The sequence below is a fragment of the Brachyistius frenatus genome, unplaced genomic scaffold (genome assembly GCF_029030835.1).
Source record: "Brachyistius frenatus isolate BFR_SWC_R1_liver_20210118 unplaced genomic scaffold, ASM2903083v1 Contig_175, whole genome shotgun sequence".
Classification (NCBI taxonomy): Eukaryota; Metazoa; Chordata; class Actinopteri; family Embiotocidae; genus Brachyistius; species Brachyistius frenatus.
Window position 1 is genome coordinate 785 of NW_027210774.1, and position 60,948 is coordinate 61,732.

General features: G+C 42.8%; 1 protein-coding gene across 2 annotated transcripts; it reads right to left on the reverse strand.

Moving 5' to 3' along the window:
* Positions 1-11,563: 11,563 nt before the first annotated feature.
* LOC138632124 (peroxidasin) lies at positions 11,564-60,510 on the reverse strand. 2 transcript variants are annotated; one of them, XM_069717441.1, is made up of 23 exons: positions 60,303-60,510; positions 47,506-47,577; positions 46,392-46,463; positions 42,067-42,138; positions 37,895-37,966; positions 35,099-35,170; positions 33,990-34,159; positions 31,279-31,396; positions 30,513-30,682; positions 28,603-28,875; positions 27,910-28,185; positions 26,130-26,242; positions 25,633-25,789; positions 24,591-24,699; positions 21,075-21,232; positions 17,429-18,435; positions 16,835-17,331; positions 16,404-16,538; positions 15,785-15,993; positions 14,659-14,770; positions 14,136-14,268; positions 13,379-13,492; positions 11,564-11,729 (listed from the first exon to the last, which is right to left on the reverse strand). In XM_069717441.1, the coding sequence occupies exons 1-23, from the start codon at positions 60,485-60,487 to the stop codon at positions 11,586-11,588; spliced, it is 4,440 nt and encodes a 1,479-aa protein (XP_069573542.1). In that variant the 5' UTR covers positions 60,488-60,510; the 3' UTR covers positions 11,564-11,585. The 2 variants fall into 2 exon arrangements, with proteins under 2 accessions (XP_069573542.1, XP_069573543.1); XM_069717442.1 differs by lacking the exon at positions 42,067-42,138.
* Between the last annotated feature and the right edge of the window lie 438 nt (positions 60,511-60,948).

The window sequence follows — 60,948 nt, forward strand, 5'->3', positions numbered from 1 at the left end:
CTTTTTGATCATATTTCGGATTACATGTTATAGTATGACTTTTTTTATGACGTTTTGGATTATGACGTTTTTCTGAACTGACATGCCTCAAGTTACTTCTCACTGTGAGGCAACTCAACTAGTATACAATGAAAAAAAAAAGAGTCTCTTTTGGACTTTTTTTTTTTACCTTTGGTTTGTGGCTTACCCTTACAGGGACTTGCCTTAGAAGGTCTCACCCTCCGTGAACCTCGTGCGTTACCTCGGCGGGTAAACCGTGAACCTCGTGTGTTGTTACCTCGGCGGGTAAACCGTGAACCTCGTGTGTTGTGTTACCTCGGCGGGTAAACCGTGAACCTCGTGTGTTGTGTTACCTCGGCGGGTAAACGGTGAACCTCGTGTGTTGTGTTACCTCGGCGGGTAAACCTCGTGTGTTGTGTTACCTCGGCGGGTAAACCGTGAACCTCGTGCGTTACCTCGGCGGGTAAACCGTGAACCAAGTGTGTGTTGCGTTACCTCAGCGGGGCTCGAACCCGTGTCTTCATGAGGTCGTTTCACGCTGGAAGTCGGCGTCGTAGACCGCAGGACTATCTTCTGTGGCGGAGAATGAGTCGTGGCATGAGAAAGTGTACCACAGAGTTCACTCAGAGCTTCCAGAGACTCAGCCTTCAGTCTGGTTAACTCAACAGGTAAAAGATTCTACTTCACCAAGGTTGCTATTAATGGTTCAGATTCCACCTGTTGATGGTGATTCAACTTTTAAAGAAGTTCAAACGTTTGAAGAAATTGAAAAAGTTTTGCATCTTTTACACATTACAGGAAGATATTTAATATCACTGCAGACCTCCTTGAAAACATGTATATTTACTATCCAAAGAATGTCTGCGGCAATTTTGGTGGCATTTGAATGAATATTTGTGGACGGTGGAGTTATAGGTTGCGGTTTTAATTCTTAATAATAATGTTTTTCTTCAAGTTAAGACAAAAATAGTTTAGATAGGACTTTATACATATATTCTAAATTGAAAAAAATAAAACCGCAAAGTACAAGCAAAAGAATAAAAGAGCTTATTGCATGTTCTTGCTTGAATGTAATGTTTTACATTATGGACTACATGCATAAGTTAGTCATCCTTATTATGGACGACAAACTTTACTTTTAGGTTATTAGTTTTGCAGGAACGTGCAAATTCCACGTATAACTTTCCAGGTGAGAATTGAATCTGGTACCTTCAGACTGAGAGACGACAACGCTGAAAGGTGCACCACTATGCTGCCGTCCATAACTTGAACGGAAGTCATACTTATAGCATGTCGTGCAAAATATGACCGTGATCATATTTCCGACGACGTATGACTTTTTTTTCCATATTTTAGCCGACATGCTATAATACGACTTTTTTTTAATCACGTGTATCACACCTGGACGCACAAAAAAGTTACATTGCACCGTTATGTCAACTTGACACGAAGTCCACCATTTTGAATTCATTCGTCATTTTGAGCGATTCTGACACGTTGTACTTTGTCGAACTCCTCCGAGGGATTTTGTCGGACCGACTTGAATTTAGGTTCTATGGATAGAAAACATGTTTGGGATTAATAGTTATCAAAATAATTCGTTTTTATCGATGCATGTGCCCGTGAGAGGCGGCCATTTTGAGCGTCTCGCCATGAAACTACGAGTTGCTTTAAATCTTACGTACATGGACCGACCTTCTCCAAACATCACAGGTATGATAACAGCTCCGCCCTGAAGACACCTGCGGGGTAATATTCGCTCATAGTCATAGCGCCCCCTGTTGGCCACTGGAAATGACACTTTTCATGCTTTCACATTCTACGTCGAAGCTGGTTGATCCCATGAACGTAAAGTCGTGTCACAATAACCTAAACATGTAGTTGATGATATATTGAGACATTCGTTCGACTTTGTCAATGGGCGTCGCCGTGACGATGCGGCAAGTTTGGATGTCTCGCCGTGACACAGGAAGTTTATGTTTAAGGTCAAAGGATGCTTGAAACCTCACGAAACGTGTGACATACATTTGGCGTGGTGAGACAATACATGTGATATATGTGTTTTGTGAGTGGGCGTGGCCAAACGGCTCGAGAGCGCCCCCTAAAGAGATGCCCCGACGGCCACATTTACCTAAATTCACGAAATCCGGTGAGCACGTGTATCACCCCTCGACACACAAAAAGTTACATTGCACCGTTACGTAAACTCGACAAGTAGTCCACTATTTTGAATTTAGTCGCCATTTTGGCCGATTCTGACACGTTGTACTTTGTCGAACTCCTCCGAGGGATTTTGTCGGGCCGCCTTGAATTTAGGGTCTATGGATAGATAACACGTTTGGGATGAAGTCACTCCTTTGACTCTTGCACCACAATTACATGTGATTCACTCTCCCGAGGCTTTTATAGCAGCATTGCATACTACAAGCTTACTATTTCTTTGGTTAATATGTATCTGTTCATCTTCGCGTATGCATTTACTGTGACGATCTTTGCTCATACACAACAATGCCTTCACCAGATGACGATGATATGAGGATATAGTCGACAAGTGTTGACTTGTTCTGGCCTCGAGGAAAACATCAAAGACTTCATTCTATTACCTAATTCAACGTAAAAGTGCCGTGTACATTCCTGACACATTTTTCGATATGATAGCGATGAAGAAGTGTAGCTGTTTTAATTCGAGCACATGAACATATGTCTCCCAATGAGTTGTAGTTATGGCAAAATGCTATGATCTCACAACATATTCACGGGGAGGTGGTCACTGCAATATTTTTCTTCATATTTAATGCTTTTTTTCTAGTCGTGTCAACTCACAAACGAGATGGAGGGGCCACCATATTTGTAAAAATCAATACATTTTTCTCTGTTTGCAGCACCTATGTGTTTGTTGCTGATTTGTCACTGTTACCTTTCTGTATTTTGATCAGTCCCACCTAGCAACGCTATCACAGCTGAATGTGTTAACATACTGGCAAAGGAAGCTTAAAGGTATTACTTACAAGATATGAAAAGTGATACCACATTACAGTAACCTACTTTTCAAAAATTGTAAAAGCTAAAAGAATCGGCATGACTGCGACTTCTTTTATGCACACCTTTTATTTCATTGAGGCACAATTTTTCCAGAGATTCTGGTGCTCTGGTGACATTTTGTATCAGGGAGGGGGACCTTCAGTTTAGCCCTATGTTAACTTAAATGGGGATAAAATGACAAAAGAAAATGTAATCGCTTAGTGTTTTCCAAATGTTATCAGATCAAACAGATCAATTTCTTAGGGGTTCTGATGCCTTTTATTTCATTTATCCACAATTTATTCACCTTTTTACAGCTCCAACAGTAGCGACGACTGGACCGTCAGAAAAAGGTTGCAGTGCTCACAGTGCACTGGTAAAATTCTTACCCACCAGAAAAAACGTGGACTTCATTTACCAACAGAAGTACAGTACCTCCAGATTGGTTGAGCATCTTAACAGGCCAGCTTTGAAGCCTTGTGAATGGGAAGCCGGTGAGGGATTACATCTTTGTTGCGGAACTAACAGTTTGTTTCCTTGATCGTCTATAGCAACAGGTTTGGCCTTTAAGCCCGAACGATGCATCAAGTCTTTGTAGAAACTGGTATCTAGGAAAACATGAGGTTTGATTCTATCCGCACATTAAATTACCAGCTGTAATTACATTAGCTACTAGTCATATGGACATGCAACAGCAGCACACAGCAGTTTAGACAGATTTTATTTTGTATCATGAATATCACAACACAAAGAAGTTCCCCTCTAGTTTATTGCCCAATATACAGTGTTGACAGTGTTTGGCATCAATATCAGGTGAATTCCCTCGATTAAAAAAGAAAAAAAACAACCTTTGTGTATCTGTTTTGATTGTTTCTTGGTGACTTTGGTAATTTAAAGTACATTTCTCACACTCCCGCCTCAAATTTCCCAACCTTGGAGAAGAATTCTGCTGCCTAGTTCACTTATCTTGTTCAGCATATCTTTCATTTGGAAAGATGTAGTGGTTTTGTAGACAGATAGTTCTTTTTTTTTGGCGTCGCAGAGTGTGTGTACGTGCTTTGTGTGCTTGTTAACATACATTCCTTCAGTGTGAGAGTTTGGCTCCCCCCGCCATTTGCTGGCCCACTTTAGGGTCTAGAGGAGAGCTGATTAGGGGTCCTGGCAGCGAGGGGATTATCACGCTGGGTCAGACTGTACCCCGCTGGTGTGCACCGAGGAATGCAGGCAAATCAACCAGCGAGCCTATCAGTCAGCCAGTCAGTCGGTCACGCACTGAGTCATCCCATCTGCCAGTCAGTCATCTGCCAGCGAGGCGCTCAGCCAGTCCTCACATGAGATTTGCTTGGCTCTCTATCAGCAACAATTACTTTGTATCTGTGTGTTCCTCTCAACTCACTGCCCCGCTCTCTCTCTCTCTCTCACACACACACACACACACACACACACACACACACACACACACACACACACACACACACACACACACACACACACACACACACACACACAGATGGTTGATATTATCCTATCTAGGCTGGGTAAAACTGAAGAAAAAAAGTACCTCCTCTTATCTGTTTCTGCTGACCCGATTTGTCCACATTTTAGCAACAGGATACGTTCTGTTTAGGTAATCACGGTTAATGGACCTGGAAAAGGAGTTTGGTATTTTCATATGGGGGGAGAAATTCCCCCTCAGGGGAAAGGGGGTTAAATGTAGCACTCTATTTTGCGCTGAGTTACAGCCGTAAATCGAATTAGTGTAACTCACACTTTGGGAATTGGAAACAACAAAAGCTGCGAATGACATCAGGAACCGAGGAGGAAAGAGGAAGACTAAACCAAAAACCTCCATGCTGACCGATATAGACACACATTTACTGTTACATAAATACCGATAACAACTAAACCATAAATACAAGCAGATATACTGTAGTTGAATGTGCAGTCCATTACCAAGTCAAAACAAGTATAGGACTCTCACAGCGATAGCAAGGTGACAGTGTAATTAATTACATTAAGACAAAAGCAAAAGTCCACAGGAAGTAGAAGATACCGTACCAATGTACTTCCGGAGTCCTTTCGGTAAACAGAGTGCATTACTGTAATATTCACGGAGCAGGAGGAATCACTAACTTTCCTGAGTAAGTATTCCAAGTTACATCGCTTGATCTACATCAGCACACAGTTACACTCATTTTTGTAAGCAGTGGTAGCTCATATATATATATATATATATATATATATATATTTTTTTTTTTACCATGGACTGAAGCAAAAATCACTTCTCTAAATTTGTGTCAAACTTGGGATATCGGCAACGGAAACCTTTGAAATGCTTCAGAAAATCTATCGAAATAAAAATCTAAAATAAAACGATGTCGAGGCGTTTTGAATGGCAATCGTGTTTCAAAAGTCACCGTCCACGACTGAAGAAGGTGCATCCGGTCAGCTACACAGGTACCGTAATACTTTCAGCAGAGCTTCTGTTGAGTACATTTTATGTGGAAAAATCACATGAATTTAGCAAAACTGGAAGCTCCCACAAATATTGTGGAGACGGCTTGAACTTATCTCAATTATCAGTGGGTTCGCAATTCCTGGAGGGACTGCTTATTGGTCAAGAGAAAGCCGGATTGCAATAAACGCTGGTATGGATGCACGTAGTGCGCGGAGAACGCCTCCTAGTAAGGGTGGTGATCCCGTGACGTTTCCTTTACCATTACTGCGCCATCAAAATGTCCACGTCTGCATTAGTAAGAAGAAAACTTTTTCGTCACGGATTGTACTTTGTATACCGTTTGATTTTTAAAAATGAAATGAAAATGATTTCCTCTTGTGCCACCATCAGGGCACATTTACAACTTTTACACTCACCTTTTAATGCTGCTTTCAGCATACTGCAAGTGTGCAAACACCGACACTGTCAACTCAGTGGCTTTGTGTGTCAGTGCCAAAAAAAAAACACTTGCCGGAAGCCGTCTCATGACATTTCCCACCTGCTGGGGGGTTTGGGGGGGGGGGGTCGTCACAAGCCATCGCTGCAGTCCTTTCGAGTCAGGGGTTGCAAAACCTATTTTCCCTAAGCGGGACACCACTTCCCTCCCTTTCATCCTCCTCGCTCTGGAAATGAGAATGATGTTCCATTAGCGAGGGGAAAGAACCCCCCCCCCACCTTGGCAAGTGAGAGGTGTAATGCGGAGAGCCAATTGCCTAAATGAAATTCCAATATGTGATGAGTGGGAAGGGACAGGCTTTGCTACAGCCAGGGTTGTGCAGCTGCAGGCCGGTGTCCTTTCCAAACTTTTTAGAAGCCACAGTCGTCTGCCTCTTTCCTACCGCCTGCCTCGAGATCTGAAAAGCGCTGGAAGGAAATTGAGAACTGGATTTGATGGATGCTTTAGTCACAGTTTGTCGGTTGATAGGTGGTTTGTTGATTGGTGTTTGTGCGTGTTGTTTTGCTGGCCAACATCTAGCCCAGACACTTACAGCACTTCCTCGCTTACATAATCTGATTTTCCATCTTTTTTTTTTTTTTCTTTTCTCCACATTAAACAAGAGAAGGTAATTTAAAAAAAAAAAAAACAGCCCGAACCTTTGGCTGTTGTCGGTAAAGGGAAGGGAAACTCTGCAGCAGGTAAGAGAGGAACACAGAGGATGTGCATGAGTGTATTCATGTTTGCGTCCCCCTTACTCGAAATAAGGTAGGTCCCTTGTCGTCAGCGTGATGATGTGTTTTCCTGCCGGGATAGGAGATGAAAACCCTTTTTTATCTGTGCAGCCACTGGAAACCTCATTTCCTGGTCCGGTTTTCCTTCCAGACGCTCCGTCCACTAACCCCCCCCCCCCTCCCGCCAGCTGCCAACGCTGAGTCTCGGGGGAGAAGGATAAAAGACCAAGGGAGATACGTGGATGGAGGAAACAGAGTGTAGATGGAGATAAAGTGGGGGTGGGGGGTGGGGGGGGCTCGTGTCATGTCAGGTTTTCAGGCAAGTGCTGACCAATGCTAAAACACAGTTACCAGCAAAACGAATTCCAGAGCAGAGACAATTTGCTAGAAAGCATACGTGGCTGGTTCAGAGATGTTTATTTTTTTTAACTACGCATTCATGCAGACGCCTGGTCACGTACCTGCTCGTGTTCTCTGCGGGTTACTTGAGGAATCCACCGGTGGGCACACCATCAGGACTAACGATATCGATAGAACTTACAAATTTGCACAAAACATACAAATGGCGACATCGCCATATTATTTTGGTCTCGGTGGAACATTAATGGGATAAAACTGCCGAGCCAGTTGAGGCGTCTAATGGTGGGGACGAAACACAGCGCCGGCCCTCTTCGGCGGCACTTCCGATCGTGCCCGAACACATGGGTCGCAGACTTGTTTCCATTTATTTTTGCAGGTTTTCATGTCAACGTTTTCACTGTGCAGACGACACGTGGTACCGGCGGAGGTAATTACGGACTCGATCCATCGGCTTGTCTTCAAAACGTCCTCCTTTCGCCGTCTTTGCTTTCGTGCCGACCGACCCCGTCACGTCTCGGCGCTGCCCCTGGTGTTCACCGTTCAGATTGCATCTCATTTCTGAGGAGGATGTGCCACAACCAACATTGAAAAACAGACTTAGGACACGTGAGAGGAGGGAGGGGGGCAGCCACAATGCACGAGAAGATCTCCAGCCGAACGGTCTGAAGCGGGCGTCACGTAACGGGGTTAACGTTCATTGGCTTTTTCAACATGTCATATTACTCACCTTGCAAACATCCCTCTTCAACGACTTCACAGCTGCCTTTTTTTTTGTTTATACCTGATCCAGATAGTGTTGCTTCTCTTGTCAAAACCTGCCAGAAGACAAACCAAAGGAGAAGAGTGAGAGGCAGCAATGCCAGTGACTCTGCACTTAGGCACAGTGGAGCTTGAAGCTTAATGCTGTCGAGCAGGTACGGTATATCATATTTTTCTATCGTTACTCTCGTAGTTCAACGTAACATTAATTTGCTAATTATATTATCCAATAGTTGGTGAGACGCTTTAGTCATGTGGATTAAGAGGACACTTCGAACTGCTGAGGGCGCAATTAAAAAAAAGAAAAAAAAAAAAAAGCGAAGGGTCCTCTGGGGGACCACGACTGAACTTTAATGGCATCCATCTAACAGTTAAAGACATATTTCAGTGCGGATCAAAGAGGTGAGCAGAGCGACCGGTAAACTGGCAGGCAGACAAACAAGGATGGCCAAAAACAGAAGCAGGAGCTGGAAGTATTATCAAACCTGCAAATCAAATATCAAAAGGAACCTCGGGCTCCTGAGGAAGAGCAGGAACTACCAGGAGAGTAACGTGGAGTCGTTGCGAAGAGACTTGACTTTATCAGCTGCTAAAATAGAAAATGTAACAGCGTTGCATTGATTTTACGGCACCAAAGATGTTCTGTGATAATCAAAATCAAAAGTCTGAGCACCGACGGAGCGTTAATCAGCGAGTGACAGGTCGCATCTTTAAGATTTCTCTTTTCTGTCGTCTTGGTCGTGAGCTGCTGCCAAGCAGAGGAGTTGAAAAAGAACAGGCACCATTATGTAGGACTGTAATTCAAACGTGGCTTATTTATTTATGACTACTGTTGAGAGGCATACATTACAGTGCAAACCATTCTTTGGCAAAGGTACAATACAACTGTCATGATAGGTGCTAGTATATCCACATTGACCACTGGTTAAGGGACACTGTAGGTAAAGCATGTTCAGTCTTGAAGAGCAGTGCATTCCATTGACAATTTTTTTTTTTTTTCTTTCAAGGGGAAATGAATAGAGGGAACCAGAAACCAAAAAAAAAAAACCCAAAACAACAACAACCAGAAAATAAAAATGAAGTGATACAATAGTCAAATCGATGTGAAGACCGCTAACGATGAGAGCTCACAGTGATTTGGCAGCCAGACCTTGGGACGATGGACAAAATGCATTCAGCCCGTTACTGAGACAGAAAGAGACTCATACGCTCATTCATGCACAGAGTTTATGAAAATATATCAAATAAAACAAACAAACAAACAAACAAAAAATCTGTAAAACACACACACACACACACACACACACACACACACACACACACACACACACACACACACACACGAGAACACATAATGTAATACATGGTATAACATGGTATTTTAGGAGAGGCCACAGTCAGAATAACCAAACTGTAAACACACAATTGGATGAACAAACCTGTCCGGTATATTTGAACATGTGATTAAAAATACTAATTTACCAGTGTGACCGCCAGCCCCCCCCCCCTGCGTGGAATCCTGAATGGAACATCCCGCAGGGTATCATATCTCTGTTCAGTGACAGATGTTTGCTCAGGACGTGACCACGTAAAGAAAACAATGGAAAGGAGCGCGGCAGCTGCAGCTGCTTTAACACAAAAGAGAGCAAAGCGAAACAGGGAAAACAAAAATGGTGACTTGTGTTACGCTGAGTGAGCCAGTGCATGGGAGTACGACGAGTGGTTTTTCATCTATGTACAGTACGCGTGGAAGGCCCCGCTGATGGGAGTCAAGTGTCTCGCAACGGCGAGACGGATGAAGACTTGTTTTTTTTTTTTTGTATCGACGCTGTATTCCAATCGTCGGGCACCCCTCCCCTCCCGCCTCCCGCCTCCCCCCCCACCCAGCATTACCCTCGCTTCCCCTCTCATCTGGCTTCCATTACAGTGGAATGAGGGTCAGAGGGCCAGAGAAGCCGGCGCTCCACACATGCTCCGCGAAATGACGTCACTCCAGACTCCCCAAAAAAAATCTTCAATATGGCAAAGAAACGCGAGCAGGGTAGCCATTCCTCGCCTACATCAACACTGAAGACCGTCCTCTACGGTGAGGGGGGGGGGGGGCATTACACATGAGCAGAAAAATTGAAAGAGGGGGTGGGGGGGGGGAAGGAGGAGTCAAAGTGGATGCTTGACAAAGGAATGCATGCGAGAGAGTGTCTTTGTGGAAACTGGAGCAGAAGAGCTGCAGGTCCATAACAGCAAAACAACAACAACAACAACAAAAAAAGCAGTCAATAGTTTAAGGAGCAGTCCTTCACTTGTGTGTACAGTGCTGTATGGACTGAAGGCGATGCATGACTAAAACACAAGTATGAGCAGGTCAGAAGGAGAAGAATACTGCTGTGATAAGAGTTAAGGCTAAATCCTGACCATTACAACATTCATACATAGTTTCATAGATAGAGACATGCTTTTTTTGTGTTTTTTTTTGTTTAAGTAAATGTAGAAGTTACTAAAATCATACATTTGGCTTTATAAAATGGAGAGGAAATACCGGGATAAAGTTCAACAACGTTACAGTGGTAAAAAAAAAAAAAAAAAAAAAAAAAAATGGAAATTCTTTCACTGCGTCCTGAAAGCAAAAGTGAAACTTCGAAAGGAGCACAACAGTGCGAGAGCTGGATCGAGTGTCCTGAATGGAGAGCACCACGAGGCTCCACCTCACTCAAGCTCGGGACAGGCCAGCAGAGACAATCGAAGGAGGTGAAACATGGATAGAGGAGCAGTTATCAGTAGACATTTCTTTAAGGGCTTCACATTATCTTCATATGTAAGCATTTTCTTTTTCTTTTTTCTTTTTTTTATACAAGAAGGGAAAAACAAACACATAATTGTAATGTGATGTAAAGCACCGCGGGTTAAACGATGAAGTAACTCTATTCGTTAGGTCTTTCGACTGAACAAACCAATCCTCCCCCTTGTGATGTATCATTAAAAGACATATACTGAGTGTATATAGGTTGCTTGGCATACAAAAGACAATACTTTTTAAAGTTTGCATTTAGTAATGAAATCGTAATAAAAAGGGGAAAAATAGCACCAGTTTTCGGCATCTCTAACCTGAGAACAATTTCGTGAGACAACAAAATGGCCGCCGGCTTCCAATCTACTTCCTCTTCCTGCTCGTCGACGGCAACCGGTCGTTGGTTTTGCCGGCGTTTAGCCGCAGGAGAGCGAACGGCGGCCGTTTGCGCGTCAGGAGCCCCCGGCGAGCAAAGAGGAGCGGTTTGTCCGTCTTGTTTATAATCCACCCATTCATTCGTCCGTCCGTCCGTCCGTCCGTCCGCCCAATCAGTTCACAAATAAATCCATCTAGTAAATCGCCGGCTTGCGGGGCCGGGCGGGGTGGGGTGGTGTGGGGTGGTGTGGGGATTTCAAACCGAGTCTCCGGCTGCTGGCCTTGGAGGGTGCAACGAGCTGAAATGAAACAAAACAACCAACAAAAAAAAATCTCCCCCTCCCCTGATCGAAGAAAACAAAAATACAAAATTGAACGTAACCAAAAAAAAAAAAAAAAAAAAAACCCACTTGAGGCGAGGCTATTGGGTCTATCGAGGTTTGGCCGGCGGCCGCGGGTCAGCTCACCGTCGTGAGTCTCGTCTCCTCTCTCGATACGTCTGACTGCGTGACTCTCAAGACAACCGGAGCTGTTTCGTCAGGAGGATTGTCCGCGGGAGGTGGGGTGGGGGGTGAGGGGTGTGTGTGTGGGGGTCGGAGGGGGGCGGTCCTGAGGGGGTTATCCGTGTCGGGCGTCTGCTTTCGGCCGCCCGTCGACGCCCGCCCGCTCGAGGCACACCGGGCAGCAGGCGCCTTTTAGCTTGACGGGCCGTTTGCACTCGGCTGCCGGACAGGACTCCACGAAGCAGGTCACCTGGGCGTCCTGTAGTGGGGACGGGGGGACAGGAAGGGACAGTCGGTCAGTTGTGTTCTTTAAAACCGGAGGACTCCGGGTCTTAAAATGAGGCCGCTGGGAGCACCGGTACCCTGAGGCAACAGAAAGCTGACTGCGTGATTGGCCGACAAAAAAAAAACAAAAAAAAACAGGTCTTAAGCGTTTTACTGTTATTTTAAGGGCGCGTTGCTAAGACGGGGGGGGGGGGGGGGGTTGCCAAATACCTCATGCTTCTGGTGTGAGACGCACGCTTTCATTCTCTGTCTCAGGCTGCCGGCTGTTCCGACTTAATCTCACACCAAATAAGTGGAAGCCTTAAAAGTCCTCCTTTATTAGAAAATAGTTACATACGTTTTAACAGTTTGTTTTTCTCTTTCTCCGTCCACACATCAAAGTCTGAACGTCGGGCTTTTTTTTTTTTTTTTTTTTCCGCGCCGATATTAGTCCATAAACTTCGCAGAGCGCGCAGAAGACGCAGTTTGTTTGCTTTTCCAAAGACGGGGAGGGCGCGCGGACCTCTCCCGAAACCTCCCAAGACACGTTTCACGTACGTCGAGTTCGACCTCGCATCGAAAATACGGGGAGCCGCGAAGTATTACACGCTGCAGCAAAAGCAGAAGCGACGACGACAGCGCGCCGTAGTTATCTTGACTTCACAAAATGGATGTCTTCAACGTGTGTGTTATCAGCTGGTCGCCGTCTCCTGCTTTTGTTTTTGCGCTGAGCGGTGACTGAAAAGTTTTCCCCGGCGATGGAGGGCCCGACGACAAGGCTGAGCAAGAACAACAGAGCGCTCCGTTTTAGAGCAACAGCATGATGTGTCGAGCCGGACGGTTCTTTCCCAGACAGCCTTTCCTCATCGTGCTTCTGCCTGCCAAGTTGAATTATTGCAGAGGTCCTCCAATTACAGAGACTCTCGGAAGGCGATAGGTTTTTTTTGTGGTTTTTTTGGGGGGGGGGGGGGGGAGCGAGAAACTGACGGGCGTGTTATCAGATATGGTGAGCAAAATTAAAAAAAAAAATGAACATTTGAATTGAAAGACAACAACACAATGTAAGCGGGAGGGAAAGAGAGGCCTGGAGGAGAACGGAGCCAGTTAGGTTTGGCATGGGGGGGGGGGGGGCATCACCTTTGCCAGCAGCTGGCATCAACAAGGCGTCAGAGATAAAGGATGAAAGCCAGAGAAGTGGCTGGTATACACACAGACACACACACACACACGCACACACACACACACACACACACACACACACACACACGCACACACACACGCGCACACACACACACACACACACACACACACACACACACACACACACACACACACACACACACACACACACACACACACACACACACACAAGGCACTGCGGGGAGAAAGCGGTGCCAGGAAAAGCACGCTGCCAAAGAGGTGCTCGAAAAGGTGAACCGCTTCCAACGGCGACAGACGAAGAGGAACCGGGGCATTTAAAGTGAGCAGAGTCCCGCGGAGTGTCTGAGGCTGACGGACAGCCGGGCCCCCGGCGAGAGAGAAAACACCGACATGCCGATTCGAGTTTCAAAAGGAAAGAACGCGAGCAGGGCGGGCGCGGACGTGCTCCTGCGGTGCCGTGCTTGCGCGTGGCGTCCAACCTACTCTGCATTCGCATACGGCGCAGGAGTCCTTTTTCCACCGTTCCCCGTCCGTGCGCTCGCGCCCCTCGCTATCGGCGCAGGCGGTCTCGCTCAGGCGGGTTTCGAGTCTTTTAATCTGCAGAGATACGAAGACAACAAGGTTTCAGTAATTACCAAGGACTTTGAAAGCAGCAGTCGACCGCAGGACGCGGGTCGGGATTGCCGGGACGCCGCCCCGAGGAATTCACTGTGTCCGCTGACATGCTAATGGGACATATGTTTGTATGTGAGGGGCTTTTGGTCGTGTCAATGTCTTAGCTGGGTTTTTTTTTTTTTTTTTTTAAGATGCAACTTGGGTAAGACGTGTAACACTCATGGAACAAATACTAGGAAGGCAAGAGGGTTGCTCAACTCTCAGTGCCTCAGAGTGCCTTTTAGACAACACAGAGTTTCAGACAAAGATTTCCCCATCCTCCTGAACATAAAGATTTATTTTCAATTTACCTCATACAAAAAATATATATATATATATATATATCAATTACCTCCACTCTCTGGATAAAAAGCGTCTCCTAGAATTACTCTAAATAACCACGCCATATGCTGAGGGTGCTTCATAAACCCTCTCATCAATTTTCATCTTCCATCAGATGAAAATGACACTTTTTTTTTTTTTTTTTTTTTTTTTAACTTTGGTGTCAATCTGCTGTGAAAACACATGTCCTCTCGTGTTCATGGACGTTATGTCTCCGGCGCCTGGTGTCAGTAAAGAAACACACCTGCTTTCGTAAGCTTGTGATCGTCTTCTGCATGTCGGACACAAAATCCTGGAACTCACTGATTGAGGGCTCAGTGCTCTTTTTGGAGGTCGCGGTGACATTTACAGGACTTCCCGGGGCTTCCTCCACCGAGCTGCAAAATGACAAAACGCGCAGGTTTAAAATGACATTGTACTTGTGCGGCTATCGTTTATATGGCGTTTGCAGGCCCATTCACTAGTTGCACAACACATGCCAGTGCAGAATGCCCGATTTCTTGCAGGAAACATTTGAAACCATGAATAGCTGAATTTAAGTCTCACGGAAGAGCTCGGCATCGTACTGTATGAAGTAAACATTTCAGTAACATCACACACGGACACCGCAAAGCTGAAAATGCATTTCAGCGCGTATAGAATATCGAATTTCCCCCTTTTTAGTACCTCACCACCGAAACGCAGATGATGAATTCATCAAGCTTGTCACGGATTTAAAAAAAAAAAAAAAATTTCCGCACATGAATTCCCGACGTTTGCTGTGGTACCTGTTCTCCTGGATGCTGTCGACAGGTTTGTCCTCGCTGTAGCTGTGCTCGGCTGATCTGCGTCCCCTAAAGTGGTACGACAGGGCGTTGAACTGACCTTTAGTTCTGCAGTCTGGTGGGTCAAACACACAACACGACACACTGCAGTTCACCAACGGAGGAAAAAAAAAAACAATCGTATAGAGTCGTCATCGTTTTGCCACACAGCAACTGAGAACCAAGTTATATATTTTTATTCTACATGATAAAAAAAAAAAAAAAAATGGAAACAACATGTATAGTTTTGTCCTCAAAGACAACAACCACTCGCGATGCACATGCAACAGGAAACCACGACTGTTGACGCCACGTTCTGCTTGAAAGGACCCATCTGGGGCTCGCTGAATGTCAGCAAAGTGCATCGAGAGACGGGTCACGATAAATGTGAGGAAGGACCGTTGAATGGAATCAGGAGGGCTGCATCTTTATCGGAAAGTTTAAAGCCGGCCGCTCATCCTCTCAGGGTGCCTTCGATTCACCAGACAACCTTCTTTAAAAAAAAAAAAAAAAAAAAAAGAAGATAAAGACTTTCTAGGAACCACAAAACTTCCCGTCGTACGGCGAGATAGAAATGAGCGCAACGACGCGCGCGTCCTCGCTGCGCTGCTTTACACGCGCGCGCACAGGAAACTCTATGTGTGGCTGATAAATCAAAACAGGCTCCTCCCTCCTTCTTGCTGGCCGGGTATTCTCTGTTTATTAGCTTTGCTCTTCCCTTGTACGGTACGTTTTGTCAACGCAAAGAGCGACCGGGTCAGAATCTGGGACGAAAGAAGAATTAATGGAGAGATGGCGTGTATCCCGAATTAAAATGTAAGTACACAATAAATAAATAAATAAATAACAAACAACTGCTTGTTCTTGTTCTGTGAAATGAATTTAAACTGGCTTTATTATGCCTCGCATCAAATGCAATCTTAAGACTTAGTCATGTTAATTTTGGGGTTGATCCTGTCGAAAAGGGTTTGATCGCTCATTATAATAATCACGATGATTTTTTTTTTGGAGTTTACTGCATCGTATTTAGATGTGTTTCTAACAACCAGACCTTTTGCAAGTGAACGTGTCGAACGGAACTCTTCCTTACCTTCGCAGCAGTCCTGCCACATGCGCAGGTCGATCTGAGGGACGTCGTCGCAGCTGCTGTAGCCGTGGGGCAGCTCGGCCACCCTGAAGACATCCTGCTGGATGCGGGTGATGTTGTCCCCGTTGTCACAGAGCACCCGGGTCAGAGAAGCCTGCTTCAACTGGGTGAGCTGGGCAGGAGTGAACAAGCCCGGGTTTTCATACCAGAACCTGAACAGGACAAGGAACAGAATGAGGAGCTGGGAGAAACGCTTGGCATTATATGGCTTTAATTATACAAGAGCCAGAAGTTTAACACCCCTCGTGGCATTCTACTGTAACGCTCCCTTTACGTAAGAGGGGCGGGGGCAGGTATATCGCCTCGTAGTCCTGAATAATCGTATTCACGGAAGTACTGCTAAAAAAAAAAAAAAGCTTCAGTTAGTATCATGCTTTGGTTTTATTTTTCATCACGAACCAAAAGCCTGACCTTGACACACAACATTATAAAAAAAAAAAAAAAGAGAAAATAAAAAAAGCAACCACGAAGTACGCAGGACAACGATTGAAAGGGTGAACTGGAGGCCTTCTTTTTTCATCAGGCAATGTGTTTGCGAGATGTGTTGTGATCTTTCTTGCACCTGTCACCGTCTCGCAGGCGTTTGAACTGCGCCGCAAGCAGACACATGAGGGTGGGCCCCAATCTGCTGCCGGGGACCAGGTCTTCAGCCATTAGGGCGGGGAACAGGTCAACGTTCAGAGGAGTGCCATACAGCCTGTGGGAAGTGGGGTGGGGTGGGGGTGGGGGTGGTGGAGGGGGGGGGGGGAATGGTCAGGGACACAAAACCATATGTAAATATAACGTGGTCCAGAATTATTATGAGGCACAAGATTCCCTGAAGTGATTCAAATGAGTCAAACCAAGATGGTTTCTTTCAAAATGCTGACAAGAACCCTATAAACGGTTCACTTTTTTTTTTTTTTTTTTTTTTTACATGCAGGGCTCGAGCCAAATTACGTCAAATTCAAAAAAATAAATAAATATGAGGAATGATCTTGGGCGTATAACTACCTCTGCAGTTTCTCTCTGACGTTCGCATTCTTAATCTCGTTCCTCAAATCATCAAACGTCTGAGCCGAGGTCAGGTTACAGAAGGTTCTGTAGTCGTTATACGGCGGTATGCCGTGATCTCTTCCTCTCTGTATGTTCATGGCAGCTAGGTCCAGAGCCACCGCGTGGGCCATTGAGAACAACCTCTCCGTCAGCTCCGTGTTCAGAAGCTGCGTGGAAACACGCATTTTACCGGCGACGCCGAAGAGCCCGCGGATCAGCGGGTCGATGCCCCCCTCGTTCACGATGCGGAACGGGGAGAAGAAGGCCCGGTGCAGAGAGATGTGTCCCTGGGGAATAGGTTGGAAGTCCTCGTCCAACCTGTAGAGTATTGGGTTGATGAGGGTGTGCCCGAAGCGGAACGCGGCTGTTGCAAACGCATTGAGGATGCCAGCGTTTATATTGGGGTTATAACCAGCGTAAGGCTCCATCATCTTTACGCCTGCTTCGCCGAGGATCTGGGAGAAAAAAAAAGAAAAAAAAAAAAAGGAATATGTAAGTATTTCTTCTTATTATCACGCTATTGCTATTAACAATGTAACGAGCAGCTGTTACCTTTGGCAACCAGTGACTGTAGGTGATGTGCTGCATCTGGGCGCCCACTATCTTCCTGGCCTCGTGGTAGATGGTGTCCCCGTCCCAGTGGGGGTTCAGTCTCAGCAACTCGGTAGCTATGCGGTTGTGTTCCCTGAACCACACCGTGTGCATGGCAGTCAGACCGAGCTGCTCATTGGCACGGTGGTCTCCAGCTAAGAAACACGGAATTGGACTCTCGTTCTCGTCCCTCATGCACTCGGTGGGGGGTCCGGTGGCGAACGGCAGAAGCGGCTTTCCCGTCCGCTGTATGATTCCTTGCCGGAGCAGACCCCTTTGACTCGCCAGGTCGCGGATTTCCTCCGACTCGTGCCGCGAGTTACCGTAGACGTTAGACGCGTCGACGTAAGAGGTCAGCTGGTTGATTTGCTCTCTTGGATATACGCTGTTCATGAGTAGAGACGTCATCCCGCTGCCACACACGGGACTGGACCGGACAAAGAACATGCAGCGGGCGCCGCTCCGCAGCTGCCGAGGGTCATTCGGCGGGAACTGGATCGGGAAGCACGGCGGGTCATTGGTGCAGACCTGGGCGCACAGCTGGCCGTCCGAAAACCGCGACTGGCTGAGGGCCGCCACTGTCGAGTCCATGTCGTGGTCGAGGAACTGACCCCACTGCATCAGCATGTGGGTGTAGCGGTCATCGGGGGTGATGGTCTCTGTTCCGATCATCGTGGTGGACACCAACCTCGGCAGGGGCAGCCTGTGTCCGTTATGGAGCTGATCGGTGGCTCCCCTCGGCAGGTTGAAACCGTTATCGTAGACGGATTTGAGGAGTCGCTCGAAGGCCGTGAGCGAGGCGCCCCACATGGGGTGCTGCAGGTTGTTGCAGGTGCCGTCGTGGCTGCGGTACTTTTGGTGGAAGCAGATGTCAGAGCAGTTGTTGAAGCGGCGGTGGGCTGTGCAGCCGGATAGGTTGGCGATCACCTCCAGGAAGTGGGGGGACACCAGGTCATTGTAGCGAAATGCTGTGGAAAGGCAGCAAAAATTGAATCTGAATGAACATTTAAAGGCTACAGATTTGTGAAAATAATGACACACCAATCCGTTCACCTAAGGAACATTAGGAAAGCTGTTCTACCCTGAATCAATTAGTCCAGTTATTAACCTGGTACAAACCCCTTTTTTTAAAGGACGTACGGATGACGATCGTTGTTGTTAACGCAAGACCGAAGTCCTTTTTCCTCTATCTCTGTCTGCGTGAGCACCTCGGCCACAGAGAACAAAGGAAAAGAGGGACTCATTCGAGAGAGGAGAGAAAAAAAAAAAAAAAATCACCCCCACACAACCGGGTTTTAAGCAGCGTTATTGGTCCACAGCGTGCTTGGCGTGGTTTGATTTGACATGACCTTACTTTAGAAACCTTTCAATGAACCCACTGTCTGAAGAAGCATGGCACTCGAATGAACAGTAACCTAGTGTCTGGTAATACCATTCGCACGCGCACGTGTATCAAATATTTGTATAGGGTCGATGCAGTCATTTGCTGCTGCTGGCTCTGACAGCGGAAATAACCTCGTGTCTCGAGGGCACAGGTCGCAGTATGTCGCAAACCTGCCCTGACTCGCTTTGATATGGGAGAGTGCCTCTGTAAGAGCTTCAATGTGCAGCATATCAATGCCTGTGTGTTTGTGTTTGTGTGTGTGTGTGTTTGTGTGTGATTTGTCAGCAATGCGGTGTTATGGTTACACACGAGAACAAGTGTTAAGTGTGTGCTACCAACCTCAGTGAGGGTTGGGTGAGACTTCCTGTGTAAACGGTATAGCCAGCCTCATTAATGGTGTGTATATTTGTATGTGTGAGGGTTCAAAGGAGAATAGGGAAACTGTGGCGTTGCCCTCCCAGGTCGAGTCGAGATATAATAAAAACAGCTTTTTTTTGGTTTTGTTTCTGCTGACGGGCACAAAGCTCTTTTGTTAGCTTTGTTTGGGGCCACTGCAACAATGAAAACTTGGTTGTTGGCATAAGAAATAAAAACACACTCTCTCTCTCTCTCTTCATATCTCACAAAGCTCTATTTCTTCCCCCCCCCACCACTAACTTCCACCTGAATTTCTGGACGACCTGTAACTCTTCTCAGTGTTTTACACGCTATTATTTATAAATCAACAATATACACGTAATTCATTGATTCAGAAAAACTGTCCAAAAAAAAACAACCCCACATCATGTATAATTACTGACTTTGTACACACCTAACCTTTTGATATTACGCTGTTACATGTAGCCCCCTCCATTACAATGAATGCTTTCATGCACCATAAAGTCAAAATTCACAGTGCTGCAGCTTTCCTCCGTAGACCATTGGACAGTTGTTCCATTTGTATGTCAAAAGCACACAAAGTCTGATTCTTATGTAATATAAACATCCAAATCAATCCATGCTCCCCCAGCATGTATAATTGAGACAATCTGTGGACCAACACAAGCAATCTTAAAACGTGTCCAGTACTCAACAGTGATTGTAGGTTAAGTGTTACGCGGTGCGACACAGGACCAATAAAACTGTTTACAGGCTCGTCGTCAACTGCTCCACGATTACGTCGATGTCCCCTGAGGTCATGCTTAAGAGAAAATGGCAGACAGATTTGGGGGGAGGTGGAGGGGGGCTTATACACAGCCAACTGTTGCTCGTGGTAACATGGTCAGTCAGACAGAGAATTGAATTACTGGCTTCACAACACTTAGCTTAGGAAACGGGGAGGGGAGCTCTGCACTGAATCCAGTGAGAATTAAGTAGGAAGTATATTTTGGAAGAATTGGCTTTTTTTTAATTTTTTTAATTTTAAAATTAAGAGCCAATAAATGTGTACCTGAATTTGGATGATGGGTTTGAAATTGAAAAGGTTGGTGCTATACAACAGCTTATTGTTTGAGGATTGAAATATTTGATTTAGAAAAAAAACAACTCACGAGTGTCACTAAGTGGATAAAAGATTCCGATTAACAATGTGCATTCCCAATCTAAAAATAAAAAAGCTTAAATACAGAGTTTGACAATTTCAGAAAATCACGATACGTGGTACATGTTGCCCAACTTGGCTGGTTTACCGGCCAAAGTTATTACCCAAGGTGAACATTTCATTAAGGCAATAAAGGGTTAATCTAGAGTGTCTTAATTAAAAGGTACTTTTTTTTTCTCTCTCTTTAATTCAAGTAAAAAAGAAAAAAAAGAAAACATATCCCATCCCCTGGAGGGCTAATGGGCAGGGCACATACGAGGTAACAAAAACATTGGTGATTCAGTTCCAGGTAGGGATGTTTGCGGTGCGTCATAACCCTCCCAACACTGTCAGCTCTTCAAACGCAGCTAAAACAACGACGACAAAACAAGAATCCGCATCTTTACCTTTCAGTTCGTATTGTGAATTTTTAACTTCGTGTTCATTTGAATTGCTCTTTTTGTCATTTTGTACAGCCACATTTGACAAAAGCAGACCTGAGGTCGCTCGTTCAAATCTTATAACTCTCTGACTTTTTCATGTTTTTTTTTAGTTTTTTTTACAATGACAGATAAGATCAGGCAAAAAAAACTAGCAAAGGTACAAAAACCCGGTTATATCATTGACGCAGTGGCACAGTATATTACTTTATTTGTTAGCCTCACCGGTGCCGTTGGTGTCCACCATGAGGCCCTGGTTGACGTGGTTCTGGATGAGCAAAAGAGTCTGCTCGAAGATCTCCCCGGCACGCGCCTGCTCCACCGTGTAGGGGTCGCGAGGATACCGGAAGAGAGCAAGCAACTCTCCTGGGGTACGAGGCTGACTGGAGGGATGAGGGACGGGGAGGTTGGAGTACGGGGGAGGTGGGAGAGAAGGAGAGGGGACAATAAATACGATGTTAAGAAGAAAATAAATGACGTCAAAGCATGGTGAATTAAAAAAAAATTTTTTTTTTAAAGAAAGCAGGAGAAAAGATGCATTTCAAATCGCCTTCTGCAAATGGCATTCTTCAGAAATAAGAGATTTCATTTTCCAGACAATTTCTCCACGGCAGCTTTTGCAGGTCGGAGAGTTGAAACAAGGAGAAGTCCAAAACATGCGAAAACATCCGAGTCATTTCACTCATGAGCCGAATCTCTTCCGTCATGAGCTTATTACTGAGTTTTGTGTGCATGGTTATGGGCTGTTCCTGCTTCCACGCCCTCATGAAGAACGCTGGACTGCTTTACGCTCACCTCAAACTCTTTTCACCATACATCCGGCTCTAACCTTTAAAGCGTAACCAGACAGAAGGGTGTGGTGAACATCAGGCCATGTACCAGATCCAGAGGTATTCCACCCTCCCTTCTATATAACTGCCTGGTGGTTGTATACCTCTGCCAACGTGTCAAGTTGCACTTTACAGTCTGTCCAGACTCTTATAATACATGCAATAAAGACTTTGATGGCATTTGGACAGTACAGCTAAAACGAAGTTTTATGCTTCAAATATATACATCGCGACAAATTCTCCCAACATGGATGCTTGACACGCATATTCAACCTGATAACACAGAAGATCTATAAAATCACCACAGTTTCAAGTTGAGCACCGAAGATTAGTGTCACCAATTCAGTATCTGACTAAAGGTCAAATATGGGCACAATGTCTCCTTCTGTTCCTGGGGTTATGGCGAATATTATGCATTTGTATCTGTTCTTATGCATCTCATTTCTTTTCTATATTTTTAAATGTTCCTTTATATCTGTTTTTATGTGAAACACTGAATGTAATTATCTTGCTGTAAAGCACTTTGAGTTGCATATCTCGTATGAAAGGTGCTATACAAATAAAGTGTATTATTATTATTATATACAATATCATCACATCATCTTTGTTACTATTAGACATTTGTGTGGAATTTTTGTTATAATTAGTGTATGAAAGTTATGGCCACAAACAATGTTTTTTGTGAGGTCACAGTAGCCTTCCCCTTTGACCACCAAAATCAGATCAGTTCATTTTTCAGTTCAGGTTTGTGCCAGATGGAATGAAATTCCCTCGAGGCATTCTGGATATATTACTGGGATATTTCTGGGATGGACACGAGGTTCCAGTGACCTCAGATAACCAAAGTACAACCAGTTCATCCTTGAGCCAGTGAACGTCTGTGCCCAAATTTGAAGAAATTCCATCAAGGCGTTCCTAAGATGTGTAAATGATAAAAAAAAAAAAAAATTTTTTGGCATAAAAAATAAATAAATCAGGCTCACTTTTCAAACATATTCATAAATGGGGCACATGTAATTAAAAAATGTCCCCTTGTGGATTAATAAAGTAACTACCTAACCTAACCTATGCTAAAATACTATTGAAACACACTGGGACTTTATCTGCAAAAGTACCACCGGTGAGTTTAAATGAACTGTTCATGTAACTGGCCACATTTGTCAACTCCTGCAGCTGACCCTGCAGTACTAAGTGTGAAGCCATGGAAACTGTCTGCCAGGACTTAACAAAGGTGGACTTACAGCACTGTTTTCTTGTGGGAGAAAACGCTACCTTACCTGCATTTAGTTTTAATAATCTGAAAAAGCTGGCAACACGGATGCATTTCGTTTCAACAATGAACAGCTGCTGCCAACATTGGGATCTAACCGTAACACGGAACGAAGCAGTTAATGTATAAATGTGTGCATCTACTTCTAAAACGCTCTTGTTCTCCGATGGCATACTTCCATTTTTGTTTTTTTTTCTCCGAATGATCAAAGACGCTGGTGCCGTCCGCTAAGGAGGACACCGCGTGCTATTCTGTGCTTGTCTTTAAAGAGAACTGGAAATCCCCCATGCCTTAACACGAGTAACCGCTGTGTTCGTGTGCGATTTGCTCTCCTTCGTGTGTGTCTATGTGCATGTGTGTGCGCGCAGAGTGTACGTGTGCGCACGCCAAGAAAAGCACAACTGCTAACCACACCATTCGACAGAATGGAAACCTTGACGAGCTGAAAACCACCAACATCTCCACACAAGGGGGTAATGAAAACTTCACTGGATACAAGACATCATTACTTTTATCATCACCTTTCAATAAGGGCTGTAGAAACAGGTGCTTCGCAGTTACGACCTGAATCGAGTAGCAGTGCAAGAGATATAAAAGGAGATACTTAAACTGTGACAAAGGCAAGTCGTAACACACGGGTCTAAATATATAAAGTAAAGCCGTTGACTGGAGTTGTCAGGATTAAATTGCTGTTATTCGCCTTTCAGCATTCTGATCTACACTTCAAAATCGCAAACCCTGCGCACTAAAACTCTGAATCCTGCGGAAATATTAGAAGCCCTTCTCAATGACAGGACACGCTTTTTCCCTTAATGCTCTGACTCAACTTGCAAAATGCAAGTCACGCACCAAGATTATGTTGGACAAGCTAAATTGTATTGTGTCTAATTCCCCATGAGCGTTTCGATCTGAACTGAGAATCTGTGTAAGACAGAATGTTTACATTAATACAAATTACGTAATATTTTTGCAGTTTGGGCCTCTTGTCAGCTTTTTTTTTTTTTTTTTTTTTCCTACAATGTCTATCATCAATGCATTACAATTTTTTTAATTTTTTTTTTACATGTTTTACTTTTCTCAAGTACAAATTATATTAATTTAAAAAGCTTAGTGAATAAAGCTACATAAAGTTACAGACTTCAGAGGCTGTTAAAACGAGCCTTCTCCAAGAAAAACACAACTTTTTTATTATTACAAAGGAAATATTGTAAAAACTGTATATTGCAAATCAGGATCTGCAGTGTCTTGGAGGAAACCATATCTGCTCCATTCATATGACATGCCAGTATGAATGCTAGCTTCTGCATGTGATTACCCCCCCCCCCCCCGCCCCAATCTGTGTGAACTGATTGCAAGCTACATTTTACAAAAAGACCTCATAACCTCGATCGGTATGGGGGAATGTGAATGTGTTTAGATTAAACCCCGACCCATATGTTAGCTATTATGAACAAAATGGCTTTTTGATTCAATCACTTGAGGGACTTGAGTGTGAAGAACTGAGTGCCCGTGTGTGTGTGTGTGTGTGTGTGTGTGTGTGTGTGTGTGTGTGTGTGTGTGTGTGTGTGTGTGTGTGTGTGTGTGTGTGTGTGTGTGTGTGTGTGTGTGTGTGTGTGTGTGTGTGAATTTTTCATATCCTACCCATCAAACAGACGTCTCCTTGTGGACTCAATAGCACTGTCCACAGTACGGATGGCCTGCTCTATGGACGTGCTCACAAAGGTGTCCCCCTCTCTGCTGACTGCAGGTACTGATAAAAGACAGAAAGACAGCCTGATTAGAGACAAGTAAAAAAAATAAAAAAAAAAAAAAAAATTCAAATATGTTTGAACAAAACATATCACAAGTTGCTCATAGCCTTCACTAACAGGTCTTTCCAACTCTCTGATTTAGTGGTGCTTTGCTTGCCTCCTTGAAGTAGGAGCGAAAACATTTCTGGCACTCCTCCTTTCTCGGGAGTGTGCCACTGAAAACAGTGAAATTGCGACGTGAGGTCTGATGGATTCCAACAATAACTGAGCACATTTTGATACGGTTTACGGTTCACGGGCGGAGTGTTGCGGTCTGACCTCAGAAATCTCAGCAGGAAACGTCAACACGCACGCAGGGAAGAGCTCACGGGAATCTGATAGCTCGGCAGCAGAGTGTGACTGAATTACTGACTGACTTGGACGGAGATCATCAACAAAGAGCTTCTCATGCTGTGAAATAATGTGACAGCAACGTGCGCTTGACGTTTACAACATTCCTGACACTGACGAGGTGAAGCTCTGCTCGCCTCACGCACGCACGTCTCACAACTCGCAAGCTACCGAGGGTTCTCTTTCACGTTCCTTTTTCTTTGGGCCTGAAAAATATCACGACATCCTGAATTGCATGCAGATCGGGAACGCCCCTTGCATTTTTGTATATGGAGTGTTAACTCCATGCTATATGTTCATTCTGTAGTAAATGAATGTCTTTTGCGCGCAAAAACAGCACGGTGGTGCAAGTATGCATTATATCATGTAAAGCGAAGAAATACTCGTTTAAAGATTTAAGTAGTTTTTTTTTATTTTTTTTATCGCTCAACGACACGTCAACGCCTTCTTCATTAACTTGGTCCGCTGACTGACCCCGCCCGAAAGGGAAAGAACCTGCAAAAGACGGTCAGGTCATGAGCTGCCGATAAACCGTCTCTTACCCGTGACGGTGAGGACCATGCTGGCAACCTGGTAACCGATGGGATTGCGGGCGACACACTCGTAGCGTCCAGCGTCAGCGGTGCCCACGTCCTTCACCTCGAGGTAACCCTCTGAGCTGATGTGGAACTTTCCACTTTCTGTCACCTGCACACCGTCCTGAGAGAGAGAGAGAGAGAGAGAGAAGGTGTGTGGGGAGGGGAGGGGGGGCGAAACGGAGGGAAGAGGTCATAAAACCTGGCAGCGAACACGTCAAAGTGGGGATCAACTTACGATACAGCGATTGAGAACCTCACAACTGCTTGAACAAATCGACCATTTAAATGTTTGATTGTCATTTTTGTTTTCATTCCTGTGTCAAAAACGATAAACTAACCAAGCACATCTCAAGCCCGGGTCACTTTCTTCCTGCCACCTCAGCGTGTGTCTAACCCTTTGACCTCTGAGCTTACGAGGTGACGGACACCTATTCGATCGACGGGAGCGCTCGGCGTCTAACCTTGTTCCAGGTGAGGACAGGTTGTGGCTGGCCCTGAGCGCTACAGGGAATCTGTACATCCTGGCCAGAATCCACTGTCAGGTCCCTTGGAGCATTTGTGAAAACAGGCGTTACTGAATGAGTTAAAACATACACACACACACAAACACACACACGTTAATGATTATGCACCGGTGCTCAACGTTCTATACAAGTGAAGTGCATGTTGAAATAAATCACAGCAGACATGAAACACTGATCCTTATCTGAGCATTTTACGACCCTGCGTACGCTCACGGAGCACACACACACTCAAAGTGTTTGTGTTACACTGTAGCACCGTTCTCTCCTATATGGCGAGGTTGTAAAACAATCACTGCGATGTCAATGTGGAGTTCAAATTGGGAGATGAAGGCCTGCTATATTTAAACACGCACGCACGCGCGTCTTCTTTTTTTTTTTTTTTTAGTTACACTAAGTGGAAACAGCATATTTCCATTTGTGTGCAGAGGCTGATTAGGTAACAAAAATCACCAGCTTCACCTTGACCACAACACAAGCACAGACTCACACATAAACGCACACACACACAGTGCTGAGTATTGTTAGAGTGAGTCATTGTGTTACGTTGCACTGTCTAAGCATCACGAGTCGTCCGCGGCCTCCCTCCCCCACGGTTCCCATGTGTCAGAGCAGTGAGCCACCGGGCCATGGGGAAAATCCCACAACTCTTAAGAGCACTAAGTGGAGTGGCAGGTAGTTTCACAGCGGTCAGACTCTAATTAGCTGCCCTTAAATCAACATTGAACTTTCATCGCGACGTACAGCGCATCTAAGCTGCGGGCACGTGCGTTGTCACATTTCAAGACGTGAACTGAAATGTCTACGGAATGAATGCATGCTAAACATCCACAAAAAAAAAAAAAAGAAAAGAAGAAATGTCAAAAAATCGCAGCCCGGTAATCCCTCTTTCATTTTCTCCTTGTTTCGTCTGTTCCTCTGCACAGTACTCTTAGTGTAAGACAGCTGTCATAGACTGCCACCCTGGTCGTGGGCTTATAGAGGGCTTTAACAGTGTGGAGCCATTATGCAACATGTACTTTGAGCCATGTTAACAGCCATTACTACATGGAAAAACATGGTGTCAGCTCGGGGATTACAAACTGCTTTGCTTTTCCTGTTCTACGCCAAGCCTGTAATTTCAGCTGCTACACGCACGCACACGCGCGCGCGCACACACACACCATAAAATCAGTTGCGCACAAGAAAAAAAATAAACGTGAAACACCAACTTCTCTGTGCCTTAGGCTGAAAAAAGTGCACGCAAACACGGAATGCATTGCATTATAACGCAAAACAGTACGTCACGCGCAACCTTGCGCTCGCACAAACACACGTGTATACTGTATACCTTTCGCTGTATACATGCACCGTAGTAATTTAATAGTATACTCGCTTGTGCAAACAACCAATTAGCTGTGAATGGAGGGTACTGCACCACCCCCACCCTCCTAACATTAACCACCTAGCACTCCCCTCCTCCTACACCAACATGCAGTGTTTCACAAGGGCCCTACAGCCTCATTAACCACCAGCCTGCGTGACAGCCACGTTTCAGCCGTACTTTTAAGTGGTCCGTTTTATAGAACCTGCTCTTCAGGTGCTCAAGCAATGCAGCCCGTCACGAAGGGTCTATCAGATTAGATGGGATTCTGTCACCTCGCGTACATTTGTTTAACCGTGCATTACCACATCCAGTCCTGTACGTTCATCTACACCGGGGATTCACCGACACACTCACCTCTCTGCTGAATGCTGAGCTGCACAGCAGTGCGCACAGTTCCCACAGGACTGACCGCCTGGCACTCATACTGGCCCTCGTCATGAGCTGCCACCCGAGTGATGCGGAGCGTGCCGGTAGACAGCACCACGTGCCGGCGGTCCAAAGGTAACGGACTGCCCCCTCGAGTCCAGGCGATCACCGGCTGCGGGTAACCGGTTGCCTCGCAGGGGAAATCCACCGTGTGACCCTCCAGGACTGACTGGTCCTGTGGCGTCGCAGTCAATTGGGGGATCGCTGCAGGCAGAGGGGGAAAAACATGAAGCTATTTAATTTCATATGCAATTATGCTGCATTTGGAGCCTTTACTTTGTGACGCTAAGAAGATATTGCAGCTGAAGTAGACACACCTGACACATCTTAAACCGGTAATGTGAGCATTACAAAAAAAATGGGTTTTTATCCAAAAGTGTACAGTCATCAGATATACTGATCAATCCAAACTCGTCTGATGAATGTGAAGACACCATGTAGAAACATATGACCCAAGATCAAAAAAAAAAAAAAAAATGCAGGCAGCTTTAACAACCTTTTTGTTTACGTCTCTTTTTATGCTGAGAAAATATCCTCCTAAAACCACGCAGAGTATTAAATTGATCGTATTTATGAATAAATCCCAAGCCTAAACGTGTTCACCTTAGTCGAATAATTTACCTTGTACAATGATGTAAGCTCCCGCATGTATGGTGTCAACATTGTTGGAGGCAAAACACGTGTATTGTCCTCCATCAGCCTGGACTACGTTCTGGATATAAAGCCCTCCAGAGGGGGTGATGTTGATGCGGACGTCATTGGGCAGGGGGGTCCGGTCGCCTTTAGTCCAGGACACTCTTGGCTGTGGCTGGCCCGTGGCACTGCACTCCAGGGTCACGCTTTCTCCCACCAGGACCTCCGTGTTCTGGGGTTGGATCACAAAACTCGGCCGCGCTGGAGGGAGCAGGGGGGGAGACGGAAGGGGAGAACGTGGGGAAAGTGTTTGACTCGTTAGGCGGAAGGCGATCAGGGTTTCTGGTTTGAGTAGCTTCAGTATATTAGAGGAAACGGGACATGACCTAAACAAATTCTAGCAACATTTTCAAAAAGGAAGCTCCCGAAGCAATGTCTGCTTTTGAAAGGTCAACTCACGCACAAAGAACATCTTTGTATATTTCTATTTATAACGCCACTTTGACTACACTTAACCATTTCCCTGTTTGTCCCAAAACACGGTCCATATTTGGCCAGTGATTACAATCGAGTCAGAGGAAATATGTAGACAGCGGGACACCTGATATTTACAATCACACTGTGACAGGAAATGGACAACATCTGCTTTCAGAAAACTGTCGATGACCCCTGGGTCATCTAGAGACAGCCGTGCTGATCTCCCGCAGCAAGCAATTAGTGCTATCAATGAGTGATGAGTGAGTTCTGTTTAAGAGTGTATGTGTAGTAGGTAGAAGACCGAGAGGAAGAGCAACAGAGACAGAGGACGGAATGTTCTTTTGTGCGTCTGTGGAGAGAAACACATGAAAGCCAGCACGCTTTGCTCACAGCTTAGTGGGACATCCCAGTTATTCGACCAACTGAACTCTAACGGTAGTTTCAGCACGACTCACGGTGCAGACACCTCGCTCTCGACTTCCTACATGACCTCATGCCGACGGTGAACCACTGCTGCCCAAATCATACAGTATTAAACACAGTGACATTAATTCTAAACGAGGATAAAACTATTTGAATCAAAACTGAAAACGTCAACATTCATCTCCAATCCCACACAAATGTAGCAATATATGAAGATTGGTTTGGATTTTCAATTTCCTGCTTCACATGAACATTACACTAGTTAACAAAGATTTTGTCCCATGGAAAAATATACTAGTTTCTTAACCCTCCCGTTGTCCTTGGGTCAAAATGACCCGCATCTGTGTTCAACCAAGTTCTATTTTATTTTCATATTTTTGGGGATCATTGGTGACAAGGAGGCTGGGAGGGTTTCTTTAAAGAATGATGACCACCAATGATCCAAAAAACATATAAAAATATAGAAATAAAATAGAACTTTGTTGAACACAGCTGCGGGTCATTTTGACCCGAAGACAACGGGAGGGATAAGTATTTTTGCAGACTGAATCCAAATATGATTTTAGAATTTGGCCCATCGTTTTTTTTGTCAGATGGACAGACACTGGACACTAAAGAGAAATGTTACCGCGGCCAAATGTTGTCAAACATCCAACAATGAAACATTTTAGAAGCATGTTTTCTATGTAACATTAGCCATTTTTATAATTATGTAATATACAATCTGCCATTTGAAATCCATGCATGCTAGAAAAATCCTAAAAACAGATTTAAATTCAGTATAAAAAGTATAATAAAGTCTACGTATTTCTGTTTTCGGGACAAAAAAAATAATATTGTTGCCCAGTGTGACCAACCAAGAACCTACAATGTAATATCTGGCTGTAGCTTTACTCAGGGATGTATATTACTTGCCTGTACATTTACTCAATGAAATACTGTATAGCAGTAAGGTCTTTCGTAATGAACTAAGAGTTAGAATAATAGCAGCCACTTACACGGGGCTCCAAAGTATCGCAGGGTGACCTGTGAAGTCTTGACCTCCCCGGCCACATTTTTGGCCATGCACTGGTAGACTCCCTGATCTGTCTCCCTGGTGTCTTGAATCATCAGTGTCCCGTCTTCCAGCAGGTTCAGACGACTGTCATCGCGCATATTTAGAGCATTGCTACAAGGAGGGCACACAGATGCATACCACAACTCATAAACTATCAATCAAATGTGTACAAACTGCATTTTGCAACAAAAAAAAAGGAACATAATAACTCTTAAAACTCAGTGACTGGTACTTAATAACTTGCAGCATGTCAACATCTTTGAAATGGGAATGGCAAAAGCACAACACAAGTGACTTTTGCTTATCTAAAATGTCAAAAATGAATGGGACAAAGACAGATGTATTAAAACCATCTTTAAACTCAAACTAGGTTAAAAACACTCAGTGAAGGGCAAAGTCTTTGGTTATTTGACTTAGCCTTCCATTTACAATATAGAATTTCTGCCACCAGGGGTCTCTCAATCAAAACAAACAAAACCAGTCTGATGATCTTAAGCTTAAGCAGTTACCGATGGCTTTGCTCTCTCCTGTGTGCGTTATGTTGAGCTATTCCTTCCTATGAGGAGGGATTGCATTACTAGGATTGAATATTGTTGGAAGCATTTGGCATAATGCAAGTACACAATCCAACAAAATACATAACGCAGGTTTGTTTTTTAGACTTTTTAGAGCAGAAAAGTTACAGGTTATAACATTCAGTGTCTTACTTGTTCCTGAGCCAGATAATCTGCGGTTTGGGGTTGCCTTCGGCTCTACAGGTGAAGTAGACAGTGTTTCCAGATGTAACGTCGACATCCTGGGGCTGCGAGGTGATTCTGGGAACCTCTGCAGGAGAACATCAGTTAAGAGGAATGTGAGGTGATTATGCAAATCAATGGGCGTGCATTTCAATTCATGTGTATGTGACTTTTATGCAGCACCATCAGTCTAATCGGTTGAATCAAGCCTCCAGTGAACCCCTCTCGACTTTCCAAGCGTGCCTGGGTGATAAGGCGAAGCCAGTTCTATTATTTCAGCAGATATTCAAAAACAGTTAAGACAAATAGCGGGCCATTCTCTTCGGCACTATTTTCTGAGCCGCCGTATCCAAAGATCGCTGATCCTGCTGATGCTGAGTCAAGCGTGTGCGTAGGTGATCATCGAGACTAATAGTCAGCCTTTAATTTTGTCAACAAGCACGTGTATATTAAAGCACGAGGTTTCAACATGAACAAAAGTTACCATCTCTCAAAGTTAACCTGTGTGTAAGACGAGCCCCCACACTCACCTGCCAACTCGTGGCACACGCGCGCGCACACACACACACACACACACACACGCACGCACACACACACACACACACACACACACACACACACACACACACACACACACACACACACACACACACACACTCTCTCTGGCCCCTACCCAACACACTTAGTGTACATATGGGAGACACATTTCAGAAGCACTCCTTTACATAATTCTTTTTACTCTGCTAACACAGAGACCATGGGGACCATGGATTTGTTTACACAGATTTATCACCGACCTGGTGATAAATCTGTGTAAATCAGCAGTTAAATGATACCCATAAAAAGCTTCTGGAAAAAAATATCCTCCTCCTCTCAGTGAATGACTCCATTTTAACACCGGATCTGGTAATTGCAGCGGGTGGAAAATCCAGCGCAATAAAGGCGTCCTTTATCAAGGCCCGATAAGAAGAGAAGCTTGGCTCATCAGATTCCATTTATGCTGGGAGATGGCACTTCATTCTCAAGAAGGGTTGCCTGTTTTGACAGCTGTTCAACCTGCTGTGCATTGTTCCACCCTGCTTACAGGGAAAGAGGGAGAATGAGGAGGGAGGGGAGGAAAGGGAGGGAGGTGTGGAATGACTTCCACCATGTTTTTAAGCAGACATTCTTTCCCTGGTGCCTGGCCATGCAGACAGATGCAGAGGGGGGGGGGGGGTGTTACACTGAGCAAGAATGGGCAAGTTGGGGCCATCCAAATTAGCTGCTGAAATCTAAATGGGGTTGAGTTACAATCAACTGCCAGCCAGCCTGGCTCAGACTGCAGTATTGGGTGGGAGCTGGAGGAAACTCAGAACTAAGACAAGTGAATTTACTGCTATAGGAGCTAACTGCCCGTTTGAAAACCCGACTGAAAATCAGACTTACAGCGAAAGGTGGTCGTTCTTTTCAACTTGCAGAGGACAAACATATCAGCACACTTAAAACTGTGTGGAGGCGTGCTTCCAAACTGTGTACTTTCCTGGTTCATATACAAGCTGTGGTCAACTTAAGTTCATGTTGTTCACAAAAGGTTTCAGTTGCAACAAGCAGAAGAAAAAGTATCCATCAAAACGTTCAGAGCCATTTCTTCCTGTAAAGAGGAGTAAGCTATTTACATCGCTCATGTCTGCAGAAGATTTAATACTTTCAAAGACAGATTTTGGGTGGAGGAGCCAATTGAAATCTTTTCGCCCGTCTTTTATGATGTACACAGCAATATTTCCGTAGAGTAAAAAATGTCCACTTTCATCCACCCGTTAAACAAAGTTTCAACTCCGCTTATCAAAAAATAAATGTTCTTCATTCTAATGACAAAGGCAGTATCCCACACATTTACACACACAGCACCTTTTTCTAAAAGATGGCCTTAGCAGCTGGTGGTGGTCTGAGACTGGAGAGACCACTGGCCAAATTCAAGGAGTACTAACTGACATTTCACCCAGACTCGAGACATAACTGGTGGTGTTTGAAGAGTGGAACAGCTGGGTGCCTGTGGACCTCAGACACAAAGAGAGGATACACCTGTGTGTGTGTCTGTGTGTGGGGGTGTACGTGTGAGACAGGGTGACTAAGCATACCTGCTATTCGCAGGAAGGAAGTCTGAAGGATCTGTCTATGCATATCTTTGCAGAGTTTTTGGTTTAACTTCAGTAAATGTGTGTAAAAAAAAGGCATATGGAAAAAACATGCATGTTGTTATGCAACCGTGTGTGTATGTCTTTATGACTATCCAGATGTTCCTCTCAGTTTTACCCAATGTTAAACTTTAGGCCAGGTTTCGATTAGGAAACCTTTCTTAGTGCTTTCTTAACAAGGCCTCCTTTGTCGTTCCAAGCTAATGCTGTTAATGTTACAGCACATTAAAGTTCCATAATAAGTGTAATTTCCACAACAGCTGAGCTTGGCGTGGAGAAATAGATCGCAATGCAATGGAACAACTGAAAACATTTTTTACAGGACATTTTACGGTACATGAACAGATCAATCTATGTAAAAAAAAATGTGATATTTTAAGATTCCCAAACACAAATCATGTCCCTTTTATGAATGTGCTAAAAAAACAACAAAACAAAAACAAAACAAAAAAAACCATTCCATTATATTTCAGACATGTCATGCTCAGTATTTCTTTCTCTCAGTACCACAGTTGAGCTCCTCAGCAGTGAGTGTTGCCACCGATCTGCCTTGCAGACGACTCGGGTAGTCACAGGTGGCAGCAGCCTGAGCGTTGCCCGACTCGGCGTACTGCTTCAGCAGGTCGGCCAGCCACAGCAGCTCGCAGTCACAGTTTAACGCATTGGAATCCAGTCGCCTGAACACACAGACACCATGCATAGACAAATACACGGAGAGCAAGTATGAAATGGCATCGCAGTCGTTAAATGGAGGAAGAACAAAAAAAAAAAGTCATATATGTCACGTAACTGTGGAACTGTGGAGCGGTGCATGCAGCAGTGGTGTGTAAAACCCTCTCTCACAGTTTATGAACTTAACGGGTCGGGCAATGCCAAACTCAACCCGGCTCAGTCCAAACAGTGGGGCTCAGCAGGGCCATATTGGAACGCCCTCTCATCCTGCCGTGGGAACCTATCTCTGTGCTTGGCCTCATCTTCTACTAACTGGTCCAGCTTTTAATTCTACTACAATGTGTCTATTATCCACGACATTTCGGCAGTGTGTTACATTGGTGAGGCTATTTGTGAAGCTCTCTTAAATAAACTAGTAAAGAACAAAAGGTTGTTATGAACTAACTAGGTTTTTACTCACACCTCACTGCAGTGTATTTCAGAATCTCGTTTTAAACATACCGTCCTGGAATTTAACAAATACTAAAAGCTCATTTAAGACAATGGGATGAGGCCAAACTGCTGATTGTTCTTCGCTGTCTGTTGGCTGGAGGAGAATCGGCTTCAAGGCTATATTAGAGATATTTAACCCGATGTTGTAAGAGCCCACATTGTCATATTTCAGTGAAAATTAAACATCTTTTGCAAGAGATCAATAGCAGGGTTTTGTTTTTTTGGTAGCTTTTTTCTTTTTCCCGTCAAACGCCTCCTCAAATCTCCGCTGCAGCTGACTCAAAGAGAGAAAAGCACAACTGTGGGAAGGACTGAGCTGTGAGCCTTGCACCCAAAGCGTGAGAACGGTGTTACGTGGCATTTAACGGATAAAACAGGCCACGGATCAAATTGATATGGACATGCATTCTCGCACAGATGTTTCAGTGGTTGTTGGAGTCTCTTCCACTTACAATCGCTTCATGGCTTGAAGATGAGTGAAGGTTCCGGGGACTAGTTGGGTTATTCTGTTGTTGTGCAAAAACCTGAGTGAGAGACAGAAAAAAAAAAAAAAAAAATTAAGCAGTGTTCACAACTGTATTTGAGGGCCGTAAGCCATGGCTATAAAGAGTATCTAAAGCCTCCAATCACTTAATTCCATTAAAAAGTCCCTAAAAAAAAAAAGGGAGACATTTTTTGAATTTCTTGAAACAAGTTTTGAAATTCATTTTCTCAACTAATAATAGTGGATATATCTAAACAAAGGATGGGCCTTTTGTTAATATCATTTCCCATTTACCAAATGGGACAAGAAATCCTCTTCCCAGACATGCTATGTTGGCGAAACTCAATGACTCTTGAGACTTGCATTCCTTGGCTAAAAGCAGACATCAAAACCTTTTCTTGTTTACGTAAGTCTCTGCCGAAAGACATTCCCCCAAAACTTTTAAAATAACTATAAATTAAGCTAATATTTGATATAACTCCACATTTTATAGCCCACTCACAGGAAATGTATCTACAGATGCGCTCTGCTCTCTCACTGATTTCACTGTGACCATGGAGATATTTCCCAACAATAGAGTGTGCACCTGGGCATTCCTGCCCTCCCCTTTTACTCTTTTTTTTTTTTTTTCCCTCTGCAGATGTCCTTACATCCCCCCCAGCCAAGAGACTGGGAAGTATGGACACGCTGGGCAGCCACTGGTTCATAAACAATGAAACAAGAATTTAGAAAAAGGACTTTAACTCTTCAACATCTGGTGAACAGTTTATAGAAGCAGAGGCTTCATCACATCTGCCTGTTAACACATTAAACAATTCTGCAGGGTTGTTAGGGACTAATAGGCTACACATAAAGAATATGTTTATGTTTATTTTAAAAGGTGACATACTTGTGAACACCACCAGAAGGAAAACTAGCTTTTTCAATCATCCGCTCAACCAAAAATCTAAATAGATCCAGTATTCTTCTGTGGAAAAAGCATGTGCACCCTTGGCCTCAGAAGCTAGAACTGGCCCCCTCCCTTCAGGAGAAATAACTTCTTGGAGGCGTTTTGCATAATTGCCCATTCATCTCCGACATCAGCTTGTTGAAATTTCTGACCACTGTTCAATTCCAAATTCCTTCAATTGCAAAATGCTTGAGGGTTCTGTTGCATGCGCTGCCCGTTTTAAATTCCCCCACAACATTTCAATGGGATTCAAATCCGGGTTTTGACTAGGCCATTCCATAACCCTCCATTTCTTCTTTTTGAGCCATTTCTTTGGTGGAATTCCCTGTACACTTAGTATCATTAGCCTGTTGATAGATCCATCTCCATTTCAACTTCAACTTTCAGACAGAAGGCCTCACTTTCAAGCACTCTTTGATATGATACACAATACATAGTTGAATCAATGCAATCTGTTCAGTCCCCGAGGCGGCGATGCATCCCCAAACCATAACATTTCTCCAACCATGCTCCACAGATGGTTTGAGGTTTCTTTTCCTGAAGAGCTGTCTTTGCTCTGCACCAAACATGTCTCTGTTAGTGTGGCCAAACTACTCTATCTTTGATTCTTCTGTCCAAAGCACATTATTCCGGCACGTTTATTGGCAAACTGTTATTTTTCCCTGATGTTCTTTGTGAAAAGCAAATACTTTTACCTGGCGCGCCTCCCATACAAGTCAAATTTATTCAATCTCTTTCTTATTTTAGACACATGCACTTTGACACCAACAATAGCAACAGTTACTTACAAATCCTGTGGTGTAATTTTTATATTTTAGGAGACTTCCTTTTTCATCAAATAGTCTCCTCTTGGGCTTAATTCTTTGGGGCGGCTGATCCTCGACAAATTACATGATTGTTCTTGAGGTGAAATACTTAATTTCAAATCATTTGGAGACATTTTGAATCCCTTTACTGACACATAGGCACCCACGACTTCTATTTCTGAAGGCTTTGGAGACATGTTGACGTGATGACACCACAGACTTCAATAGCACAGAGAACACCAGACCCTTGATGTCAGAGGTTTAAATAAGACGGGGTTGACCTGTCACTCCCTACGGAGGTTCTAAACATTGGCATCCAATCTGCGACACCTGATTTGAATGTTACGGATTTGAAGGTGCAATACATGTACGAGTGTAAATCATTTTATAATGTAATCGATCTGTTCTTTTTGATTAATGAAATTATAAGAATAACTACCAACTGTGAAACTTAACATTATACCACATGTTAAGAGTGTATCACCTTTAAAGGCAATGAATCAAAGCAGATCAAGAGTTTGCACTGTTGAAAATGTCAAACATGCCCATGGTATGCAATTATTTTCTAACATTACTGTATATGCACATACAATAAATTCCCCTTCTGTAAAATATATGTTGCCTTTACCGGGGGCTAAAAAGAGAAGTCTGGAATCAACTCCTAAAATATGAAGGAACTGTTCACTCAGCGTTTTATTAGAGAGTCTTTGACTATAATGATTTATGGCCCACAGTTTGCTGCATTCTGCACGTCACTCAAATGTCATGATAAACAAGTGGGTGACACTTAATTCCATACCAAGTTTTATTATTCTAGTTATAGCTTTCTAATTACTATCAAGTAATCCCTCTTAATCCAGTTGCATCAGTGAACGTATTTGTCAGCTGATTTATGAGACAACTCCTTTTTGAAAATTGTTTTTACTTCTGAGTACTGTGTTTTGGACTGTGTGTAAAATAGATACAGTTTAGCAATATTTGGTCAAAAGATCAGACAGGATGAACTTACAGTCGTTCCAGCTTTGGTAGATGGGTGAATGATTCGGGCTCCAAAGACTCAATGTTGTTGAAGTGCAGGTATCTGGGGAAAAACAAAAAATATAGGCAAAGCACACTGAAACTGGATTATATCATTGCATTGTTCTAGTAGGGCCTAAGAGACGGGTTAATGACACAACTCAGTGATGCTATGTCATCATTTTTTTTTACCTTTTTTTGGTACTGCATATTACTGTCATAACATAATTCAAAGAAACTGATATCTAGATCTAGATGAATGCTGACAGACTGAAGAAATTTACACTTGAGGCATTCAACTTAGATGATATAGATAGTCTGAAAATCTATGGCTGAGGTCTGAGTTTGAAATGAGATTGTGCACAGGTGAAGAGCAAGTATAACAATTATCTCATGGAATGCAAACACAATGGAGGATACCAAAAGCCGGTGTGCTGAGAAAACACAAATCAAACCACCAAAAATAAAAAGGTCAGGAAAATGAAATCCAACTGAGGGCTGCATGGTTAAATGTAAGCATTCAGTTGGGTACCTTCTTTTTCAGACACGGAAAGCAACAGTGAAAGCAGCTGCAGAAGCAGAAGAGACAGGCACAGAAAGACTGACGCAGAACAGACAGTCAAATAATATTCAATATTTGTCTACATGTCTTCCACGCAAGAATATGAATTATGTTTTGTCTGTTAGCATACCTCAATTGATGGTTGTTTTGCTGTGTTTTTACTAACCATAATGGGCATGCGATATTATGTCTTTCAGTGTTGCATAAAGTATGTTTTGAAGAATGGCCAGAACAGAAAAGCAACACAGTCCAGACAAGAGAACGACAACAATAAACTTAATCCCAACTCGTGGATGAATGAGCTTCCCACACCGGCTCTGTGATTACACTACATTACTATTTGTGATCAAGTAAAGCTGTTACAATTGTACATTACAATGAGATGAAATAAAAACATTCAGCCATGGTCTTATCTGCATAAAGCGGACTAGAGGACATCATATTTTATATTCACATTCCTGACAATTATTTAACCATAAAGCTTGCTTACTGAAAAACCACAGGCACACTGATAAAACATCAAGATCAAGGATCTTGCATCAAGCATACCGAAGGAACCAAAGGGTATAGGATTTTACGGCTGCTGTTTATTCCTCCCCAAAGAAACATGCATATTTAGGCTTTGGAATTTGTTGCCCAGTGGAGATGTAGAACAATGGAAGTATATACAATGTAACTCAAAACGTGTCACCCACATACAAGACCCTTCATTATTGTAGCAAAACTAAAAACAGCTCCCTGACCTGATGTTGAAATGACATTTGTCCAGTGAATTAACCACTTGTTCCCAGTTAATGGGGTTAAAGTGAATACTGTAAGTCCAGGTCTTCTTCAAGTATATAGAAAACCTTATTTACTTTGATTCATTGGCTTATTGACATTCAACAGTGATCACAGAAAAAATAAGTGACATTTATAACATCAATCAACAGTCACTAATAAGTTTTTCAAATCAAACATGCATACGTGTATCAGGATACAGCAGAGCACTTTCTTTTTTTTTTTTTTTTTGGTAAAACAGAACAAACACGGTTCTGAGTGTCTGAGTGTCATGACTAAACAAGTCATGACACTCAGAACCGTGTTTGGAAGCAGTTGTTTGGAAGCAGTTGGAATTTTAGCACGCAGACTAAACATATATAGTGCAGGGTTTCTCACAAATAAACACAGCAGATTACGGCAAATCAGGGCAGAAGAGTGGTTGTTTTTTTCTGCAGTAGCGGGACAGATGCAAGTCAAGCCTTGCTCTACGGCAGAAGCCCCGACTCCAGCGCAAAACACTGCTAGCAGTACCAGCAGCACAAGACTAGATATCATGCTGTAAGCCTCACAAGGGGGTGGGGAGGGGGGGGGGGTGGGGGTGGCGGCGCATAACTGTCATCCTGACCACAAGTCATGCGACTCATGCAAAAAGGGTCAAAGGGGGACAGCGCAGCATACAAGGGTGGGTGCACACATGGCATGCATGGTGGCGGTAGAAAAGTGGATAGAGGGACATTCGCACACGGTACTGGGGTTCAGGGTGTCGGGAGGGTGTCACTGTAATGAACGCTAAGAGAGCAGAGGTACCACGATACCCGTGTATCCTAATACCTCACAATACAAAAGGACTAAAACAGTCATGTCACAAGAACAAGCTCGGCATTATAATATTATAGGACTTGCAGTAACCATGGAGAACTTGCCAGGCTTCATGAAGTGTATGGAGCAAATGTCCTGCCGAAACTTAACAAAAAAAACAAAATGAGTTTTACAAAGTTTATAAATATTTTATAAACTAGGCAATGTTTTTTTGCTTCCCATTGCAGAGGTTTTCTTCCTGTTAAAAGATAGTGTTTCCTTTAAGGTTATAGCCCGTGGGGATCATTGACTTGTTAAATTGTTGGGAGTCCTCTCTGTAATGTTGTAAGGTTGTATTTGTCATTACTTTACCATTTTAAGTGCCCTGAAATGACATATGTTGTGATTTGGCGCTATATAAATAGAACTGAATTGAATGGAATTGAAAACTGCCCTATGAATTACTAACAAACACGGTGTGGTTTGGAGTTCAAAACACCATTAACAAACTAATGTATTTTGTTTTGCAAATACAAAACGTAGCTATAAAACAAACGGCATATTTCAAATACATCATACTTAAGAAACAAATACAACATGTTTTCAAAGTCCAAAAAAAATCTTTCCACCATGATAGTGCTACCGATTTCCCAAAGATGTCCTAAGTGGTTTGCCCTCCAAACAGTAGGTGGCACTATGAGTCAATGTAATAATGCTTGGCTTATAAATAATTCTAACAACTACAAAATCATCTATGCCAAATAATGTACTCCCATTTTTAAGTTTCTTCCCTGACTCCAGGAATCGAACACGTTGTTGAGAGCTTATTTATTGCCACTTGGCTTGATGGGTATGAATTTCAAACATCTAAGACTCACTTGGTCTTACACCTGCAAGATGTATGTATGAATCAAATGGTTTAATAAATATTTGGGTCATTTTGTCTGCCATCTTGGCAACATGCGGAAAAGGAGGGCCCTTTAAGTGCACAACGGCCTTGTGTCATTTGAAGACAACACTACCCTGTCAAAATTAAAGCCTTATGCAAGTGAGTGTACTAACATGTAGTGTACAACATGCAAGTGTGTTCATGGAAGTATGCCAATTTGACACAGCCATAGTTTTTCCTGAGACTGACAGCTTTGACTGGCTGCTAGATAGAGGGAGCGGGGAGTTGGGATGGAGTTGAATTAGTTTAAGTGTACATGTTTATTTAATTTGGAACCTATCCTTACCAATACTTGTCAGGAGTACTTCCTCTCTGACAGTCAAGATATATCAAAGCCAGCCCCTTCTGTACACAGGTGCAGCTGAATCAGCATTTCGGCTGCTAGTGCTCAGGCTTGGACTACTAGCACGATCAGCTTCTAATGTTAGGATCCTCACTAATATCGGCAGATTCCAGTTGGGTACTTAATTTTTTTTTTTTTTTTTGACAAATCTTTTGGAGCTTCGGGTCGACATTCCATTGATACAAACATTTTGGCTTTTATTGCACTTAAACACCGTTGTCATCAACTCGAGTAATGTTATCTTCACTTCACCTGTCCCTCCTCTGCTCCTCTCCATATGTGTTTAGTGGGGGCAGAGCCCAGTACTTTATTAAACACAGACAGAGCAGAGGAGAGAAGGAAAACAAAGAGGAGACAAATTCAAAATCACATGATTGTTTTGTTTTGTTTTTATATATATATTTTTGTACATGCAAGACATGCAGCATTTGTTTCTGAAGCATGGCGTATCATATTATAACAAGTTGTAAAGTATGTTCTGTATTTGCAAAACAAAATGTACTCGTTTGTTAATGGTGTTTGGTATCTGTTAACCACACAGTGTTTGTTAGATAATTGTAGAGCATTTGTAAAACGTGTTTTGTTTGTTTGTTAAGTTTTGGCAAGAAAAGTAGCTCCATAAAAGTGTATATAGCAATCTTTCAGGAAGGGAGGGGTTGGAGGCATTTTACAGATGTAGAGAAGTGGGTGGGGTGGAGGAGCAGTATTGCTAGCAGAAGGAAAAGGTGGATGAGGAAGTGGGTCACTTACAGTTGCTCAAGAGAGACAAGCCCCTTAAATGCTTGTCTGTCAATTGATTGGATTTCATTCTTGTACAAATAGCTGAAAGGAGAGATAATCAGTAACATTAGTAACACACACACACTCACACACGATCATCTGAATTCTGCCTGGTTACATTGAAACAGCGGGATCTGATCAAATAACAAACTTTAAAGTTTAAAATACGTACAATGTGCTTTACTTTACATAATATTTCTTGTATATAAAAAATGCTGAGACTCACATTTACTAGTTTAGGTACACACAACATTATCCCGGTTGATATGTACAGCACTAGTTGTCGGCAAAATCTCTTTTCTACAAAGTAGCGAGTATTTGGAACAGTTTACAGATATCACTCACTGTAAACAATGAAAACTCGACGTGAGATTATACTGAGACTAAATGTCAAGTGTTATTGCTATATCTATAGTATTGTTACACAGCGTGTCCTCTGTGCAGATACAGAAGTGCTTGACCAAACAGCTCATTTGTGTTTCATCAAGCAATTCTGTATAGGTGAAGAGAATACATGCCTTGTGCTCCCAAAAGACTTCAGTGGACAGAATAGTGTGTGAGGAAATACATCAGAGATCAGTGTATTTAGTGAGTGTTTATAATAATATTAAAATTTTGTCCCACATCACACGGTAATAAAGTCAACATTGGCAACGTATACAACAAGTAAATGCAACTCAACCGGATGCATTGTGCAATCAGATTGTTGACAGCTGAAGCGTAACCATATCGAATCGTAAGGTTGGTGAAGATTCACTATAAACGTATGGAGCATCCCGCAGACGACACATACCCCTCCAAATGAGGTGATGTGCTGTCAATAAATGAATTGCATCAGGAGATTTGATTGCGTGTAATTTACTTAGGCTCACTCCTCAAAATCATTGCAGCACCTGGTTTCAGCATATTGGACGAGTGCTCCTAGTTTACTTTGGCATTTTATTTACTTTGTGTCAATAAGGAGATAAGTCTTGTATTTACTAGTATGCATAAAAAAAAATTAAAAAAGGGTTATTAAAAAAGAATTATACAGTGGGTACGACAACTAAGAACACTATCAATATTATCATTCTATATTATTTATAGAATTTTATAGAATTTATATTAGCGTTTAGATGCCATCAAAAGTAAGTATTTTCCCTCTTAAGTCAGTGACCCTGACGTACTGCAGTCGGGTCAAGACCCGGTGAGGACTGTGAGCACCCGGATGAGCTTCCCTGAGATGGTTTCTGGCAGCTTGTGCTAAAAATGTTTGACTGTGCGAACCGACTGCTGCATCAACTGTCTGGGTGGTTGGCCTCTGACTCAGACAGATCTTACAGGTGAAGCTGCCAGATGTGGCGCTCCTGGGCTGGCATGGTTACACGTGGTCTGTGGTTGTGAGGCCGGTTGGCTGTACGGCCAAATTCTCAAAAATGATGTTGGAGACAGGGAACACTTCTTGTTGACATTCGTGCGGCCAATCGCACGCTCTGTTAAAACCTGTGGTGTCTGTGGCATTTTGTCGCGTGATCAACGTGCACATTTAAGAGAAGCCTTTTATTGTGACCACTCCACGGAACACCTATGCAATAGTCATGCTGTTTAATATGCATATTGATGTGCCACACCTGTTAGGTGGATGGATGTGCTCACTAACACAGTTTTTAATACATTTCAGAGAAATAAAACTTCTTTGTGCATAAAAAAAAGGATAATAATCTCTTACTTCAACTCTACTCTCTCTACTACTTCAAAAATAGAAGCAAAAACAAAAGTGTCGTGTTTATATTTTGCCGAGTGTAGGATCTGTTTCTAAAATAAATACACTCACGGACAACTACAAATGGAAGTAAAGCAAATACATAATTGGAAAAGGATAAACGAAACAGTCAAGGGTTCTGATAAAGAGGCACGATGACCTCTGTTTGACTTGTTTATGGTGGTGGCTGCTCTTCAGCCGCCCAATCGTTAGGTTTTGACGACATGAAAGATGACAAGGGGTGTACTTTACCGAGATCCAAAGGAAGTGAAGAGGTGAAATGGGGGCTACAATCTAACCCCCAGCTATAGCACACTGAATCGGCAGGAAGGGGCAAAGGGTGGAGGGACAGCTTAACCTAATCACAAAGGTTGGGGCAATGGTACAGGCTTTAGATCAAGTGTGCTTTAAAGTGAGAAGGGCTCTGTAATTAAAATAGTTACTAAATAGCTCCAGGGTTTAATTACAACATAAAGAGGGGGGACGCATTTCGGGAATGTGTATTTTTGTGTTGTGCTTGTGACAGATGGAAAAAAAAAGAGCCCATGTTCCTTCTCCTGAGTGGAACTGATTTAGTCATTTGAGAAAGTAAATATCCCCCATGAAAATTGTTGCCTATAGACAAAGATGACATACTTAAATACAGTCAAAGGGAAAATTAACTTTACAAAATCAATAATTCAAAATAAAATATCAACAGTTCTAATCTGGAACATGGAATGGGCAATATTTGAAAAAAAGTTGGTACGCCTTTGTCCTCAGAAGCTTGTGTTACCCCCTTTAGCAGAAATAACTTCTTGTAGGCGCTTTGCATAATTGTCCAGCTATGACATCAGTTTGCTGAAATTTCTGACCTCTCTTCCTTTCAAAATTCCTTCAATTGCAAATGCCATGTAGGCACTATTTCAGGAAAACTAAATGTCCAAATAAGGTCAACAATTTCCATGGTCTGTCCCGGTAGGGCTGTCACGATCAGTTTTTGTTCAATTCCTTTTAAGCAACTCTCTATGATAGTATAAACCTAATCTTAGTTTAACAATATACATACAACTTTTGAAAAAGAGCCACTTGCATGGTTTTTGGCTTGGCAGGTGAATCCATGATGTTAATGCCAATAGGTACTCATAGTTTGGCACCTTGACATGAACGGTGGCGTCAATTCTACATCCACGTGCCGTCAAATCACAGCAGAGGAAGGGGCGCAGTGAGAGGACATCATTAAAATAGTTCCAGTCAAACCTCAAACTGGAGAAAACTACGTCAAAATAATGATGAAAACATATATTTTAGTTTCGCCCAGCTGTATTTATACACGTGTGGAAACAATTTGAACAATTATGCGAAATGATTGAGGTCAGCTCAAACAAACCGTATCAGGTGATTATGAAATATTTGTGAGAGGCATATGTACCAGTACTTACTTTTTCACATAACGCCATACGATCTTGTATCAGGTACGCAGTGTTTGTTTGATTTTAGCTGGCTAGTAATATTTCCCTGGTGCAATCGCAATAATTAATGCAAATTTAACCCATCTTCGCAATATTTGCAGGAGCTTGCAATTGTGCAAACATTTTCATATGGCACAAAAGTACTCAATAGAATCTGTTGAAGTAAATGTCGCACAACCTAAGCCTTTTTCAAATAAAACTTGCTATATCAGCAAAAATAACTCTTCTTCAACCTCTCCTCTCATCATCAAAACAAGATAAGATAAGGGATTGGGCTAGCTGGTTAACATGCGAGGTTTAGTGGATATCAGATTCCGCGCCATACAAATATATATTTGACATAACATCATCACTGCAAATGGCTGTGGATAACTTTGGTTCATTTTATATATTGTGCTTTTAAATTTTTTTTTTTTTTTAAACTAAGATGACCAAATATTATTCCCGCTATTTCTGTAAAGTGCAGTATGCTTGTTTTCATACTAAGTGATTACATTTGACTTTCTTCATTAGATGGTAATTAAAAAGAAACACTATTCTTTTCCTCAACTTGCAATTTTTCCCCAATTCACTTTGTCCCAGAGTTAGAATGCTGTAAGTAGGCCGTCTGAAGTCCCAGCAGAGAAATTAGATCATATCTGACTGCAAAGACAGACACTGTACTCACCACAACTGAAACCAGTGGGATAATAATCTAAGTGACTAACAAGGTGAACAAACTGGCAATCCTACAAAAAACCTTGAGGCTACACAGGCCTGGAAACCACTTCTGTTCTCTTCTTTGCCTCCAGGTCATGACTTCCAGACACATAAGTACAGAGGATCAGACAAAAGGAGGCCTTTCATTGCCACAATTTCCGTAAACTGCGCTGATACATTTTCACCAACTGAGCCGTCTAGCAACATCAGTTGTCCTTCACTTTATAGTCAATAAACAATCAGTAAAGGCATGTTTCTGCATGCTTCCTTTTCTGCTGATTGAACAAAAATAAAAACCTGTAACAGTGGCCCTCTGTCATCTGACAGAACAAAGATACTGCTTTGTTGTCTCAAAATGTACCGCTTGAACTTCTGAGCAAACAAAACTGATGAGAGCAACTTACAGATATTTGAGGTTTTCCAGGTCTTCGAATGCCCCCCTGGGAATCCTTCGTATATGATTGTTGTTGAGAAGGCTGTGAACAAAAGAAAATATGGGTTACTTGTGGTTACAAGATGGACAGAAAGTTTTTTTGATGGCAAAATCATAACAGTAATACTGTACGTGTCACTGCAGTTCAAAGACTGATAGACTTCAGGATGTGTTATTGTTCAGTCTGAGGAACTGCAGCCTAAAACAAAGAAGTGCTGTTCAGGATACAGTGTAAATCCCTCAACAGACACATGGCTGGCTAATAGGAAAAGCTGGGATTTTCTTCTGCCTTAAAGGACTTTTCCACACTTTGAAACTAAAGCTCAGCACCAAGGCCATTGCCCTGCACATATGTTCATATTTATTAGCTATTATAGATATATAATGTGCAGGGAAACCTCTCTTTAGTATACTCCTCCAATGCACCACAGCATGCGGAGCAGGGCATGATATATAGCATATGAATAATGTGTGCAAATATTTGAATAATGTGAGGTATGTTTGATTTATTACAGCATTCACCAGAAGGGTCTGCAAACAGTAAAATGTGGTCATCTCAAAGTACTGAAAAGGCCACATTAACTGACACGTGGACATTAGTTCTTTAAAAAAAAGAAGTAAATTTAACAGTTCATAGTTAAAGTTGCTTAACGCATATATCTTTGCTCATGCTGTATCAGCTTAGACATTTGGCATGCTGGAAATATGATAAACAACCCTGTGAGCGGAAGTGAACTAATACATTCCTTTAAGATTACGAGCTGACCGACAAGTGTGACAATCACAGCAGGACGGAGCAAGAATTAGTGTGTGTGTGTGTGTGTGTGTGTGTGTGTGTGTGTGTGTGTGTGTGTGTGTGTGTGTGTGTGTGTGTGTGTGTGTGTGTGTGTGTGTGTGTTATACAAACTGTAGCATGTATTCAAGCTACAGTCACTCTGCAGAGTGTTGTTTTATAGAAATCTGTTTGATTGCTTGTCAGTAGTCGTCTTCTTGGGTCATTGACAATTCCTACCAAGAGGATGTCTGTCATTAGTCTGTCCGAACAGGAACGGAAAAAAAAAAAAAAAAAAAAAAAAAAAACTTACAGTGTGTTGAGGTTCTTTAATCGTCTGAAAGAACCCGGTTGTATGTCCTTGATTTTGTTGAACCTCAGGTCTCTGCAAAACAGAAGGGAAATATGTTCATATTCAGAAAAGTATTTAATTAAGAACAGTTTCGAGAGGAGCTGTACAAAAACCTCAATAGTTATACTGGTAAGATTTCTTAAAAATGTAGAGAGCAGCCATTACACATCTGCAGAAACTGAAGTCCACAGCAGAACCATCACATAATAATCCCGAAGGATAATTGAACACATTACTCATCTCACAAGAATGTCTTTGTAATGTCTTTAATCATGAGGGCAGATTTAAATAACATATGCCCCAAAGATAACAAGCACGAGGTGAGTTGCAGCACTCAGCAGGTTTCAGTATCTTTCTTCTTTTAACTTTCTAATTTAAAGAGGCTGTATAATCATAACAATTTACCTTGACATGACACTAATCATCTTGGTTCTATACTAATTGACTGAGCATACCATCAGTATGACAAGCTAAATACTTTAATACAGCAATTAGCCAAGTAAAGGTGACATCTTTCTTCACCCCATGCAGCATTAGAAGCCACAGAAGGACAAGTTACATGAAATCTGAACGTCTTGTTTCAACAGTGATGTCATGTTTGTGGAATTTAGGCTCTAAGTCATCTGATCCTTTATCTAAGGCCATTTGCTAAATGTATTTGTATAAGATAAGCTCTGAAAATGAAACCACCCATTCATATGTGGACATTTTTTAGAAGGCTAAAGATTAAGTGCCTTTAAAAGAAAATCACTGTTTACACCGACCTCCCATTCTTCATAAAATCATTCACACCTTCTAATAATTCATGATTTTTTTTTTCTGACATTCAAGCCAACACAATCATGGCAGAAGAGTTGTGCTTTTTTTTTTTTTTACCCTGCATGGCATCCTCAGAGAAAAGCCTATTGAACACATCTCCGGCCATAGAGAGAAGGAAAGCTTTTGGAGGGAACCACACACACAACAGATTTATTACTCAACTGAGGCATCAGTGAAATACACCAACCTTTTCTCCTCTAGAAAGCTCAACTCCCCAAGTTGGGCCCGGGCTGTCTACCAACATTCTTGTTAGCCAATGACCTTCAAAAGTAAATAGTCTAAGACTGGGTCACACAGACATAACATTGCCTACTTCACTGACTATGCAAAACTGTCAAGACATCAGGGTGATGAAAGCCTTAAGATCAGTTTACACGTTTACTTTCACTCTTTTTTTTCCCTTTTTTTCCCCCCTGTTAAATGTATTCGGACTTCCCACGCTATTAAAACCATCCCGAACATACAGATTTAATTTTGATGCTATATTTTTCATTAGTTGAGTATTCATCTTGCCTACACCTTTTGTGAACAACAGGAAAAAGCATCATAAAGCTTTGCATTCCTGACTTCTAGCTTTTTGTGAAAGTGTGAGCCAAAAAAAGAGAGATTTCATAGTCAGTGAGATGTTGATGGGTCATTCCCGCAGCAAAAAGCCTACACATATGGATCTAATCAGAGGAAGCCAAACTTTTTCATATGCTGACTTCCTTTTCAGCGTCTGTGAGCTATAGTGCAAGAATCTATTGGCGAAAACTGTCCTGAAACTGATATGCTCGATGAGGAACGTCCTTGATATTGTCGTTTCTGGTGACATCTTTATAAGTGACAACTTTTAAGTTCTTAATAATGACGATAACGCCTCAAATTAGGGATGTCAAGATCTCCGAAATTTGGTAGTCGATAACAATATCACTGAATTTTCTTGATTCTCAATACTAAATTGATCCCCAAAAATATAAATTGATCAAATAAATGCTTTTGGTTTTTCAATATAAACTCTTTGATTTAAAAAAAAAAAAAAAAAAAAAAAAAAAAAAAAAGCTGCTTTACACACAGTGTGCTAACATGCACATTAGATTTGACCGACTGACTGGTATAAAATGGTTGCCTACCGTCGTCACAAGCAGCGCCTAACTCACTTCATGAGCTGTCGCTACGTTGGCCTTTAATATCGTTGTGCGTGAAGCATCGCTACAACACGTGCAACTCTTTGAGGATATGAACATTTGGATGACATTTTATTCATATAAAGTTAAAAAACAAAACTCTCTCCTTTAATTATGCGTACAGATCTGAACGTCATCTTCTGAGCTCCTTGGAAAACCTGGGAGGGTTTCCTCCTTTTGTGACAAATGCTCTGTGACAACATTTGCTTCCTGGATTCTGGCAGTACGTGTCATCTGAGTCAAAACGCTAAATACTTCCGTACACTGCTCGGGGTGTTTTTAGTAAGTTAAAAGGAGACCTGTGGCTGCACCTGCATTTACTGCTGCCACTTTAAATGTAAATGTCAAATATCTCCGGTACATACAACAGCATTAACTAACAAGCATCATCACATCCTCTGAATTCTGGCATCAACTTGGTACTCCTACTTAAAATAACTGAACCATTGCTGATTACAATTTCAAAATTAATCAACAGTATTTGAGCTACGTATAGCATTGACCAAACCATAGTACCTCACAGTCGGAAAGTTTGAACAAAAGCTCGGCATCCACAAGCAATTGGCGCTAAGAAAATGACGGTATCGAGAAACTATCAAAAAAAAACATGTTAAATCGAGAGGGGTGATGGAAAGAAAAAGTACGGGCCCATTCAAAAAAATACAAACACCTCTCTCCAGAGTGCCCTGTCCAGACATGCGCTACCTGCCCGTAAGTCACAAACGATGAGGGCAAAGAAGAGGAGGTGGGGCAGCAGGCCGGTTCAGGCAGCACCCATCTGAGGAGCAAACATGAAAGCAATGGTTCTGATTTTGGCTGAGAAAAGTCCTCTACACACTTCTTGTGATGGACTATTGGCCAAAAAAAAGTTTAAAGAACACATTCTCGCCGATATCGAAACCTATTAAAACCTATTAAAACCCCTTGAGAGATGATGCCGTGACTACAATCACTATTCACTGCTGTGAGTGAATGAGAGGTTGTTAACCGGACTGGACTTAATTTGTCCTGGTTGGTGGCCATGTTATTTTGGCTCCATGTGTGTGTGTGTGTGTGTCTCACTTTCACAGCTGAGGTGGCCGAGCGTTCTTTGCAGTGAACGCTAAATGAGGTCCCATCGGAGTGTTATCTGTGGCAGCAGGGTGTGTTTAAAGCATCAGCTGTTGACTGAAGAGAAGCAGAGGCTTAGCTGACCACAATGTCAGGAAGTACTGAAATTCAAGACATCGGCGCCAATATATATATCCTACAAATGCTCTGAAGCTCGCAGCGAGTGAGACTAAAAACGGGAAAACTTTGGATCGTGGAAATGCCAGCGCTGGTACTCTGAACTGTGCTGTACTTTTTTTTTTTTTTTTTAGTTTTGTCTCTCCACCGTAACCACAAACACATCTACAATTTACACTTGAATTACCTACTCAGAGGGATGAGTTGTTTTTGTGACACTAACTCATAAGATTAACACTAAGATGAATGCTCTTTTTGTAAGCATGAATCTACAAAAATTCAACAGGAGGTAGGGCTGGGCAATGCATTACATTTAAAAAAAAATTTTTTATATATATTATTTAACAGAGATATAGAGTAAGGTTATACAATATAAATGAATGTTATGTTACACAGCCCACCGTGAAGCCGCACCACTGTTTGCACCTGTGCTCTGTGACTTTTCTCTTTCCGACATTGCGCGAAGCTGCGAGGAGCTCGTGTCGGATTTCACCGCAGACTTCTTGGCGCTCCGACAAGTTGATTTGCCTAATTAATAATTGCTCACTGCCACAAGGTTCTGCATTGACTCCAGTAGGTGCAGCTGCAGGTTGGTTGATAATTCGTAGGCCTCTGCTCCCTTCACACAGCCACTCTTGCTGGAGCCACTGAGTCTTCTCTCCATCATGGCGACGAAACCACATTCAGCTAAACTCCACGCAAGAGAGAACAGGAGAGAGACCTGCTAAGCTAAAGTAACCTGCAGATCTAAATAAGCTTGTTAAACCACTGTGGGATGAGAAAAAAAAAAAAAAAAAAAACGCTAAGAGAAAGAGTTCTTGAGCAGAACTGGTGTAAGTTTAAATATACAACTGGTTATTAACCACTGTAATAAAAAAAAAAAAAAAAGAGAAACTGGGTTGAAACAGCAACACTGCTACTAACAGACACTCTGGCAACCAGAAATGAGACAATACATGAGTCTGTTATTAATGTTTTAACCAACGAAAAGGAACATCCTAGGAAATATGCCTATTCATATTTAATATAAGCTATTTATTTGATTTCATTTACATGTTTTTCAGCTGTATATTTTCAAACAGGGAACGAAATCCTGTCTTAGCGGTTTATTTTCATCACGCTGCTTTAATTAAAGTGCTTGTGACATCTCACATGTGTCTTTGACTTACAATGGAACATTTAGCCCACTCCGATGAACATACTAAGATTGGGTATCACCATTCAGCCAAAATGTAGCCTATTGAGACCTGATTTCTTTTTCTGGTCAATATCGCCAAGCCCTAAGCAGAGGTACTGATTGATGGTCTCCAAAGCTGCTTTGTGATTGTTTAGAAACAAGAGAAAAAGCCAGGGGAGGAGAATGACTCAGTACACAAAGGGGAAAAATACAGGAAGAAGAATTGGGAGGACATTTAGTGAAGAAAAAAAAAAAAAAACTTTTCAAAACCCTTCTTCAGCAAATACGACGAGAAACCACTGGAATGTTGTCGCAAATAATTTGCACAGATTGCTGAACATTTTATATTTGTTCCGTGACTTATTAAAACAGTCTGTTAACTCCCATTAATGTGTTTTGATGGCACCATGCCAGAGGGAACTATAAAACAGCGAGGCTAACAACCCTTGCAGAGAAGGGGCTGACAGACTCTTCAAGATTTCGCCAAAACAAAAGGCCTGAAAATGAATGGCTTCCCAGGCTCAGTAATGAAGTATCCGTGGGAAATTGACAACAATAGCATCATTAAGAGGTAGAAAAACAGACAATTTGATTTCGATTTTAAAAGAGAGAAGTTTTTGATTTACACAAAACCGGATGTTAAACCCAAAATGCCATTAGTGAACAGTCACTAAAACCACCAGCTTAATATTGTGTGCGTCCCCCTCTAACCGGTCGAGGTATGGACATCAAGACCACATAGCTCTTTAAATTCCTGCTAGTTGTGAGATGTTGCCTCCAAGAATCAGATTTGTGTTTCCTGCAAATCCCAGACGCTCGATCACATCGACAATCGGGGTAATTTGGAGGCCGAGTTAACGCCATGAACTTTTCATTCTGTTCCTTGAAAAAAAAATTGGAACACTGTTTTTCACTGTGGCAGGGACACATTATACTGCTGAAAGTGGTCACCCATCAGGCAATACCATTGCCATGAACGGCTGTACTTGGTCTGTAACAATGTCTAGGTATGTAGTACGGTGACATCCACATGAATGCCAGGACTCCCAATTTTTTTTTCCAGCAGAACATGGCTCAGAAATTCTGAACTCGAGTCTTTCATAACAGCCGTTCACAAACCAACGGGTGACCCACATAGGAGGAATTACAGTAGTTACTGATCAATGTGTCAGTATAAGCGTTTAACGAGCCTGCGGCTGCACTCTGGTTGAAATATTAACAAACGCTTACAGTCCTCACCTAACGTGAAGGCATCAGCTCAGAGATTCTAAAGTGAACACGCATGACCGGACAATGGCAGCACAAAAATCTGAGAAGAAATATGTATATTCACCTGCCAAAGGCCTCCATTCAATCCCCAAATTTTAAAGTTAGCAATGAAGGAAAATGACCCGAAACCTGCCGTTTGAACCTGCCTTGAACCTTGAATCGGTAAGTGATGAAACTCGTCAGAACTGCTATTCTGTGCAGATGATTAACATCTTATTATTTGACCATTAAAAGACTGATTTAAAAAATATATAGTTCTCAAAGACTCTTAAGTTATTTAATGGCGCTCTTACTCAAAAGTGAAGAGCCATAGTTCAGTGTGGTACTACAAGGAAACCTCCCTCAATTTGTCCGTGGTAATCCATGTTTTATTAAAATCTTTCTGATGAAAATGAACCCTTATCTTGTTTTACTTAGCAACAATCTTGCTCTCCATGATTTCACAGGTTAAGTATGTGGCTCAAGTATGTGGGAACGCCACAAGTGATTTGAACTCGCTGTTCTCTGAAAATGTAGTAACAAAATGCAGAGAGGGCTGATGGAAAAATCAGCAGAACCCAGTGAACTTGTGACCAGTTGTACCACCACAAGCACTGCTGTAAGCAAAGGAAACTGGTGAAGTGGAAGACCTACTTTCAACAACAATGTGCCCATTAAATCCCGCTCATGACGGTGCGAATGAGACTAATGTGGCCAACTTCTACATCAGAGGTGGCAGCCGGAGCCAATTAATGTGCAATAATCAGCGTGTGAACAGATTATGGATTAATAGATTAAGACAAAAATCACCAACCGATCCCGATTCTGAAAATCCTGACAATCTTTACTTTAGCTGGATGAAGTTTGTCGGTGCTGACCTTTTTTTCTCTTCTTCTTCTGGATCTACGTGATGTGACAGTTTGTTGCTGAGCTGTCAGATTTGGGCTCGATGTTTTGTTTCTGCTGAGACAATACTGTACGAGTGCAAACACGGCATGAACCGTACATTACGTTTGGACCGGAATGTGTATTCACAAAACAAAAAAAACATACGAAGCAGAACTGCGCAAATAGGCACTATATCTGCAAGGGCAATTTCAGAGAGAGGTTTCTGTAAAATTCTTGTCTGAGCCACGACAATGAGCGAACCTGGCCGCCGCCCAACTCAACCAGCATCTGAGTGCCATGTGTGCACCTCTTCTCTCGTTCTCTCCCTCTCCCTCCAGTCAGGAGAGTCGTTAAGCTTTGTGACACACGCCCAAGTGGACAAGCCAAGGACTCTCAGGCGTGCGTGAGTCATTCTTACTTAAACAAGAACATTGCTGGCTCCTTGCTTGGTTGTAGCAACAGTTAACCAGGATGTCCAAACATGGCTGTGATGGTTCTCTGCAAAACATATCCTGTGGTAGAAATGACAAGGATTTGCTTCTTGTCGAGGGAGTGCTGGAGCCTGTCAAAAATCACAAGACATTACATTACATTTAGCTGACGCTTTTATCCAAAGACAGCTCTGGACCAGAACATAAAGCTGAGGGGGCCATGACAATTAAAATGAGCTGGAGTGATTCTCTGAGAGGGGAGACAAGTCATACATACCAGCCACAAATGGTGAACCAATTGGCCAAACAAATTGAAGTCGATGCATGGCAAGCCTCAATAACTCTAACAACAGACATGAACTCCATCTGCTAGAGACCAGCTCCAGTTCTTGTCATCCCGGGTCTATTTTCTAGGTTCTCTGACAATCAGGACAGTTGACCGAGTTCATTATTCCATCACATCCGTGCTCGTCACTTGCACTTACCTCACTTGCCCAATACTCCACATTACAATGGGCTCAGGTGGGAGCGCTGCTTTCCAAAAGACCAACACAACAATCCATCCCAACCATTACAATGACAACGTTTACAGTAGTTTAATTTATGTTTTTATTGCACTGTGTCCACAATTGTTGCCATTCACATCCAACAGTTTATTCATTAGCTGACTGGCTGCTGGTCTTATGTCTCATTTAGGTCCGATCACACATGCAACAGGTCACGTTTGCACTGATCTGCTGAAGTAAGTGCATTCCTTTTTTTTCTTTTTTTTTTTTCCTTGTTGTACAAAAGTTTACATTTTGGACATCATAATAGAATTAATTAAAATCAGATAATGACCGAACCTCGCCACACAACCAAGACAAAGGACAAACATACTCCAATTTGAATAAGACTCGCAGTCTCTGCTTCACGTTTGTTTGTGTTCATTGATAAAGAAGTTGTCCTAGTAACCTCTAGGATAGTATCCCATCAAACGGGTTTTACACATTTATGCAGCGCGGTAAGCTTTGAACTCTAGAGAGTAAAATAAGGTTTATGTTTAAAATAAGCAGAATCAGCATTTGTCCAAGATAAATGTTGTGACCAATTTAGAAGAAATATGAAATGCCCCCCACCCCAAATTCACCAGCTGTCCTGCTTTGGATGGTGCAGCAGGAAGAGGCCAGCAGAGTTTCTTTCAACAACTATCTTGGGCACAATCTCCCTGTGCAAATGAGCAAAGCTTTGGGGGATTTCTGGCTTTGCATTCCATAATGCTGCAGAGACTGAGTGCCTCACAAAACCTGACAGCAGCAAATTCCAATGGGACTCCACTTACTCTCCCTGACTCACTAACACTGTCACTCAGTCAGACCGGGCCACTGTTCGGGGGCAGAGAACCGGGTGAGGGAGGGGGAAAGAACATTAAGACATTAAAACAGAGAACATTGGCTGATTAGACAGAGATGATGGAAAGTCGATCACCCCGTGACACCGTGATACAAATCCACATTGGAATTATTCACCAGCATCCGCAAACACCAAGATTCCACTCATGATCTGGACTCTCAATCCATTCAATACAGCAATTCTCCAAACTCACACAACTGCAAACGTCTATAACGGCATACAGTTTCAAAATGTCTGTTTATGCTAAAAAAAAATAATAATAATAATTAAAAAAAAGTAATCTCCTTCATCATGATATACTAGATGCCACATGCATACCATACACTGAAATACAAGCACAATGCTTGGAGCTAAAAAAAAAAATAACAAAAAAACATGCCACTTGATACATTTTTTTTTTTTGCATTAACAGATTCATAACACATCCAGTATGTAGAATGTGTGTAGTACAGCAGTGTCACAAAGGAGTATTTGTGTTTAACATCACATAATCCTACACTTAAAGGACCATTAAAATCAGACAAAAATATGTGCTCCATATTTGAACTTCTTTCCATTGGCAAACGGCCAATGTCATACAAATATGTAGGACTTTTCATGTTGAGCCTTTTTGGAGCTGCGAGGGTAGTAATACCAGTAAAACTGCCACTTTATATTTCATGTTGGCAAAATAGTGTTGATGTAACATAATTTACTATTTTTGCTTCACACGGAGAGTCCGTAGAGAAAACAGCTGATGAATAAATGTAGCCCATAAAGAACAACCCCCCCCCCACGTTTTAGCCCATGTGTCATACAGAAAACTTCTTGGCAAAGAGTCCGTGCAGTAATATTTCTGAAGATTTTTTTATTATTATTATTATTTTTGAAGTGGCCCAAAAACAAAAAGATGTGATGTTTAGAGATTCATGAAGAAACTACTAAAAACCATCACCCTAGCAACTTTGTTACATGAACGGTGTTTCCTGTTGTCCAGCTGAACAGAAAAAAAAAAAAAAAATCAAACAGAGATGAAAAAGAAAAGCAACACCACTTTACATGGCTGTACTTTTGCGGCCTAACACGAACCCGGCGGCGCCGAGGTGTGTGGACAGGTGTGTCGAAAAGATAAATGTAAAAGATGCGCGTGTGCGGTGCAATTTTGGTGCCATTTTTTAATATATTTTTTTAGGTGAAATCAGACCCGTGTTTTTCCCGCCAGCTCAAACGAGATCTAAGATGAAAGCTAACTCTTTGGGAATGAATGCGAATCAGGCATACGGCGTGCGTGCAAGTAGCCGGATAACGTAAAAGGCACTCGGGTTAACTACGAATGAATTGTATTTAAACGGCGCGTGGAGGGGTAACAATTCAAAAGGCTTTTCGTCTACTCGTCGAATTCAGCAATCGACCCATCGGGACGAGACCAAAGGGTGTGACACTGCCATTTCATGTGCAAGACGTTCGGGCAAACTGCAGCCATTTGATGAATGAGTGGAAAGCTCCTGATTGTAATGCATCCTTCTTCAGCCATTACCAAAGCAGTTATAAAGGGGATAAGAGGAGCTGTTTTGATTCGTCAAGTCGGCTCTGACACACCTCCTAATTACCTATCCCTCCTAGTTTTACCGCCACAGATACGCTCTCATTTGTGTTCCCCAAAAAAACAACAACAACAAAAAGTTGGTCATGCCTACGTCCTGCTCCGAGCGCGCAGAAAATGGTAAAGACCTGCGTTCGCGCGGTGTCTGAATTGAAGAAAATAGGAGCCCGAACAATACAAACAAGCCAGAGCGTTTTCATTCGCTACGCCACGGGGGGAAACGAGTGAGCATTCTCCAGAGCCAGCACAGCACGGTGGAGACAGATGTGGCTAAACTGCAGTGGTATAAACTCGCTCAGGAAAACTGTGATCTTTGCAACTGCAATAACGAATGCATGCTCAACCTTTCTCAGCACGTCCGCGAGAGCTCGCAAAATTGGCAAACTCCCCGCCATCTCCTTGCTGCAAAGGTTCTCAGAAGCTCTGCTGAAGGCATTATTGCACACAGCTGTCCTTTCCACACAAAAAAACAACAAAAGACTATCAACAAAAATAACTTCTCATTGATAGTCAGCAGGGCTCTGCCAGATGACTGGAAAAGATGACAAAACTGGGAAGTGATGAGGTTTATATGGGGAATGTGGTGTACATGCACCCTTTCAGCAGTCCACGCTTCATTTCTTTGCATTCATATGTATTGAATTACTATTATTTAAAAATAATTTAAAGGATGACATTTTTAACTTGTCATCAGAGATGGTTTTTTTTTTTTTTTTTGTAAATTCAAGCACATGGTTCTTTAAGTGGAAAAAAAATTAAAAAAGATGAGAACTAAAATCTTTCCAGCTGATTTCTGTTATGTGCAGTATGCTTCTCCCAGGAAGTGATTACATACGACTTCCTTTATTAGATAATAGTTAAAAAAAAAAAAAGCAATTTTCTCCTATACTTGAAATTTTGCAAATTCCCTAATTTTACTACAAATAATTGAATAAAATCAATAATAAAACTGAACAAAATCCCTCCAGTCCAGATTTATGGCTTGTATGGAGGATCATCACACTCGTATGATATCATCATTTTAAATTCCTAGATTGGCATTCTGGTAAAATACAGTCCCCATACCTGTACATATATAGCCCCAGGTCACATGTCTACACACACACACACACACACACAAAAAAAGCTTAACCAAAACTTACTGAACCCTGAAAACCTCTCGCTGTCTAAACGAATAGCTTTTCAAAACTAGTAAAACTAGAAGTGGACACTGTACACTCCTCTACATACAATGGATGACATGAACGTGGCCTGCAGTGTTGTACGAGGCTTAATTTGACCAGCAAACAGGATGCCAAACTTCAAACAGCGCCTTCGGTGACCTCATCGCATTGAACGTCTTATGCTACAGAATGAGGGAAGGCTCGAAAGGAAAGGAAGGGCATTCACGTCCTGACATGACAGCTGAGCAAACGGAGTGAAGGGACAAAGTACCTGCAGCTTCAAAGCTCAACCAGCATGAAAGCTTCTGGGAAAACCACAGCGTGCTCTCCCGCTCTGATCAGCCCTCTAACAGATCTGGGAACATCCTACAGGACACTTCCAACTATTCTTTCCTTCGGTGTGGTAAAGAGTGGACTTTCATCTCCCCTCCTGGGGGTGGGGTGGGGTGGGGTGGGGTGTCCGTGCAGAGTGTACCCTGCGTTCCCTCCAAGGCTGTGGGGGCTGACCGCAGATGGCCGAGGACAAGGCTAATTCTGAGTCTGCTGCTGGCTGAGTTGCCCCTTTGTCGTCGTCCCCCCCCCACTCCTGCTTACAGGCTGAATGAAGCTATTTATAGGGCCACGTATCATGGACTGAAATGTGCAACAAGAATTGAGAGGCCAGTTAAAAGGCAAAGGAGGGGGGGGGGGGGGATGCCACAGATTTGGAAGACCTGACAGATGTTGGAGCTGTTGTGTACGTCAAAAAGGAAATTGTTTAGCAGGGCGAGTGTAGGAGGGTGCTCGTGACACATGAGGGACACATTCACAAGTGGAGGAAGAAGAATGTCCTTCCTTTCATCTCAAAAGGACTCACAAAAAAAAAACACGGAGAACAAATCTCACCCAAGCACCATGACAACTTTTCCAACAGCTGAGAAGTCAGCAGCTGACCAAAAGTCCTTTACATCATGCTGCCATCATAAAGACAAGAGACCCTATTGGTCAACTCGGGTTTTGAACAAAGATGTGCCCTAAAAATTAGGGACACATTTCCCCCCCCCCCCAAAAAAAACGCACCCGATACGATACGCAGGACTGACTAGACAGGTCCGGATGTCTTTATTTAGTCTTTTTTTTTTTTTTTTTTTGGACTACTTTGACAATTTCTCTCTCTTGCTGAGTAATTGAACGTCTTGCACGAAGGACTTTGAGGCTGACTTGCTGTGTGACCCTAAAAAAAAACAACAACAACAACAACAACAACAACAACAAAAAACCCTGTCCATTAACCTCTGCAGCCCGCAGATGAACCCAAGAGGCAGGTGTCATCATAACTTTTGTGAAAACGTCCCGAGACATTGGACATTAACCTCTCTGCTCTACCCGCAGGAGCGCAAGGAAGACGTCCCCACAGGCCCCCCCTTTGTTTCAAACTAAAAATCCAATCAGCGCTTCCACACCAAAAAAAAATAATAAACACAAATAAAAAAAAAAAATTAAAAAAAAAAGTTTCTTTCAACACGATTTAATAACCGCAAAAAAAAAAAAAAACAATATCAATGTGGAGAAACGCGCGGAGCCCGCTTTTACGATGCTTTGAGCGTTCATCCCCGTCTGGACTGTGCCTGTTGTGGAGGGTCGGTTCCCGTTAGATTGGAGGAAAAAAAGAAAAGGGCTACTTACAGAATGGTAGTCTGGGCAGAAACTGTCGGTACGGTCTCCAGGTTTAGATGCATACATCTCACGGTGGTTCGGAAACACAAGCAGCGACTCGGACAGCCGAGTCCGAGCTGCGGACCGTTTGCAAGCAAGAGCAAAGCCGCCGCGAGGAGACACGGAGGAAAGAGCTGGCCAGCCCGCATCGCCATTGCTAGCAGTGAGCCGAGCGAGAGCGCAGACCGCCAGCTTGCCCCGCTCGCACACTCTCTCTCTCGCACGCGCGCGCGCGCACACGCACGCACGCACACACTGGGTGAGAGAGAGAGAGACCGTGTTGCAGTTCCGCCGTCCAACCACAGTTGAGAGGAATAACTTTTGACTGGCGTTCATTGAGACGATGTTATGTGTCACTTTTTTTTTTTTTTTTTTTTTTTTTTGAGGACACAAAGACATAAATTGTATATAAATTGTCGTTAAAAGAGAAATTTACAAAACTTGTCATAGCGTCCAAATTTGCAATTCACCTCATCCCAGAATGTGTTATAGCGTTATAAACTTTATTAAACCAAAACTCGCGATATTTGGAAGCGTAGAAGTTGCATTGTAAAGTCTCCTCGGTGGCGGTGGGCTACTTAACCTCCAATAACTACAGTTTTTTTTTATTTTTTTT

Coding starts and splice junctions, on each gene's coding strand:
- LOC138632124 (XM_069717441.1), bottom strand. CDS start 60,487: ATGGCGATGCGGGCTGGCCAGCTCTTTCCTCCGTGTCTCCTCGCGGCG. Junction 35,171..37,894: donor CTACCAAAGCTGGAACGACT/GTAAGTTCATCC, acceptor TCTCTCACTCAG/GTTTTTGCACAACAACAGAA. Junction 24,700..25,632: donor CATGGTCCTCACCGTCACGG/GTAAGAGACGGT, acceptor GTCTTTTATCAG/TACCTGCAGTCAGCAGAGAG.